This window comes from Pyrus communis, chromosome 17 (assembly GCF_963583255.1).
Source record: "Pyrus communis chromosome 17, drPyrComm1.1, whole genome shotgun sequence".
In the NCBI taxonomy this organism is placed as follows: domain Eukaryota; kingdom Viridiplantae; phylum Streptophyta; class Magnoliopsida; order Rosales; family Rosaceae; genus Pyrus; species Pyrus communis.
In genome coordinates this window covers 2315860-2374157 of record NC_084819.1, presented here as the reverse complement: position 1 = coordinate 2374157, position 58298 = coordinate 2315860, and the positions used below count along the sequence as shown (strand labels likewise).

The window sequence follows — 58298 nt, the reverse complement described above, 5'->3', positions numbered from 1 at the left end:
AGGTCATTCATACGGTGATAGACACAAAACACCCTCCCTACTCCACCGCCCTCCTGATGTGTCATGCTGATCATGGTCCACTTGTGATCTCACCTCCTCTCAAATTCTCTTGATCCGACTTCTCCAAAATAGCACCAAAGAATATGAGAGCAACAAGTTGCATGTATATAAAATAATAAGAAGTCCAATTGGTACAAGACAACATTATATATAAATTAAGCATTTCTAACGGTCAAAGAATGGCATGTGAGGATATGAAAATGAAGGGAGATCATCTAGGGTTGACATTCACGTCACGTGTTTCATTCATGTGGTTTTTGGTCGGTTTGCATATGTTTAGACTTCAATTCAAGAGTCCGCGTAACTGAATCTGCTATACGTTTTTTATCTCTTTTCAATTTTGCGACCTAAATTATTGGAGTGCATTTCTTTTCAGATGTCACAATCTTTCACTTTGGTGAACGAGGGACAGAGGAGAATATGGACTGCTACGCTTTCAAAAAATATGTGCTACATGGATACTTGTAAGTCTCTATCGGTTTCACTAGCTCCCCAGCCCCAGCCCCAGCCCCATCCCCAGCCCCACCCCACTTTAGTCCATCCATCCAAATGCTTTACCAATAAGAAGATTGAGAGAGTTTAAACTCGAAACACATTATGCTTCAAAAGGTTGTTTCTCCTTCTCAAGTTAAATGCCAGTTTTAATTGTTTGTGCGAATCTTGTCCATTTTAGTTTAGTTTTGCGGAGTTGTTTTACGAGTATATTGGGAGTCGTATCTTATATATGTTTATGATGTACTATTAAGTTTATGTTTAATGTATAAAGTTTTTTAATTGTTTGTGTTTTAGATGGAATTTTTGTTCGTTTTCTAACAAGACAGTTTATAAGGATTCAAGTCTAGCTTTCGTGGTATTTAAAGTGGCAAAAACACTTTTGAAAAACGCTCATGCGCACATATACATATGAGGTGGTAAAAGTCGAGAAAGGATCCTTACCTGATCCTCTTTGTGAGGATTTTGAGGATCTTCTAATCACATCCATTCATTGTACATTGTGCAACTAGTTTTTATTAGACACTATTTATATTCAAATTTAAATAAAAAAATTTAGAATGATTTTTGATCACATGATATATGATGAATAGATGTGATTAGAGAATCCGGTGAGGATCCTCCTTGATAAAAGTCGTACTGAAACATAAGGTTGGATTGTAAGTAAAAAAAAATTCTAGTTTAACTTTGTTATAACAGCGAGTTCAATATTTAATTATTACTTTCTCATTTTGACTCAGCCTAGTTACCATCCCTCACATAATAGAGTGTCATATCCTTATTAAAAAAAAAACACAATATCAAATCTGCTGTATAAAAAGTACACAATGGTTTTCTGGCACACATATCTTCCCCTTAATCATAATTGCTAGGTTTCTAACAATGATTACCTAGTTTTCATTTTTCTTTCCTTATTTTTAATCCTAAAAAATACGATGTCTGTGAAATCCAGTCCCCGGATTTCACTATTTAAAAGTACATATTTTGTATTTTTAGTTTCGACACGTTTATAATTATGGTGTATAAATTTTTTTTTTCCGATAAGTAAAAGGACGAAAACCCCCTTAATGAACTAATCGAACTTTTCGAGGACGTATTTAATTCCTATATGATATGTCATTTTTATTTACATATTTGGATAGAGCTCGACCTCATGAGTGCGTAGACAAAAACCGTTCGTGAAACGGAGTTTTAACGAAGGAGAAATTAACGGTTAAATGCATGGGTAAAATAGTAATTAATCATTAATCTGGAAGGCTCCGGATTTGCTGGAGTAGCAATTTGGGTGCCACGTGTACGGCTGAGATGGGAAAAAGAAAAGAGAAAGGAGGGAAAGGAGGGGATAAATTGGCCAATCAGAAAGGATAAGGAAAAGCAAGGAGGGGAAAGGAGGGAGGAGAGAATGAGCGAATTGGATCCCTCCCTTAACCCGACTCGGCGGCACCATGTTTTTCGATGCCTTTTCAGGCGGTTTTCCAGCGATTCATAGCCACCCATCACCTGGAAACAACTCAGCATCAACTCCTCTTCTATTACCCAAAACTTATTACCCAAAACTCGAGTTGATTTAATGTCTTTTCGTGAGAATCAAAGCCAAAGGCTTTGTGGGTGCAGGCGACAAGCCGCCATTTCTAAAAGGTTTTCCATCAACCACCACCATCCTCAGGCATCTCTTGAGTCCAAGAACATAACCCAAACAAGTTTGGGGGTGGTGGAGCTGCAAATTCAACGAATCGAGGAACACCCATTTCTAGGGTTCCGACGGATCAAGGGTGTTTTCAGGTGTTTCCTGGTTGAGTTGGACTTTGGCCCAAGTATGAAAGTTGTTCCCCTTGTTGTTCTCTACAATCTTGTAAAATTTGGTAATTTTTGGAGTTAGTTAGAAAATTGGGCTTTTGTTTGCCAGAAACCGCCGCATGCAGCAGCGCATGGCCAATAGGCCAACTTTGTCTTTCTAGACTAAATTCAATATTCTAATTTCATATTTGACATCTGATTGATGAAATTCCATCATTTGAACCTAGTTCCATTAAGGTCTGCCACTTGACTAATGTAGCAAATGACGATTTGACTGTTAGATCGTTACCAAACTTTAATATGTTATTATATGTAACATTTGAGGACCTCAGGAACTTATAGTTTGGGAATCTGACATACGGATATTCCCGAATTGATTTTCTAGGTTTGTAAAACCAACCGTTGACCGCCATTTAATTTTAGCGATTGGCAAAGATTTGACCGTTAGATCATCCCAAAATTTTAGAATATTGTTCTAGAAGATTAATGAGACTCTTAGAAAGTCACAAATCTAAAATATGTGGGCAGATGATCCAGATTGAATTACAGAGGGTTGTGGACCCTACCGTTGACTGAGAGTTGACTTTTGGTCAACATATTTTGAATTGTTCTTAAATACTAAAATTAGTACTACTAGAGACTAGTGGGCTTACATTGGTTAGTAAGTGACTTTAATATATGTGATATGGTTATTACCCTGATTTCTTTTAGTAGTATCCTTTGTGGATATGACTTGGTTTTATAAATATGTTTTCTATAAAATTGTTATTTTTATATTTGGTCATTGATCTATTTTTATTAAATATGATTTGACTTGTGCATTGGAAATATTTGTGAAATGTGATTTGAAGTGCTTGTTGAATTGTTTGTGAAATGCGAAGGCTAGTAGTGGACCGTTAACCCATTGTCATGGGGATTCGTTGCTTCGATATCGTTTCATTTCTTGCTTTGTTGATCCATTCTAAATTTAGTACTTGTGCTTGTTTCATTTCATTGAGCCTTCGTGAATTGAGTAACTTGATTCATGTCTTGTTTCTTCGAGTTGTTGTTATATTTCTTGGACTTCAGCTAGGTTTCGTTAAGTGGTCCGGAACTAGGTTCCGCTGGGGTTTCGTTGACTGGTCTGGTTCCCTGCTACGTCTGGATTCCGTTGAGTGGTCCGAACTCATATCTTGCTTGGATTTCATTAAGTGGGTCCGATATCCATTATACTTTGCGATTCTGTTGAGTAGTCCGAAATCATATCCACTCGGATTCCGTTGAGAGGTCCAGAATCCCTTCTACTATGCAATTCCGTTGAGTGGTCCAGAATCATATCTTGGTTTGGATTCCGTTGAGTGGTTTGGAATCCCGCTTGGTATTTTGGTTTCGTTGAGTGATCCGGAACCCGATGTTGTTGGATTTCATTGAGTGGTCTGAAATCACATTCTTGACGTCGTTGATTCGTTGGATTCAGTCTAAATTGAGAAAGCTTCAGAGATGTAGGCTTCGGCCGAATTGTGTTGCTCTAGCCCTACATTTTGGTGTATTGTATGATTTATAAATTGATGTGATTGTGGAATGTTGTTGGAAAGCATATGTTTGTGTAAATGGTAAGATGACAACTCTTGTTTGGCTTATGGTTGATGTGTAGTGCGGTACTCTATATTTTCTGCTAGGAAGTGTTTTACGAAAAGTTCAGAGTTTAACAAATGGTGAACTACGAATGACTTGATCTAACAAATGGTGAACTACGAATGGCTTGATCCCGTCTGAGGGTATGTAGGCAGTCTAATGAGGAGGTTAGATGCAGCCATAAAGTATACCAAAATTACTACGCAATTTGAATCTTGAGTTGCGCTTTGTCCATATCTTGGAGACAGGATATGTTAGATATACAGGTACTTGGTGACGTCACTTGTTGATCCAGGATGTATGTTGGGATCGAGGCGTGACAATGTCGGGGGAAGTGGAATTGTTGGCATATATGCCACCTGGACTACTCGGATAAAATTAACTATACTACTTGTTAAGAGTATTATTCTCACATTGGAGAAAGAAGAAACAGTGCATGTACTTAAACGTAATCGGACTACTTTCTATATTGCCAATTGGTTTTATGGTGAAATCTCAATTACTTTCTTCATAATATTACAACATGTTGTCATGTGTGTGAAGCCTAACGGCCACACATGTTCCATGCCACACGATTTGTTTTGTTCACATGCTAGGCTTGAAAATTCTCCATATGTAAATGAACGTGTTGAAAGTATCTTACCACCCGCATTTTTTCACTACCATCTATTGTAACTTCATAAACGAGCTTCATGTAAAACATGAAGAAATTAACAAGACTTCAGTCAAAACTGTCTTCTGCCAATCCAATTAAAGACATACAAAAGAGCCTTAGATTAATATATGCATGTACTAACACTACTCTTCCCGCGTATATATACTGTTCTACTTTTGGAATTTAAGAAGTGAAAAACGTTTAAGGAAGAAAAGTTGGACTTAAGTAGTAGTATGATGGTGTGATTAAGCCTAATTGCTTTTGGACCAAAGGTTTTCACGACAGTATATGCATGGATTTCAGATTCGCATCCTGTAATCTAATTTCTGCAAACAATTAGTTTAGCAATCATTTCTGCGTGTCTATGTTTATTTGTTGATAATTAATATTAGGGGTTAGAGTTAGGGCAAAGTTATTAATAAATTAGTTATAATTATGTATTGAACTCATTATCTGTTATAATCGAATTTGTGGTGTCACTATTTAAATTCATTGTTTAATCATATATGATAACACTCAGTGAGTCATTATTATGTTCCAAGAATATGTTCCACACCTTAAGCACTCACCGAGTCATTATTCAAACTATGTCCCAAGAATATGTTCCACACCTTAAACATGTACAACACAGGAACAGAAATCATCAGACTATTCTCATAGCTATCGAAGACGTTCACTCAAAACTGTTTCCCTTATACCCAGGACTGTATTTCACAATATACTGACAAGACATTCTTAATCCCTCATGAAAGCAATGTCTTTATCCCACAAGCGTTACATGTACTAATGTTCTTGTCTTTTACGTGAACACTGACCAACTAACGAGCAACATTTAAACTTGGTAAAATGACAAAATGTCTTTCCTAAGCACTCATGTTAATACTTGACATGACCGTTTTTTTCAGACACACCTCTTGAATGGTAATGATTGATGAGCACCCTCAGATAAGTATCCTAAAATTGCAATCGTCAAGTACCCTCTTTCTGATAGTCTCTTACTCTTAATATGTGTATGTGAAATTCACAAACTGCTGATTCAATGAACAGCCTACAATTCAAGAGGATATGCGAGTAGAGAGCATTTGGGGAGTTATCATTACTCAGTTGAATTCTTATTAGGCACTTAACGTAATTTATGTGATTTGAATATGAAGTCACTTCACCCGAAAAGTAAATGGGCATTATTCACCTGAAAGTAATGGGGAATTTATTCTGATTGATTGATAATAACCGAATACAGTACTTTGTGTACATAGAGAACTCTAAAGCATAGCCGAAGGGACAAAAAGTTGAAATTTCCCAATTGAAATAAAATCAAAATTGTTAAATAAAACAAACTAACAAATTTCAACATCTCCATCATACTCATCGTGACAAACATGAGTTTACTAACAATAAAATCAACAAGCAGACGCGTGCAAATTCCGTTAAGCGGACATGAAACATCAACAACAACGAAGCAAGCAATCTAAGCAAATGAGCAATTCAAGCTAGCAAACAAGCGAGCTAGCTAATAAACAAGCGAGAAAACGAGCAATCGATCAATCAATCAAATAATCAACCAAGGCCAGCAACCAAGAAAGCAATTTCTGAATCAAAATCTCCAGTCATCTATTTAGGATGTCGAACGAGTTGTGGTAGCCGACACAAGTGGATAAAATTCATCAAATGCAGCCTTACGTGATTCATTTAATAGCTATAGTTATCCATGGACACTAGTACTGAATGATTGGGTCTTTGAAAAGATTGGCGTTGATTCTAGAGAATGAATACTGACCGATCGGGCTCTAGAAAAAATTGGTGTTAGCTCCGATATAATGACTTGACTAGTTCACGAATGCGGGAATTGGTTTCCCTTTTGACCTCGTGTGGGATACTCATGAGGGATCATGTTGGAGAATAAGATCTTATGTTGGTCATATAACAAAATAATATATTTTTAGTGTATGAGAGTTTCCACAGCTAATATCGTCGATGTCTTTTGTGATAAAATCCAACAAATAGAAATAAATGATTGAGTAGGGACATATCAATGATATTGATGGTGGACCTAAGCCTACAAAGTTTATCAAACAATTCATGCAATACTGAAATTAAAACATCAAATATAGGACCCTGCAAATTATTTTTTTCTTACCTCTATGAGGTTTCTTTTTCCCTCATGTTACAAGCATGTTGAGGGTGGAGGGTTTCTTTTTCCCCTCTATTTTTACATGATTAATGAGAGAATAAATTAGCTTTGTATTTTTGTAACCCAAGATACCCTTCACCCATGTAATGAATTAAAAAAAATATATATATTAATCTTTTTTTTTTTGACAGAAAATACTGCATTAAACTATGGGATGTGGATTCGAACACGAAACATCAAATGCAAAGGTTAATGTTTTTAACTAACTGAGCTATCAACTGAGATACCTATAGTATCACATATAATGACTTGACCATGTGGGAATTGGCTAACATAACTATTAAGCTGACATACCTATAGTATCACATAAATTAAAAAATTCAACCCTGATCACCACCTAGTTAAACTGGTGAGCAAATTCACGCTCAAGAATTCTTACAATTTTTTTTTAAGGAAATTTAATAAAAAATACTTGAAAATTTTGAGTTTTAATTAAAAAGACAAAAATTTGTTGTAAGTGAATAGTACCAGAAGTGACTTTTTAGAGTAAAATGTTATTTTTCGTTAAAATGAACAATACGGAAAGTATTTCATTAAAACTTATTTATTTATTTATTTTTAATGTCACGTTTTAGTGGGGACTAAAATATTTGCTGTACTTTCTTCGTATAATAAACAATCCATTTTTGTGATATATATGCAAAAGGAATATTATTTCACTGTAACTATATTATGGTAAGATAACAGACTTTTCTCGGCTCAAGCTTTAGCACATGAAGTTATAGCGGCCTGTCAATAGCTGTCGCACAAACCAAATCGTACATAGAACGAGGTGAGAAATGACGAAAGTCCGACATCTTTGGATCATCAAACAATAACATTAAAAAAAAAAAAAAAGGATGAATATAATATTATTTCTTTTAAAAGGAACCAAATGTTCATTGCGATAATAGAATGATTAAATCTGAAAATCAATGTGACCGCTTTACCTTTTAAAGTCATCATTTTATTTTTTGGAATTCTATTTCGATCTCATTTTGTTCTCTGAAACTCAAATGTGACATCCTACATCGCCTAGGGGAGTGATCCTTATATGTATATTTCTATCCCTACCTAGCATGAGGCTTTTTGGGAGCTTACTGGCTTCGGGTTCCATAGGAACTCCGAAGTTAAGCGAGTAGCGCGCGAAAGCAATCCCATGATGGGTGACCTACTGGGAAGTTGCTAGTGAGTTCCCAAAAACAAAACCGTGAGGGAATGGTAAGCTCAAAGCGGACAATATTGTGCTATAGTGGTGGAACGGGTCTGGGAAATGATCTGTCCTGGGCCGGGCCGGGATGTGACAATTTGGTATCAGAGCCTAACCCTAGCCGTGGTGTGCCGACGAGGACGTCGGGCCCCTAAGGGGGATGGATTTTGACATCCCACATCGCCTAGGGGAGTGATCCTTATATGTATATTTCCATCCCAACCTAGCACGAGGCCTTTTAAGATTTCATTGGCTTTGGGTTTCATAGGAACTCCGAAGTTCAGCGAGAAGGGGGCTAGAGCAATCCCATGATGAGTGATCCACTGGGAAGTTGCTCGTGAGTTCCCAAAAATAAAACCGTAAGGGAATGGTAAGCCCAAATCGAACAATATCATGCTACAGTGGTGGAGCGGGCCCAGGAAGTGATCCGCCCTGGGCCAGGATGTGACAATTTGGTATCAGAGCCTAACCCTGGCCGTGGTGTGCCGACGAGGACTTCAGGCCCCTAAGGGGGGGGTGGATTGTGACATCCCACATTGCCCAGGGGAGTGATCCTTATATGTATATTCTCATCCCTACCTAGCACGAGGCATTTTGGGAGCTCACTGGCTTCGGGTTCCGTAAGAACTCCGAAGTTAAGCGATTAGCGCGCGAGAGCAATCCTATGATGGGTGACCCACTGGGAAGTTGCTCGTGAGATCCCAAAAATAAAACCGTAAGGGAATGGTAAGCCCAAAGAGGACAATATCGTGCTACAGTAGTGGAGCGGGTCCAGGAAGTGATCCGTCCCAGGCTGGCCCGAGAAATGGTCCCCCCCCCCGGGCCGGGATGTGACATCAAAAGTCACTACTTCACTCCTTGAAATTCTATTAAATAACCACTAGCATTTGCCTACACACTTTGTGTGTATGAACACATTTTTTTAGAAAATGAGAAGGAGAGAAGGAAAGAAAGAGAGAGAGAGAGAAAGAGAGAGAGAGAAAGAAAACGTGGGGGGAGTGGAAGGTTTTTGTTTATGGCTTTTTTTTTTTTTTTTAATATTGAAGGTATTTTAATATCACTTGTAGGTGAGGCTTCAATAAAAAAAAGTAAAATTTGAACCTGTGAAATTACATTATTGCCCAACAGTTTTTTTTGTGTGATAAAAGACTAATTTGTCTTTTCACCCTCTTTTTAGTAGAGATTAAGTTTACTTATGTGGCATAATTAAGGCCCATTTATAGCTGACGTGGCACAAACAAGTATAAAAAGATCCAACAAGATCTTCTCCGGATCCTTTTGGTGAGGATCCTGGGGATCCATGAATTGTATATGTTCATCGTACATTGTACCATTAATTGTTGACAGGTACTGTTTATATTTAATTTTAAATAAAAATATTTAAAATGATTTATGACAGCACGATGTACAATGAATGGACACGATTCACGGATCTCTGGGATTCTCACAAAGAGGATCCGAATTCTAAAAAGATCAAATATCCAATCAAATGGTGTCATATAGATTGAAACGAAAAAAAATTAAAGAAAATTTAATTTTCAAACATTGTATAACGTATTAAATTTTTTTTAATAAAAATGGCTTGAAAACTTTGAGTTTTAACGATAAGAACAAAATAAATGATAAAGCGAATAGTACCAGGATTAACTTTTAAGTGTAAAAATATGATTTTTCGTTAAAGTGAACAGTACTGTGAACTTTTAGTTAAAATTACTTAAAAAAATAAAAAAGTAAGAAAATAGCAAAAACAATTCCTCATGTTCATCTCTTTGACCCTTCTCTCTTTAATTATTATCTACATTTATCCATTCTCCCTCCATCTCCAGCCATTTTATCATTGGCTCCTTTGATTTCTTATATTCTTAATGCGTGATGTTATTCATACAATGTTTTTGTACCACATATTCATATCATCTTCGATGATATTTGATGTGGACAATCACATCATTTGAATTAATCAAAATTTTAAATTTAGTTCATTATTTAATAAACTAATAATTAAGACAAACTAGTTAACTAAATGATGATTGTAGTATACGAGGAGTCTTTCTCCTTCATTTCCTTGGGTTTTACAAATTTTTCAAGTGATGTGGCTGTTCACATCAAATACCACCTAAGGTGGTATAAAAATATGGTATAAAAACATGGTATGAATAACATTACTCATTCTTAATTGAGGTGGCTGGTGAAAAGAGAAGAATATGGTTCTTTTTGTTTTTTTACTATTCATTTATTTCAAGAGGATATTTAGCATATTACCATATAACTATGAACTTGTTCTAAAAAGTGGAAATAAGGCAATGTCAAACAAATTATGAGTTTCAGGAAGTAAAGTGGCAAGTTTTGAGTTTAGGGAGTAAAGTGGAATCAAAATTGAGTTTAAAAAATAAAGTGACGACTTTTGAATTTCAAGAAATAAAGTGGAATCGAAAGCGAGTTTTAGGAGAGCATAGCAAAATGCAAGTTTTTTTTTTTTTTTTTTTTTTTGGTGCTGACGAACTAAAATGGTTTGGATTATTGAATCTTATTCTAGGGAGTACCCCGAACAATAGAACCTTTTCAATCATTCTTCCAAAAAGTTCTTCTTAAGAAGGGATTGTACATAATGCATTTTGACATAAGTTTTTGTCGGCCAATTTCATAATGTTTTTAAAAATCCAATGGGTTAACTTTTATGTTTTATTTCAAAGATCATGTCTACAAAAAATACCCAAATCCAAAACCATATGATTGTTGGATTAGTTTAGTGTTTCTTTGTAAAACTATATTCCTCCATTTTCTTTACTCCAAATGAATGTCTTAATGGTTTTGGATTTGTCTAATTTTTTGCAAAGATGTTCTAAGAATAATGTACTATAATATAGATAGTTCAAATCATTGAAATACATTTTGAAGTGAATTGTACAAAATGAGTGTCAAAAAGCGTATGTTCATGGATGCTAACCCTATATATATTCATATAGTAGTTTCATTTGATAGCAAAACTTTTAACCTCTTGATCGATTTCTTTCCAGAGGTTATCAACTATTTCCTAATGTACAAGCTTATGCATTAGATCATGACTATTCTAATCACAAACCCCTTCCTAAACAAAATTACAAGGGTGGGGATGAAGTTGGTATGCATATAAATACCCTAAACTTTATGAACAATCATGTTCTTTGCGATTGAATCTGAAGGTTCACCATATTGCTGGTGGGACTGCTAGCAGAAGCACTTCTCCATGGGATCGGCAGCTGCATGTTGAGATTTCGAGCACTCATATTCATTTTCAAGAGCAGTTCTCTAGCTCTGTTCATCAAATCCGCTCCCTCCTTTTGAATCTGGACTCTCTTTGGGCATTTGAGCAAGCTAATATAAGTCCCCAAGTCATGAACACATGAAGGGTTCTGCATGTTGAAGAAATCAAGTACTAGTTCAACTCCCACATGTGCATAACACGAGCAACTCCATGGGAACTCAAATGACCCCTCACCTGCCAAAACCCTAAAATTTTCATGATTGAAAACAACCCCAGGCATCTTGGTAATGGGGTCATTCACATTAACTATTCTCAACACCTTCACACCCAATTCCTCACACCTTTGCTTGAACCCCGAGTTTCCAACCCTTGGGCCTCCGAACGAGAACACTGTAATCGGTGTTTTCGTTCCAGAATTATCTCGGTTTAACCCGAGCTCTGCGATGTCATAACCAAGAAGAAGAGCCAATGAACTCCCCATACTATGTCCTGCCATAGTTATGCTTAACTTCTCACCTTTGTACTTGTTTAGCAACCTCGACACCTCCGAAAGAAGCTGTTCCCGGCAACTTCCTAGTCCAAACTTGCTTTGGCTTTCATCTGACGTGTACAAGCTCAAAAATCCAGATTCCACTTTTACATCATTTCTTGGATTATGAGGATCGAGCCTTGCGGGAGTGAGTGAGCTCATTAGGTTTGCAACCCACTCAGGGTTTGTAACAGTGCCTCTGAAGGTAACAATAATATCTCTTCTTCCAAGCCTCTTAACCGCATCATCTGACGAGACGGCGACATATCCAATCCAACGGCCGCACGACTCTCCATTTTGGATTGGGATGTTGATGTCTGGAGTGGCGTAGATGTACTTGGTGACTTCATAACCGCAATTCTCCATTCCAACCTCTCTGAACATGTTTTTCTTTCCGTATTTGCAATTGAGGTAGCGTTTGGAGTTGGGGTCGAGATCAAAGCCCTTGTAACAGGCGGTGACAAAGTCTCCGTATCTAATGATCTCTTGCCGGAGAAGTGGGTGCAATGGTTCCACCAGGTTTTCCCAGTTGTTTGATCCTTGTATTTCTCTCCATTGATCAGCCAAACTAGTGCTAGAGCTGGGATTGTTAATATTGGCTCCAGTAGTATTTCTTGTTACCACTTCAGCGACTGCTGCTGCGGACATAGCAACTGCGTGTCTCGTGGCAGCTGCCACTTCAGTTTTTTTTGCCAGACAAATTTGCCCAAAAGTAACCGAGCGTATCCCAATGTTTTTGGGAAACGTCACATGTTGGTTCATGTTTGTGGTAGGCATTTGAATCATGGAAGCCATTTCTATAGCTCTACTTCAAAGAATTAGAGAGCTATAGAGAGAGAGAGAGAGAGAGAGAGAGAGAGAGAGAGAGAGAGAGAGAGCGAGAGATAGTGGCTGGCTGAATTATGTTGTGAGATGAGAGGCAGATGTATATATACAAATGGAGAGAGAGAGAGAGAGAGAGAGAGAGGTTATGGAGGAGGAGCTGAGAGGGGATGTGTGATAAACTTGTGTCATGTGGGTCATAAGAAATTAATAGTGAAAGAAAAGTAAAAGCATGTTTGGCGAGTATTTGACTGGGAACATCAAAATTCCCAAGGGCTTAATTTAAGTGGTCGGTTGGGTTTTAAGGCCACGTACACTCTGTTTCTCTGTTGCGGCTATGTTAGAAAAAGAGCCCTTTCTTTTATTTTTAGCTGGTTCCCTTGATGTTGACTTCAAAGTTTCATATATATGGAGTTTTTTTTTTTTTTCCTATTTCTTTTCATTTTTTGGCCGGAAAAAGCCATATACATATAAAGTGACACTAAGGTCAAATCGTGTCATATCGTGTTTAGGTTATGTCTCTAAATTCTAAGCCACTTAAAAATTAAACTTCGACAGTTATAATTAATTAAGTTATTATATATCGAAAATATAATCTCGTTTTTATAATGTCATTTTAATTTGAAGAAAAGATCGTTAATAATCATATTTTACAAATTGTCAATGTTCACTCTGAGACACAAACAATAGTTTCAAATTAGAAGTTGACAATTGTCTTGTGGAACTAGAGATTACATGGATATAAATGGCTAAATTAATCCATTTATTAATTATTTCCTAGTAATTATGGACGTCGTTTGAAGGAATGATATTTTCATTGCATAATGGATGTATGGATTATCAAGGAACATGCATGCTCTTGAAGGGAAAAAGGAGCAAAATTAAAAGGTTTTCAATGTAATACACTCGGTAGACTACGGACTTGGTGAACCAACTTATATAAAATTTAGCTATCAAGTTAGCATTAACATATAAAGTTGTCTTTTTAGCTAAAATTCTCTTAAAAATTGATATAACTCCTCACTTGGTTCTTGAAATTTAAAATCGATAGAACTAGTACCTAGGTTTGTCCACCATATCAATCATTTTGGTCATTCTGTGAAAAATTTTCGTTGAATAAAGATAAATGACAAAAATTGTTTAGCCCATTGTTTATTAAATTGAGGGTATTTTTGTTATTTTGGTCTTTATTTAACAGAGATTTTTCACAGAATGACCAAAATGATCAACAGTGGACAAACTGAGAAATCACTTTTATCGATTTCAAATCTCAAGCACAAAGTGAATGTCAACCTTGAGCAATTTTGGCCAAAAATGTTCGGCTTTGATATGTTTGGTTACAAGTATTCATTAAGAACATACAATAATTGAGCTATTAATGTTAGAATCAAAAGGGCACGAATGGTTAAATACTACTGAATTGATGATCGATGGTACATAGATGACAATAAAAGGACTAGTTGATTGGTATGTATGAATGCAGAGAGTTCACATGTGTACAGATTAATTAAGCAAACGAATGAGCAGTTGCTATCTTATGATATGAAGCAAATTTGTATTCAACCACAAAACAAGAGATTATAAAACAATCAAAACATACCAGCTAGTCTTTAGTCTAAAGCAATCAAACACACTTAGTTTTAGTCTAATCATACGTAGTTGTCTTATGTTTTAAAGAACATCTTCAGCTCGACTCACATTGATGCGAAAGCAATGCAAGAACAATATACATTTGTAGCTAGCATAAATATAGTGGTACAACTTTATAATGGTACAACTTTGTTGTGGGTGTGTCAGCCTTGCCATATAAAGCGTTGATAAACTACTCGTGTTATGATACCATTAACTTAGATCACTAAAATATCAAGGGCAACAATAAAAAAATGAATTTTAAGAAATCGTCTTGTACTTTTTCGTTACTAAACATGTGATCTACTAAAACGAAACATTTCAAAATATAGCCTCAATATTTTTCAAATACCAATCGTGCTATCTACATTATTACCGTACTTCAAAAAGATTAAATATGTTCGAGAAATTTCCCTTTTCACACTACAAAGAATCCTTTGTTGTGTCAGAGCTGGTTGAGAAACCGTTAACCGTCAGAAGCATCAACAAGGTTAATAAACCGCGCCGACTATTTTCTATTTGGTTGTCCATCTTTTGTAAAATTGCATGCAGGCCCCAAATAGATAAGGCACTACGCGCGCTTCATATTTGACGCACGCCTTGCGCGCTCGAGAATTGAGAATTGAGATGGTTTCTGTGCCGAGTGCCGGACATTCAACGCGGCGATTGACATTTGCACGTGGCCCCCCAAGAAATCTACTCTGCTCCCTCCTCATGTGCAGACGTTGACCGTCTTTTATCTATTTCACTCACCAGTAGCCTCTCAACTTTTAAGGGAATTGGAACAATATTTCTTTAACTAAAAATGTGTGATTATTGATGTTTTAATTTATTAAAATGTGCAATTATGGTTTTTTTTTTGTCAACTTCGTTAGAATTTCTGTCAAAATAAGTCACGTGCCACTCATATGATGCTGAATTAAGAGGCAAATATGAAAAACCAAATGAGAAAATTGTAGGAATGGTCTCACAACATTAACTCAATTGGAGAAATGATCATTCGATTGAAGTAATGATCTTTCAACTTTAACCAAATTGTTGCAATAGTTCTTCCAACACGACTCATTTTGGCGGAAGGTTTGACAACGTTGACAAAAAAAAATTATAGTTGCACGTTTTTATGAGTTAAGAGACCAATGATTATAGATTTTTAGTTGATGAACCACTGTTCCAATTAGAATAAAGTTAAGGGACTATTGTTACAATTTTTTCCTTAAGTTTTAGTTGAGAGATTTCTCAGATTAATGTACTTGAGTGATGACTTTGTAGGATTCACATTCACTTCATTTCATGTCTAGCTTTAGGTCTTTCTTTCATTTACATCGTAAATCTACTAAATCATATGACCGTTAAAATAAATGGTGATTCGTTTAATGTTTCTTTGAATCACTGTTTTCGTCTATTTTCTTTATTACAATAGGATCCCTTAATGACGTTGGATTTGTCTAATTTTTTCTAAAGATAATCTATGCATGATGAATTAGAATATACGATTTAGACCATTGAGACCTTTACAAGGTGTCTTTTGATGACGGAAAACAATTATATATATATATATATATATATGCACCCTTGTGTCAGTTTGATTCTCATCGATCTCTCCCCTTAACAACTAATAATTTAACTCACACTACCGTTTGCCAAAACAATATATTATTTATATATGTGTGCGTGCGTGTGTGTAATATCCACACATATGATATACTGCCACTTCGAGTTTTTCTTAAATGCACAGAGCTTTATCCACCTTAAGATACTATTATAATGCTAGTAGGCACGCCTTCTACGGTTGTCATTCTTTGAATGCACACCCTTCTGCTCTTTTGTGCCCTTACCAATTTTTTAGTACGGTATGTTCTTTTGAAGCAAGACCAAGAAAACAAAAGCAAATTTAGTATATTAGGGAAAAATCCTATTACTAAATTTGTATGATCTAAAGAAAATATAAAATATTTGTTCAAAAAAGAAAATATATAATAAAAAAAACTTTAGGAGAACGACGCTTATACCTTCATGTGATTTACCAATTCAAATATCAAAATATGAGTAGATGCTATGGTCACTTTTTTTTCACCACGGGTATGGATTAGCTTTGATTTTCTCTCCGTAGTAAATAAACTATTACTTATTTAAGTCTCCCTTCTGATTTCTAGGCGAGTATTAGTAATTTAGTATTTCCTAACCAATAATATCCAAACATTGTTTGTAGAAAAACAATGAAAGTTAGGTAGACTATGCTTTGTAGGTACATCATAAAATTGACCACAAACCTTATTTCTCATAAAAAAAAAAAATTAAACTTTTACTTGTGGAATTTTAATAATAATAATAACAATAATATGTATGCTATTTTTCAGGTAGAATAAGAAATGGGCTAACTGCCTAGCTAGCTAGTAACATGCATACTATTGGTTCATGCATGAGATATTTATTGTTTAGTTTTTTTGGTTGAAAAACGGGTCTAAAATCAAGAGCCCAAAAAACCTTACTCAATAATAAATTTAGATCGGGACATCTCAAATCGATTTTCATGAATAAAATTAACTGAACAAGAATGATGAGGATCAAAATAAAAATTATCTAAATCTAAATCAAGACTATGGGTTACTAAATTGTCTACCACAAAATTCTTTTCTCTATAGACATGCCGAAGTTCGCATTGTTAAGATCTTGAAAGCAATTCTCGGCAGGCCAAAACAAGTGGACCTAAAAAATGATTATTGCCAGCACCTTGCAACACCAAATGAACTGTGAATGCAAGGTCTGATTCTACTAGTAATTTATCAATCTGTAATCTCTATGCCAATTGTAAGCCCAAGTAAACACCGCATAGCTCAACAATAAGAATCTCACATGTGCCTAAATTGGCGCAAAATCCATAAATCCATGTATCATCAGAATCTCTTAAAACACCACAAGCTCCAATAGAATTATTATTTCCCTTTCTTACAACCATCAACATTAAGTTTAAACCAATCCGAAGGAGGAACTTCCCAATGGAGCAAAGATTCAATCCTATGGGGTTTTTCAATCTTGAAAATATTAGCCTTCAACTATTCGCGAACATATATACAATAACAATTGTAGGCTCATAATCATTGCAAAATCCTGCTAGAAAATGAATATAGTTCATAAATGCCAAATAAATTTAGTTCCATTGAAGGGAATTGAACCTAAACCTGCTCTACCAAGTTTAGGCTCAAGTAGACCTGGCATTCGTATCGTGTTTTTCGTGTTCGTATCGTTTTCGTGTCATACTCGATATCTTAACACGTCGTGTCGTGTAAGTTGTAACACCCATTAAAATAAATGGGTAAAATGACCTGACCCGAAATCAACCCTATAATATTAACAGGCAATATGACCCGACCCGTTACCCGTTAAGGAAAATATATTTTAAACCAATAAATAATCAAATGAAAAACATAATACTAAATAAGTATATACATACCATATTGTCACATCCAAAACATAAAAATGCAATTTTCTTTTAAGTATATTTTCGCTTACCTAAATTGATCAAATGGTAAAATTGGAAAATATTGGAATAGAGAAGGGTTTTTCCGTCCAAAAAAGTTCTAATAATATAAGTGAAATAGAATCCAACGGTACATATTTACTCTCATTTATCTTACGACTGTTATTTAAGTAAAGTCTTTAATGATTTTTTAATTAATGTAGAAGTGTAAAAAAATATAGAAAAAAAAATATATAAACGCTCGTAATGACAAGCTTTACAACTTTCATGAAAAGCTTAACTTCGAAATTCACCACTATAATCATATAAATCATAGATCAAAATTGAACCGTTGATTGTTGTTTATATTTACGCTTCATTGTTCTCATCAATTTTTTTTTTTTTTTTCAAATTTTCTTTTTTGAAAACATGATCTATTAGAGGATGCAAGAAGATGAACGGTCTAGATCGTTCATATTATATTCAGAGTTATATTCAGTTAACCGTAAATATCAAAATGTGATATCAAAGATCTAAACCGTTCATCTTCTTACATCTGCCAGATGATCATGTTTTCAAAAAAAGAAAATTTTAAAAATGAAATTCATTAAGAAGAATAAAGCTTAAATGACAATCGACGGTTAAATATAAATTTAAGGTTTATGGATTATAGTGTTGTATTTCGAAGCTGACCCCTTCATGAAAGTTGTAAAGCTTGTCACTGTGAGTGATTGTATTTTTTTTTTTTTTTTTTTTTTTTTTTTTTTTTTTACATTTTTTACACTTCTACAATGATTATTATTAATTTTATTAATTTTGCCCTCAAATTAAAAACATTATTCATGAGGGTTTGGAGGATTTTAAAAATCTAAACGATAATATAAGTGTAACCATTATCTACTCGTGGAGGAATAATAATGAATCACGAGTGTTTATATATTTTTTCACATTTTTCATACTTGTATGTATGTCTTCTTTGTTCTTACCTATACAAATATTATACTAGTTTATTTTAATTTTGGACAACAACATGTTAAGTAAAATTTATCTTAGTAATGATAATAAGGAACTCTCATAATAAAAATAAATAATGACTAAAACTTTTTTTTTTGTAACTTATATAGAATAATAATACAAAACTATATAATTAATATAGAATATATTGTATATATTAATATGGCTATTGTATTTTATAATAAATTTTTTAGTAATTAAACTTTAAAATTGTCAAAATATTTTTTTTCCTAACGGGTCGAAACAAGTTACCCACGTGTATACCTGTTAAGAACCCGTTATTAACGAGTTCTTAACGGGTCATCCCATAATGACCCAATTAGTTATCGTCGAAACCCGTTATTTTCATGTCGTATTTGTGTTGTGTCACCGTGTCTTATCAAAAACTACCAGGTCTACTCAAGGCTCCTCTTCACGTCCCCTAAGGTCAAATATGTTGGGGAGAGATTTTTTTTATGTATTTATAAACATGGACAGGCTGTTAAATGGAATTTCAACATCTAAAGCAGAAGTCCATTCTCCATTATATTGGATTATTGAATAGTCTTATACAAATTTCCGTGGAAAATATTTGGACATATATATTGAATATAGTCATATAAGTTTGGTGTGGATATTGTTAACACTACCCAGAATATATATATATATATATATATATATATATATATATATATATATATGTCTTCCAGCAAAAAATAAAAAAGCAAATATGTCACCTGTATCTGCAATAATTCTGTATATGCATGCCACACACACAAGTGGCATGAGTGGCATTATCTGCTGGCAGATTATCGAGTATAAACACAACTTGTGCATGAAAAAATGGAAATTTGGTGGCAGATCTGTTGATTTTGTTTTTATGTGGCCTTGGCTGAATGAAAATATATGCATTTTGACAATTATGATACGAATCAAGAGTGTTTCTTGTCAACAAAGCTGCAGAAAATTCACCTACGACTTGAAAATTAGGGTTTATGCGGAATATATAAACATTGACTAGGGTTTATTTTTCTTGTCAAACATGGAATATTAGGGTTTTGCATGGCCGAGGCACGACATTGAGGTCAAAATTTGTTTCTCTTTACATGATGTAAAAAGAAAAAAAGTGTCAAGCAGCTGGGGATGTCTCAACACTCGTGAATCGTGAGATTTTACCAAATGTGATAGTTAACTAATCTTGAATCCATGGACATAAACGACGACATGCATAATATTGATTAGTCACTAAGATATTCACATCATTATATATACTTGAAGATCTCTAATTGCACTTATTTATGAATTAAATTGCATATATATTATTGATATCAAATCCACTTCTTATTTTTTTAGAACCTTTTGGTCATTTTAATAAGAGTTACATTTATACAATTGTTTAGTACCATATCTGAAATTAAGATACAATTAATTTCTTTATTATCCGATGATGTGGGAACGAAAAATGATAGCCCAACAACTTGTTAATTATTTTGAATGATGCTGAGCTTTCCATGCAATCATGCACAAACCGCCAATTATATTCATTGACCTGGAGCTCGTAAGCTTGAAGGAAATAAATTAGCTTTATCTGTTGACGAATTTCTTTTGAAAAACATCTAAAATATCATCCTTGTAATCTGGCCTCGTTATACTTGTTATATGCAATCTTCTTCTGGTTGATATGTATCGGCTTCTCTAGTTGCATAATTATGCAATTTGCTATACATCGAATAGTCTAGTTTTAATTGTGCTGGTTTGCTTTGTTAAAGGTTTTTGTGCTGGCCGTCATCTGTTCTAGTTGTGATCTTGCTATTATATTGCTATTTGCTATTGAATAGTCTTTTTTTTTTTTTTTTTCTTGATTGCCGATTTTTAATTCAGGTGGAGGGGTGCTAGTTGGTTAGGCCAGAAATCAATCAATTATGATGTGTGTTGGATATGGCTTTGAGCTACATGATGACGCTTCTCAATTCGTACATATATATTAGTACAATTGACTAATATTTTTCCCTAATGTATATGCCGCAAAGTTTCCACAAATAAAGTAGCCATGCAAGCTGCAAATATGTTGACACATTTTGAAGTTCGAAAACAAATGCTGATTCGCTGCTGTATGTCAAGAGCTCTTTTTTGAATGCAAATCCTGGTCTTCCAATACCAAAGTCTTGGACTTCAATTTGGTATCTGTTTTGCTTTTGGATTAAGTAGCTCAAAACCTAAACAAAGAACTACGTACTTTGACCTAAATTTATGAAGATATTTATTGAATATTTAGCCTTGAATTGAACTCCGCAAAGACAATGGCTTTACTTCTCTGGATGTAGCCTCCTTAATATTGCTTTTTTTTTCCCAGTTGACGATGGAATTCGTAGGTTCCTTGCATTTCTTTCTACTTTTTCCTTGTTTTTTCAGTATGCATGCATGGTCCACCACGTATTAAGATGGAAGTTAGAATTTTAATGGCTTTATTACTTGCTTTTGCTCCTTCTTCCCTTTCCTTGTTCTTTCCTATATAAATTTTGTTAAGGTTATTAGTGCAAGAGCCGGCGGCTTGGTCACTGGTTTTACATTACCAGGCAACTTGACTTATATATACGTACTGGACCCAAACACTTGCTTAATTAACTAGTTTTGTTGCAATATGACCAAAGCAATATCGTAGGTAAATGCTGTAAAAGTGTAAGTCCTTAATATCTTATTTGAAGTCATCACCCACTTACAACGAACGTATTTCAGTTTAACTAAACGAACAGAAAGCATTGATCTAGAACTCATAGTGCTGTAATACAGGACACAATAATCTGCATGCATAATAACATGTTGAATGTGAACTAGAAACATGCTAGGGTTTAAATTTAGGAGATCGAATTTTCTTACGACCCTTACTAGCTAGTTGTGAACGTTACCATCACCTAAAAGAGTGTGGCATGATACTTTAGGCTCCTGGTAATTATTGAACTCGTATGATATTTTTTTGAGAATGATTTGTAGTGCTTTTTTGGGTAACGTATTAGCTACTAAATTATATATGAATGTGGTTAAATCTAATTTGCATGCATATTTACTTCCATACATAAATGAATGTTATAGAGACATATTTAAGAGTCACACAGTGCTAGTTTCACTGATCAGGGATAGAATATCATCCGCATTCGTTACAGTAAAATTATATATGGCACAGCCACCATAACTTGAAATAGTTAATTATGTTCGGAATGAATTTCACATTGACGAGAGTATAGACTTTGCATCTGTTTATAAAGAATTCGACAACTCCCATATTGCTAATTGGTTTTATTTTGAAACCTCAACTTTCTTTATGGTATCAGAGCTGTTGTTTGGCATGTGAAGCCAAACAACTACACACATTCTACGTCACCCCATTTGTGTTGTGCACGTGTTAGGTTTGAAAATTCGTCACACGTTATGAATTGTGTTGAGAATAAATCCCACATTAATAGGAGAATGGACCTTGCATATGCTTATAAGCATCGTTTCTTCAATTTTAAGTTTTTCCACCATTTTGGATATCCATGCAATTTAAAGCAAGAATCGCATCCATACTTTAGAGCTCCACAGTAAGTGCAACCTCCCTCAGAAGGAGGAGACTATATTTGTCTCAACTCTGAGTTTGGCTTTGCCAGCTGCAGACGAAAGGACAACAACATAGGATGGACCTGCCGGCCAAAAAGAAGTTTGCCGAGTTGGTCTTTTGTGCTGGAATATGATTATGGAGTATGTCTCAATGCAAAGAGATGAAGCCATCTTCTTCGCTGCTGCTGGTTAGTTTTTCTTCTGATTTTTGTTGTCAGTTCATCGATTTAGTTATTTGTGGTTTATCGATCTTGTCCAGGCTTCTGTATTCTGATATTTTGGGCATCGACCGGCCGGCCGGCTAACATCTTTAGAAGCAGCGGTTGAAGCATGAGGAACAATCATCGTCAGATTCCTGCTATATGTGAACTGAAATTAGAAGTAGAAGAAAAGGTAGGTGACGACATGACATGAGTTTCGTCCCCCATGGCCATGCAGGTGTAGGAGGTATTAGGGTTTGCTAGGTGACGACATGCATGTTGTTAACTTGCAATCAAAGCTCACGAAAGTAAATACAGATCAAGTTTTGAGAGAGAAGGTTGGTTTCTGATTCTGTAGATGAAACGACTTTGTCGAGTCGATAGAAGGGTGGTGCACGCTGAGAGAATCATAAAGTTCAGTTGATGTTTCAGACGTGCACGTAGCCACACTGACGAGCAAATCCCCGAATTTTTAAACTTGATTTAAAGTTAACGTTATTTGTAACACATCCAAATTTTTTGGGTCGCAATATTTACAAGTAGCAAACCTGTGTCGTTAAGCTGTAAAACAAGCAGCTTAATGACGAAAGAAACAGGAAAAAATGAGTCTCCGCGTCCAATGTCTAATACTACTGTCAATCAAGCTTCTTCAATTTTCAATAAAATGAGTTTCGGCTGCCTCTAGCTCCAATGCTGCAAAAGCTAAATAGTCAAAGCTACGAGATATCCAAGCCCCCCAAAGATTTTTGGATGCGAAGCAAAAATTATGGGTTCAGGCGCCGTTGAGTTGAGGTATGAACAGCCCAGTTCAAGTAGATGATCAGGGGACATGACGGTTTGTAACAACAGTGATCAAGATATAGCCATGCCAGTTCCAGTTAAGAAAATAAACTCCAACGACAAAAGGGAGCCTTATGTGAATCTCGGGGCACATAAACCAGTCTCAGAAGATTGATTAGGAAGAACCTGGGAACTTCAAACTGTTGAACTTTGGACCTGGGAACTTTGAGCTTGCAACAACTTTTTCATTGCATCGTGACATCTGAAAATACACAACGAAAACAAGGACATGAGACACAACTTCTTCTCCAATAAGAAATCAAAGAGGAAGATAACTTAAAGGTAACTGTATTTGGATACCTCCAAGGAAGATGGTCAAGAAACATTGATGGTGACACAATAATATCTTTGAAGCTTTCTCTGTTTGCAACATAAGCCTTATGACAGTGTGTCTTTTCGTGAACTCTCTGGCTTTTAGATGGAGACATATTGAATCTTCTTGGTTGTGGTACTATATGAATTACAAGGCCTGGCAGATACATCTCCGGGGGATCCCTAGCTGTCAAACTTCCAGATTTTGGGACACTTTCCATAAATTGGGACACAGGGTCATGGTCTGAAATAACGTCACTAGCAAAAGGGTTGGTGAATTGATCTTGATCACTTTCAAGAACTCTTTCCTCCATGTCAGCATCATTCCACAGGATGAAATCTTGATGCTGTTCCTGACAAGCTGCAATAGAAAAGTAATTTTTTTTCAAGATCCTTCATCCGCTTCATGACAGGAGTCATGCCCATGATTATATGATAACATAAGTCATGCGGGTCTTTGTCAGAAAAATTTTTAACCTCATGATACTAAAAAAGTCGATACCTGCCACATCATCCTCATACTGATTTTCATATATTTGGTGGTTTAGTTTTTCAACTGAAGATGAATCCTTTACGTCAGTCCCATCTTGCTGGCACTTGTTTACATGAAGGAAATGGCGCGCAAGCCTTAATATCATAGCCGTATCAGTTTCTGAATCTTGTGACATTGATGTAATTGCAGCTGCACGAAGCCGCATGATTGATCCAACTGATAAGCGTGCTGAGAATTCATTGTTGTATACAATGCTGCAGAGAAGTCAACGACTTATTAAGTAGAGAGGACAATATAAAAATATGAAAACTAGTCACTCTGTTTTATTTTTTTTTCTTTCAAAAATCAAACTACCAGTGGTGTGAGCGAGAAGCAAATTTACCTTGTAACAAATTCAGAACATGCATTTGCTACAACTGAGTCCACACATGGAAGGGCCCCATATGTATAGACATGCATATCTGGGTATCGGTGATATAGCTACACATATTTTGAGAATAAAATCAGAGAAGATTTTCATCAAAATCAAAATGGATAAAATTGAGAATGAAGCAAGTAGAAGAAAAATGACTCGCATAGATACTCTAATTGCATCAGCTTGTCTATTTGTCACAGTTGATGTGAGCATCCATCAATATTATCGAAGAGTGGTAGATTATCTACAGTACACTCATGACAGCCCATGGAGTTCATGAACACTACGACTCACCTATATGGATTTTCAAATCCTTCAGCCACTAACTAGAAATAGTATATCAAAGAAATGAATAAACAGTCACATTATACTTGTATACAGGAAAAGGAAAACAATCAGAGTACATTCCCAGTAAGAAATGACATACTCTGAGTCCAAGCAATGCAGCAATAGCGCCTCCTAGGGAATGGCCTACTATGCGTATGCTGTACCCCTCACACTCACATCCAACTCCAAGCAAAGAAGAAAGAAGGCCACTTGAACCAGATCCTGCAATTCCATCAATATTGACATTGTAAGCAAGTGTATAATTTGCCCTAATTCCAAAATTCATCTGCATAAACTCCTGACTATGAAAATCATTTACTTCAAACACTTGAAATATGGAGTATCGGATACTGATGTGCCCCCAGAACACCTGAATGCATGTCCAACACTCCTGATCACTTTTCGTTTTGACTTTCAGAACCGAAAGGACATGCCAACATGGGAACCGTTTGTAATTTTGAAAACATAAAGGTCAAGATAAAAATAAAACAAAAAGGACATAACAGAAAGGAAGAGTCAGAAAGTAAACACTCTCTTCTTTACTTGCTATGAAAAACAGAGGAGCTATGCTCTTCCTGGTTGTAACCTAAAAAAGAGAATGGCAGCGTAAAAGGAAATATTTTTGCTAACCACCCTAAAGTGATGGTGATGCTCACCACCTCATTGATTACTGTTGGATGAGTTTGATTTAATCTATCTACTACACAAATCTCAATTCTCTAGAATTAAAGTAACGCAACGGTAATTAATAGGGTGGTGAGCAAAAATGCACTCGTGAAAAAAAAAAAAAAAAAAAAAAAAAGGAATAGATACAAATAACATAAAGATCAATTGTGAATGTTCATCATCCGACCTGTGGTCTAAGTTTTATAGGATCATCTCCACAAAAGATCAGCCAGATTAAGAATCATTTAGCCATTTGATTACCAGCATCATCATTAACATTTTATCCAACAAACCACATTTCGCTTCATAATATAGATGATGAAACAGTTTTAAATGATTTTTTTTTTGCTTTTGCAAGGGCAATGCTTCAGGGACCTAAAAGACGGATCGTTCCAATCATTGAGCAGCAGGCAACCAAACAGTGAAAGTCCGCACTTTTCACGGTTTGGAAACACCCACTCTTTAACCTCTCTAAAATACATAACTTACAATTTTTTTCAATCCACTTTCTTGGAGAGTTCTTGTATCGTTGTATCCTACAATGTTTGCATCAAGTATCCTCCACCTGTATCAGTATCTATGAACACTACTCTTAACAATATGTAGGAGTAAAATTAACAAACAAAAAGGTTTCAAAGATTTTTATAGTGTAATGTCCACTTGTCAGAATTTTGTTGGTGGATACTTAGTTTCCAGACTGAATCTGGACCACGCATTCAAGCAAAGAATCACCTAACCAATGACCTACATTCACAGTCTAGCAAGGGAACATTTCCCAGGTTTTCTAATATATCTTTAAATTATAGTGTTCCTGCAGTACACAAGAGCTCCAATATCTACATAACGAGTGACATAAAAGAGATAAATAAACAAAAAATAATAAATAAAAAAGTTTCAGCATGTCACAAGTGGGCCTACATATCAAAAAACTGAATTGCCAAATTGTGTTCGCTCATTGATAATAGAAATTGATATGGAGACCAACTTATCTAAAGCTTATTGTGCTTAAGCCTATTGGGAAACATCTTATCCCTCAGCTCATTTGATTTAGACATAAAGGACGGTGCTGTAAAACAAAAGCATAAAGAACTCAAAGACAATATTCCAAAAACTAATAAATAGATATCAATAAAAGATAATAGAAGTTAGATGTGCGTATACCAAAACAGATTTCAAAATAGCCCAATAAGTTCGAAAGGGAGAAAAAACAACAAGAAGGTCATCTAATTACCATCATCTCTAGGGCTGACTTCAATTTGCATGAAAAGATCTCTAGCAGCCTCAACAATACCAGAGTGCCCATGGTGCGGGAAAGATGAAATCACAGCTTGCCTCACTTGAGGATGAATATTAGTGCTACTGCAAACAACACAATAGATAATAAAAATCTGACTGCCAAATGCAAATACAATGTTGATGGTGAGGGAAAGAAGCAGTAAACACAAGTTAGTGGTATAAACAGACAAAACAGAGTTCCAAGTACTAAGGAGATGTTATTACTTTATCTTCATTGACATGTTTTCTTTTCTCCTTTTTTTTTTTTTTGAAGAGGTGGGGGCGTGGCCCGGTGGAAGGGAAAGCAGGGTTTGCGTTATAGACTTTTCAACACTGTAGTTTATAGTGGAACTTCCATGATAAAGTTTTCAGACTCTAAGAAGCACCAAATTATCAGACCATAGCACACATAAAAATAACTGAGAGAGAGAGAGAGAGAGAGAGAGAGATACTTTATCAATCCACCCAAGTCTTCTACAGACAGAGCACATTCCCTACATAAACTATCGGTTATTAGATCTTCTGGGGTCTCAGTTCCCCGAACAGCAATCACCACAGATCTTAGATGATGCAGCACAAGAACAAAGTATGCAGCTTTACACTTTGCCTGAGACAGAAAGTATATACTATATATGAGAGATTTTTAGATTATTAGCATATGCTCTAGACCCCATATTCCTTTATTTAAAGTTTGTGGCGATGGAACATTCTTTTGTTGCATACAAAGAGAAGATGATATGTGCTATTTATGCAAGACCCATGGCTACAAAATGGGGTATAGCTTTGGAATGGTCATTTTTTTCTTGGGAAAATAGATGCAATAAACATATTTTGATATTTAGTTTACAGAAATGCAATAACGTATTGATCATATATCGATGACACGACGATGACATAACGACAACACAAGGATGATACAATGACAACATAATAAACAGTTATCATTGCTGCAAAACAATGCCAAAATATGTTTATTGTAGCTAATTGCTCTTTTTTCTTTTACTGTATAGGATCGGTTGGAGGTACCATAAAACTCACTGCACATGATGCATTTTAAGGTATTAAAGACACCTAGATACAATATAACCTTTTAGGTTTAAAATTACTAAAACTATGTATCTCTTGAAAGTTGAAATCCATTGGTCAAATATGTTCTTTAAGGGAAAGAACTCTTTCTTCCCTTCATCTCATATAGATCCTAATTTTCATGTGAGTTTATAATTCATAAGCTATTTTATTAAAATCAACCAAAACCTCTTGATCTAATCTCATGATGTAAGTTCACTAATCTAATATGTTCAAGCAATGCCATTAGGTTGATCTCACCTGGTTAACACGCCCTTTCCTAAGTACCTCTGGTGACAACTTAACATATTTTAGAAAAGCTGCTGCATGACCTCGCAACCAATTATCACCATCAAGTACGGGTCGCCTACAAAAGAGAAAAACATAATTACTAAGTAAGATTAAATGGCAGCAAAACTATGTTCTTTTTTTTTTTTTTTTTTTTTTTAACTTTTCATCAACTCAAAAATTCCAAATGTCTACAATTATATTTGCAGAAAAAATGGTGTATATCTATTATACATGTGCATGAGTAAGATACCCGATTAATTAACGACCTGTTACGAGTCCATGGGGTCAAAATCCCTTGCCTATAAAGCCACGCACATGGAAATAAAAAAGGATTTCTTCCAAAATCAAGTAATGGTCCCTGCAGCATGCAGTGCCTATAAATATAAAAGCCTTTGAATAATGAACCCAATCAAAAAAGAGGAAAAAGTAAAGCTACTTAAGAAAGTACTTTGTCATAATACCGTGTACGCAGCTTCTGCGAATTTATGAAGATCAGCAGCCTCCCTGATCTTCTCTTCAGGTATATCCATGCAATCTTCAAAGGATTTGGGTGATTGTGTCTGGTTCCTCAATAGTGCTAGACCTGGAAAAATTATAGCAGTGTCATGCATGCCAAACAAAAAACATGAAAATGAAATGGGAAAGAGTAAGGTAGGGTACAATCAAGTATAGATGAATTAACAAGTGAAACTATCAGAACAAACCTGCCATGAGTTCCAGATGTCCTGTGCCTGCTGCACGATAGGCAACAAGATCACCGAGTAATCGAGCTACTGAGAAAACCTCATCTTCTTCCAATACACTCCTGGATTTATGAGAGACAAGCAAAATTAAAAACAAGTAGATATTTATTTTTAGATATAAAAATAAGCATGTTACTGTCCGTGTTTGTTAAGTATCATGTATTCAACTAAATATGCAGGACGTACAAGTATTTGACGCGTCCCATACAGCACAAAGCCTCACGAAGGCCATGATCAAATACCTCCCTGTAATGAGCTTTCCATGCATCATCTTCAGTTGCATAAAAAGATCTCCATCTTAAAATATCAGTTCCTGTGAAACACTGTAGCAGTGCAGCAAAACACACCGTGAGCAAAAAAAAGCCCAGTATATGTTGCTTCCACGAAATATTGTTTGAAGTTGACCCTGCATTATAAGCATTACAAAACTTGTGAAATTCCACACAAAATCAGGAATATGAAGAATTCTTGAAAAACCGGTGTATGAGGAAAGTTTTATATTGCCCACGAAAAAGAAGAGGAAAACTTCACATTAGCTTTTTCTTTTCAAAATTTTATTTATAACCTTAAAATGGAAATCCTTGTCATTTAACAAAAAGAAGGAATATGTCTAGAACATGAATGAATTGTGAATACAAGGAGGAAGACACCTTACCAAAATTGCAATGACTTGATGTTCCATTGTCAGACATATGGCTAGCCATATTGTACAGAAGGTAAGATGCACCAATAAATTGCAGTACTGTAATAACTGTGGCAAACCGAGTCCACCAAAGCCATTTTTTGTACCTAACCTGTTCATTCAGAATGTTTTTTTTTTTTTTTTTTCACTGTTAATACAAGCATTGTGATACAAAGAGGTGTAAAACTAAGAAAATAAATCACATGCATATATTATATTATATAGGGCAATTGTAAATCCACTTGCATATCTTCTTGAAGCTTACATAACATTCACAAACTATTTCATTGAAAGACATAGAGCCCATGTATGCAAGGAGTGTAGCAGATTAGGAAAAATGAAAAAAGAAAGTAAATCAAGAAACTTATAAAAATTTCCAAAGAAGATGAGATGAAGCTGGATTCTTTCTCTAGCTCACTACTTGGGATTATAATTCGGAGCCCTAGTGCTAACTCATCTAGTTAACGTTAAGCATGACGTGAAATGGAATTTGACAAGGTAGTGGCACCAAGCATCAGGTGGCACACCTCAACCATATCCATAAAATTCTGATGGCGCACTCCAATTCACCCATTAGGAAGCAGAAGGTGGTGTTAATTTGTTTGGAGTGATTCCAAATTTCAATTGTTGGTGTGAGGCCAAGAACGGGTGTGAGGCCCCTAGAGCGATTCCAGTTTTCTGTGTTTACGCTTCCACTAATCTTTCTAAGTTCTGCTGCCCTACTCTGTCCTACATCAACATGTGAAGCAAAAGTATAATAATCTGGTATAAGTAGCCATCATATTCCTAACTCACATCCATCTAGTTTGTAAGAATTGTCGTCAAGAAATCATCTTTATCCAAGAGCCTTATTTCCACTACTTCTTGCCAAAACCTCTTCCTCTTCATAAGCCTATCGAGACACTCTCTATCCTCCACGTTAGATCAAGAACAAGGATTAGGCAATGTATAGAGCTTCCTGTAAAACCATAAAATTCCTTGACTAATTTCACCCTTCCCGAAATTTGAAAAAAAAACTGCTAATGATATTTTGAAGTATGTATCCTCCTCCTCCTTAGCTAAAGGAAGATTTGGCGCAAAACCGTGGTGTTTTAGGATTCATATAGCCGACTCCATTTAGTGGGATAAGGCTTGGTTGTTGTTGTATCCTTCTCCTTGAACACTGTAAGACTACGCAATGTTCGGAAATGTAGCTGGAGAATACGTTTTCATCAGACCTTATCCCCAAGCACGCATTCAATTCGTTTCACTTTCTCGGCAACCAAACAAGAACAAATAGATAAACAAAACCCAAACAGGGGAAAATGAAATGGTACAATTACCAATACATACCCGTGTCTCGTGGCGAAAAGCGGCGTCGACGGCAGCGGGGCTATTCGCGGGAGAATGCTCGAGAATGGTCATGGCGGTGGCTTCCTGGGCGAGGCCAGTGTTGACCATGGTGACAATTCTTACAGCGGCCAAAAAAGGAACGGCCATGAGAGGAATGATGACGTGGTGGTCACAGGAAGGCAAAGCCATGAAGAGAAAGAAGCAACCGAGAAGGAAAACCACGGCGTTGGCGACGCCCAGGACGACGGCGGCCCATCGCAGGTTCTTGAACTTTGAGACCCACATCGCCCTCCGATTGAAGCGAATTTGAGAAATTAAAGCAAAGTTGCAAACTTGCAATCGAATAGCACCACCACTGGAAACGTTGGATTTTGGATTGTCATTTGATTTACGAAAATGTGCCAATGGTTTGGTTTTTAGCCCCAAAAACACACAACCCAACGCAGGTGTTTGGGCGGGCTGAAATTCCCAAGTTGGATACGCTAGTTTAGTCCATGGAGAAATGCTGACTCAAGGTGAGACAATGCCTACATTGTCGCCCTATATTTTTTCACAATCTTTATAATAACAGAAATTGACGTTAAAATTATGAGATGACAGATGAAGAATCCCTTGAAAGTAAGTCCACACCAAGAAATTAGTCCAGCCCTACCCAATCCACTGGGGTTCCAGGAGAGCACCACCCAGGCTCCAATTACTTGACCCACTGACTAGGTGACTGATGTCAGCCACGTTCAACTTTTGTTTTTCTTATTTTGCGCCAAGTGCGTGAAATACATGCATGATCTAAGGCGCGTCGGCCGATAGAAATTAGGGCTGGGGCCGAACAGGCGCACTCATCCATTTAGTTTTTTTCAGCCACGTGTCAACTTTTGAATCGTTGGTTTTCTGATCAACGGTCTAGATTATTTGGCCTAAAAAATCAGAAAAATTTCAAGTGTTAGCATTGGCATATGTGTCAAAATCTGAGCTGTTAGTTTACAATATCTTTTTATAATTCAACGTCCATATTAATTAAGTTAATAAAAATTACTGAAAGATTATTAAAAATATATATATAAATTAGTCAATGCCACTATTAAACAATTTACAAAAATTGTACTTTTGGATAATGACACGTGATATAATAAGATTGGCTAAAATCCTATCCGAAAATAAAATAAAATAATTATTTTATAAAAATAATAATAACATTTTAATACGGATTGTTTGGGCTATTAAAGGTGGACATACACTTGAACAATTACTGTTCACTAAAAATAATAACTGCCTTGCTCAATAACGTGGACAGTAATAGCCCGATATATTTTAGGAGTGAAGTTGCTCTAAAGAGTCTCTTTAGCATTTATCTGGTTCATATACACCGACACTCTATCCAATGCTAAGGTCATCTCTCTAATGCATTTCTCCCAAACAAAGATCACTCATAACCAAAACTAAAACTTAAAATTACACAATAACGGTTTCACACTTAGATATCGTATTTACTTATCTAAATTACAGCACTAATGAAAACCAAACATGGCATAAGGCTTTTGCTTGGCCGAATTTGTAGACGTTCAGTTTTTTAGGATATTAAAGACAAAACATAAAAGAGTGACTCCAAGCAAACAAAACTCCCCGTCGCTTTGTGAGGATTAGGGGAAGAATATCTATCGTAAGCAGTCTAATCCTTACTTTCCAATAGTTGGTTGGAATTAAGTTTAAAGTGAGTGGAGATATTTGCAGTTGGGGCAACAAGGAGAAGACCTGGAAAGAACAAGAAGGAGATGGCATTTCCTGCAAGCCAAAGCTACCGTGTTATTGTTATTACTACTGTCTCTGCTGCCATCATACTTGGCAGTTGTTGTTCTTGGCCTCTTCGATTGTCTCGGAGCTTCGGTTGAATCGCGAACCAGAACTTGAACCCGAGAGCGTTGAGATGTTGAGCTCAAGGTTCACAGATACCTGGTTCATAGGCCATTTCCAACTCTTTCTCGAGGTCTTTCTGTTCAGGTAGTACATTTTCCCGGACTGCACCAAACAAGTACGTACCAGACAATAATATCAATTACGACAAATAATTAAGACAAAACAATATCTTAACCTTGGTTAATTAAGAACATGTGTTATTGGTGGAAAATAAATAGATCATAATCAGACATACTCTCTTGCATGTACATTACTGTTTAAAATGACTAAAGGTCACCCCAGCCAAAAAAGCTCATCGTTTTGCAAGTGTCAGGAGGCGTCTACTATATACAACCTTACCCTTACTTTGCAAATAGGTCTTTCCATGACTCGAATTCGTGACCTTTCAATCACAAACGATCAACATTTCCGTTGCGCCAAGACTCGCCCTCTATCACACTATTCAAATATGAGAAAAAACTTTCTGCTAGGTATTAATCTTTGCATTACTGCACCAAACAATAATATTAAATTTCTTAATCTGAGATTCAATATTTCTCTTTAAATCAAAATACTCAAACTAATAAGATTTCAGTCTAAGATTATTGCTCAATCAAAGAGGTCAGAACCAAAGTTTCCCTAATAAAAAATATATGAGAGAGAGAGACCTCAAGATCAAGGCACTGTTCCCAATCCAATGGAAGGGGGTCTTTAAGTTGAAGATCAACGCTTGTTTGAAGTGATGGAGATGGAGCACTACTCAGGTCGTGATCTTTGAAAAACTTCCTCTTCCCACAAGTACCATTGCTTTCTGCAGATTCCACTGGACTACTGCTACTACTACTACTTTTATTAAAACCCAACTGTGTTGGACCTAAATAGAGCTCCGGAATTTCCATTTTCCAGAAACCTTCACAAAACGGGAAGCCTTGTTAAGTTGAGGTCGCCCTCTTTTAGGATTTGATATCACAAGAAAGGACAAAGTATTGGTATATAAAGGGTGGAGTGTGTAGGGCAAAGTATTGCTCTCTCTCGACCTATCTGGATTGCAGGAGGAGTCATGCAAAAGGTGCTTCTCTACTTAAAGAGTGCTCTTAAATTGCCCTCATCAAACGTACATTCATTAAAAGGAGGAAGACAGGCAAGCATGTAAAAGGTGGCAAGTAGACATCACTTTTAATGCATCAAAATCCAACTCTCTACCAGCATTTAAGGGTCAATCTACACATACCATCTCTCTATCGAGAGTAGTGAACTCGGAATTTGGAACACCGCCGCGTAGCGTTACTAGAAGAGGGACACATACAAACCATGTCATCCACTCGTATTAGGACATGTAAAATAGTAACAACACGTGATGGTAATCTAAATACACTTAAAAATTGCTCGTCTATATCCATCTCTGCGCTAACATTTTCGTTTTTTGTTTTTGGTAAAGACATCAAATAATCCATCGCACTTCCTTATCTCTCATTTACAACTATTACCAACAGAATCTGAATTCATATGCATTTAAAAACTCATTTTGTTACACAACATTTTAAGTGTGATGGATGATATGCAACCTAGTACTACTAGTCTCTTTCTTCTTTTTCACTCATCTGATGATGGAATCTCAAACCCACGAGAAGCCAATTGCTTAGACCTTGTTCGGCTTCTGAAGAATCAGGAAACCCTATGAGACACGAGCCGTTATACAAGTAGACGTCAAGCATCACTGCCCTGAAGTTGATCAAGAATCTGCAACACATTAGAAGATGATATTAAGTTCATGGCAATTCCCATCCACAAACTTTTCGGATTGGATTCTCTGCCTGATCATACAAGGCTTTCAATCTTCAACCATACATATATATATCGATATATAATATATGGGATATGATCAAGGGACAGACATTTTGACAAATACTTATACACGTTTTTTACGCACTTAGATTACATAACATCCAAAGGTTCTTATTTATTCATTAAAAGATATGGATGCTTATGTGGATTTTATCTAATGTTAAAGATAAAAATAAAACTGAAAAAAAAAAATCTAAAAGAAAATTGAAAATAAAATTAGACGAAAGAAACCCTATAAGCCTGCAAACAAGAAAGGAGTAGAACTCCATTGATTCGTAACCTCCATCGCCTTCTTTGTCGATGAGGTATACAATTAAATATCAATAATCGAAAAGGAAAAAGAAAAGAAAATAGAAGCAGAAATCAGTGACCCCAATCACAAATCAGTGACCCCATCTTGAAGGATGATGATGAAGTCCTATGAAGATCTTTTATTCATTTATTTTTCTTTGACATTAATTTCTTGAAAGCCCTAGGCAGATAGACAGGCTGCAACAAGAACCCATATAAATTGAAGCACCAAAACCCCATATTAGCAATAGCAAGCCCTCTCCCCGCTGGCAGAGAGGAGGACGAAAACGGTGACAGCATTGAGCTACCGGAAGTTGCAGACCTCACGGCAAAGAGGGAGATCTAGATTACAGATCAATGGAGTTCTACTCCTTTCTTACACTTATACTGTTCTTCCGGCCCTTTAATTTTGTTTTTAATTTCTTTCTAGATTTTAAGCTATTTCAGTTTTATTTTTATCTTTAGTATTAGTTAAAATCCACATAAGCATCTATGTCATTTAATGAATCAATAAGGACTCTTGGATGTTATGTAATCTAAGGGTTTTAAAAAAAGTGTAAAAATATTAGTCAAAATGTTTGTCCCTTGATCCTATCCCTATACATATGTATGTATATTATATTAGACAAGTCCTAAACTTTTAGGACATAGATCCTCTACCCATCTGCAACTATACCAGACTATTCCTTATCTTGAATCGTCCATCCAAAACTTTTGCAGCGAGATTTCATTTTAACAATCATGTCTGCCATATTTCTTTCATCAGAAAGAGTACATGTGACTCACTGAGAATAGACTGAATGGTCAGTGTATAGTTTGGTATAGTTTCGAGCGGGTAGAGGTTCCTGGTCCAAACTTTTAACTTTACAAGCACCTCACCCCTAAAATCCTTAGTCTTACAATGTATTCACTATTAGGAATCGTGAGTACGTGACCAACATAAATTTACGTACCTGCTGGTCCATAACAATTCTGAAACAACTTTTGTCACAAAATATTTTCCGCAAGAACAAGTAGACACACAAAGATTTTCATTTTTCATGTGTAGTGAGTGGGAGAGAGAGAAGGAAGTATTTGTGAGTCTCAGCTGTCACCAAGTGAAGCTACAAACAATTCTTTTACAGGGTAACAATTGAACTATGGTGCGATGTCAGAACAACCATTTCAAATAAAACGGTTTGGAGCATTAAACATCTTGAACAATAAAACAAGACGAGTTCAACTCACCAGAATAGAAACCTTATGATCCATCCCAACATGGGAACTTCATAGAGGAACGCCTTCACAGATGGCCAAAAACGACTGCAAGAAAACAAGAAAAAGTCAATACAACAAAATTAAATATCAAATATAAGAGGATGCAGTTGATTCAATTTTCTGTATAGTGTATATACTTGCAGAGTTCATTAATTAAGTAGGTTGACTCTGGCAAACTTCACGACAGTTTAACGACTTGCAGATTCCATGAAGTTGAGTGAGACACGTCTACAGAGTTATATATTGAGTATGACAAAGTTCAACAAACTTCTTGCATGGATTATAGGGACTCTTGAGGAAGATTTAGGGTTTATACAATTAATAAAACATAAAATAAATTCATAAGGGTCAATTCCATATAAGAAAAACTAGTAATCACGGGATAATTAGTATCCATGAATACATAACACTCAAAAAACACATGATACAAACATGCATATATAACAATTGTTATTAAAATAAAAATAATATACCAATTGAGAAAACTAACAAGAACATAGCTTTCAAAAGAAATATACCATCCATCAACTAAAATGTCTTCAAATTCTATATTCCAATTGGCTGTACCCTTTTTCCCAAACGGCATAACACACAATGATGATTTGATTTCCATTGCAAAATCTTCCTTATATAGTCCACAATGAACAAGATATAGGGGGATAACAATCACTTAAAACCCAGTTCCATTAGACAAATACATTATAAATTTGTTGACTGTGCCATCGGTTGAAAGCTTCTAAACATAAGAGCTACAAACTGAACATCTGTGCAGGACCATCAACTATCAGTGCAAACCAAGAAGCTTAGGAAAAACTATAACATAATCTTAACACCTCTGTCAAGAACTTACTATTCGGTTTGTATAAATAAGTTATTGTGATTCCAAAGTTGTTCAATAAAGATCTCCTAGCTACTTGTATGAATAAAACAAAGACAACTTATCTCCAAACAACAACTCCGCCATGGCATGTTCATATTTAAGCAAGTTAGTTTGAGCCAGAAACAAGATTCTCACTGAATATGAATGAAATACAATCAGTTCTTCTGTCAAACAGTATTTATATATGTACACTGTAATAGCTAAACAATAAGTTGTAATAATAATTTTTCAATTCTTCATTCCAAAAAATCCTTGCAGACTGCAGGTGATTATTCTACAGCCCATGAAAAACTTGAACAGAATCCCAAGAACAATAACTGTGAAATCAAGATGCTGGCTTGTATATCAAGCATTTTAAGTTTGTATTTTGTACCTCCACCGGTAAACTAAAACTATATCTCTTAATACAAATCCTAACAGGCCCGTGATGATTTCACTAACTCTAGGTAACTAGAGAGTTTTGTTAATTCCATCAAAACCCACGACAGTCTAGATATACTACAGACTGAGATATTATTCAGAGCAGAGCACAATGTTAAGAGCAGAAACTAACCTGAACAAATTAAGGCAGCCATATATTTCCAAGATTATACCAACTATTGGCCACCGAACGAAAAGGAAAAAGAGACCAAGAAAAAAAGATACAGAGCCCTGCAGGAAAAAATCAACATTAGATCTAACTCATAATAGATAAGTTATATTTGTTCAACACAAATCCAGTTCTTCCTCATTAAAAAATGCATAATCAGTTAGTATTCAAAGCTCATCAATGCTTAATTTTGTAAATAAATTAAGGGACAACAAATCAGATTGTCACTAGACTCACTACTCTATTCCCCCAAACAACTAATGGCTATGTTAAGGACAATCACATATGGAACAGAGATCTGACCAACAACGAGTGAAGATTATATTTCCAACACTACAGTTTAAAATGCATGCTCGAGTAAGTCAAAGGTATATAGTTCTAAATCCTCATTTAAAAACTGAACTTAGAAACCTCATATTAATGCATTTTAGGTCGTTGGTTGTTGCTTGTATATTTCAGAATATATTTTTTAGGTTGTTTGATTTAAAGCATCAGAAAACATGTTATTGAATCAAAATAACAAAAAAGTGTGTTTCTGTAGAATGTTAACTGGTCACGACACCTAGTTGACCAGTCGAGGTACTCAATGATGTTATGTTTTACACTACTTGAAAGTTTTGATTTCTGACAGAACTAGAATGGCAAACTGATCCACTATTAGGGGAGCTGCCAATTAGCCCTACTATTGTTTAATAAAATCCTTGTTTTGTTTCAATTACCAGAGAGTTATCCCGTTAGTTTCACGTTTCAGCTGATGAAAATTGCATCAGGATTTTATACTTAATATTTTACACAATTTCTACTTGGTTACAAACTTCCAACACTTTAGTTGATGTTCTGAATGTTTTAGGGATGTCTATGGCTTGTATACTAGGGTTTCATAGTAAATGCTATTACAAGTTGCCTTTAATTAGATACCTTTCCGTGAGTGCACATTCGTGCTCTAAAATACCCCCTTTGGTTCCTGGTGTCTCAGAGTAGGGTTTAGTGGGGTTTAGGGCTTAGGGTTTGGGACACTAGGGATAGGAAGCCCTAATCCCATAATGGATTCCAAAAACAAAATAAAAAGGAAACTAATTTGTAAAAATCATGGAATTCTTAATCAGTTATATTTCGGGTTTATTTTACTAGCGTTTAGGGTATATGGGTTTAGAGTTTAAGTTATTCACACTAACAAATAATTTTGTTGGTCTAATCTTCACTGAATTGTAGAATGCCAGTTAAATGCGAAAAACAAATGCTGATAGAGTTCTGTTTATGAGTACCTACTGCAAAATAGCCCAAAAATTTACTCAGTACTAAAACTTCACTCATTAAAGAACAACAATGGATCCGTCACTGATACCGCTACTCTAACATAACCACGCTACCAAAACCAAATCATTTATGAAAAGAAACGAAAATAAAAAATGAGCATCCTAATAAATGATTCAGTGAAAGCTGCTAATTTCTCATACCTTTAAGTTTGCTTTACTAGTGAAGAGATTCCATGTAGAACGCCAACCAAGTAAAAGGGCCACCCCAGTCAACCAAAATATCTGAAAAGGGAGATACAATCATACAACAAAATACAAGAAAATAAAACACTAGCCTAATTCCACACACATATATGAAGATACACATATACATATATATATGCCTAAAAGAAGGATTGGAAATTATGGAAACCCCTTACATTCCCTAGAGCAAGCAAGCCTCTGTCGAAGAAAAGCATCACACCCAGAAATGTGAAAAGGATGCCAAAGCCAAGGAGACCCAACCCAACCTCTGCAAAGTTCAAGCAAAACTCTTAAGGTTATGAGCCACCCAGATCATTTTCTTTGATCCAAAATTCGAAAATCCAAAACAAAAACAATTCTTACTTTTCTGTTCACTCAATTCATAAGCCATCTCTGGGCAACTTCTAATTGATGGGTTCAATCGAAAACCACAAACTGCAATGTGTATGTTAAGAATACAAGAACCCAATGAAATTACGACATCAACAGAAACCCAAATGAAGGAACTTTGAAGAGAGAGAGAGAGAAGACCTATGTTGGGTATGAACAACGGTGATTTGGAGAGGAGGATAGCTCCAAGTTTTATCCTTTTCTTCTGTTTCCTGACCGGAGGAAAGCTTGTGAAGCTTATGGCTTCACAGACGCAGTGGAGGACTAGTTGGGATAATAATCAGTAGGTTATAATTGCCGGAGTCTACAGGTATTGTGCAGATTCCGAGGTAGACCTAGCATTTTTCATCGAACCCATTAACCCGACCTGTTAAAATTAGTATTCGGATAGGTGATAAACAGGTCAGGTAGTTAACGGTCAATCCGTTAATCATCTATTAAATAACGGGTCATTTTGGGTGATCCCGCAAAACTCGTTAACCACCCGTTAAGGCCGTTATTGAGGACTTTTGTGTAATTTCAACCGTCCTAATAGAAAACCCTCAGGGCACAGGTTCCTCACATCTCTCTCGCACTGTCGCACAGTTTTGCTCTCTGAGACTGAGAGATCGCTCATTGGCCATCGTTGTGCTCCTTCTCTTCCGACTCCACCACTATATCTCTCTGGTAAGCTCCAATTCCCTTCCACAGTTCCACCTCTTCTTTCATACGTAACAATATACATACTGAAATTTGTACATGGGTTGTGCTCCTTCCCTTCCACCTTTGGTTTTCTTTTTTTCTTTTGTTTTTTTTTAATTTTTTGGTTGTGTTTTGGATAATGGGTTTTGCTTTTTGTTCATGAGTTTTGTGTAAAATTTGTTCATTTGTATATTTTCTGATTAAAATTTCCATTTTTGGGTAATTTGGAGCTGTTAATTTACCTATTTCTTCATATCGATTAAAAGTAATGGATGACAAAAGAAGAAATGTTTTGCGATTCGTTAAGGCTCATGAAGTTAAAAGTATTGAGTTTGCGATTCGTTAATGCCGAGGTGTGTAATTTGGATGACGAAAGAAGAAATGTTTTGCGATTCATTAATGCCGAGGTGTGTAATTCGTTAAGGCTCATGTTTTGCGATTCCGAGGCTCATGAAGTTAAAAGTATTGAGTTTGCTTTGTTTTGGTTGGTTTTTGGATTGGAATTGGGTTGTTGTTGTTTGGTTTTACTGAAATTGATACGAACAACATAAGTTACTGCTCAGTGCTCAGTAAGTTTCTATATCCTCCCTATGTAGGCATCCTGCTCTGCTACTCATACTTACATATTTCCTTCTATTTTTCTCCTGGCCTTTGAAATGTTTCCCTTTTAGGTGCTTCTTATATTCATAGGTGCTTACTGCTTAGTAATTAATTTGATTGAGACTTGAGACACTGTAGTGAATTACCTAGACTTGAGACTCTGGGGTTTGGGTTGGATGTTTATTGTTTTCCTCTATCACATTGAACTTTTTTATCACTTGGAAGATTTTGTTGTTTTTACTCAGCAATACAATATACGCTTACACACTTATGCAGCACATGCACTCGCACACATTGTTGTTTTTCCTTATTTGATTATTGGGATGCCAAGCTTTAAGAATTTGTGTTTAATTTGATTCTTTGGTATACTCAGTTAATTAAGGCTTTTCTTAACTTTCTGTTTCCTAATTGAATTTGTTTTGATTCAATTGGGTTTGTGAGCTGGGGGGGGGGAGGGTTTGGTTTCCGAATGGCTTTTATGGGTTGTGTATGAGGCTAGAGGATTTGAACTAAACCACGCAACGGACATTCATAATAATGTGCAAGTAGGTATTGCATATATAAGCTGTTTTTGCATAATGGTTTCATTATGTGCTTAGGTTGGTTTAAAACCCGAGTTTAGCGGTTTAATTGGGGGAACGAAAAATTAAAGTTGGCCTTTCATTGAAGATGGTTAAACAATTGGAGCTTGTTTTATTAGAAAGATGGTTACACATTTTTGGTTGCTCTTGTGCTGTTCTTTTCATTGTGGCTCTGTTTCAGGTGTATAGTTTGGGGTTCTCCTTTTTTCCCCTTATTTTTTTTCACATTTTCTGTTCTTGGATGAACCTTTTTATTAAATTTGGTTTTTCTATTTGTCGTCAACTGGCAGTGAAACCCCATCATTGTAACTAGATAGAATAATTTAAAACCCATAGTGGGTTAGAGCATTGCTCGATATGATTCGTTAGTTAGTTTTGATTACAAAATTTTGATTTCTTTGCTTTGTTTGGAAATTCGTTAGTTAGTGTTTTCTTTTCTGCTCTCAAATTGCATCTCAGCTTGTTAGTAGTCATATGCTAATTTGAGAGAAGTAATTTTGAACATTGTGTTGTTGGTATTCACACAGTTTATTCGTTTATGGTTAGTGCAGATGGATATTGATGAAGAGAACACTGAGGCTACAATCAATCTAAGTGATACGCAAGGTTCAACAAGTGCACCAAGTCCTTCAAAGAGAAAGGCTAAAGGTATACGAGTAGGTAAAATACGTCAAAAGAGATCCCGTGTTTGGACTTTGTTTGAAAAATCTAAGTTATTCCTCTTTTTATACTTTTTATATGCATGTACATTGATGCCTTTGTTTCTATTTTATTTTTATATGTAGGAATTTGATAATATTTACCAAGATGGGTAAAGTTCAGTTGAAAAAACTGAATTACATCTATATCTTGAAGAAAAGAGACTTGATAGAAAACAAGAGTTGGATATTCTTTCATGGTGGAAACTGGAGCAATTTCGTTATCCCGTACTTTCTCGTATGGCTTCTGATGTCTTAACAATTCCTATCTCAACTGTTGCCTCGGAATCAGCATTTAGTATTAGTGGTAGGGTGCTTGATCAATATCGAAGTTCTTTGTTGCCTGAAACCGTTCAAGCCTTGCTATGTACTAGAGATTGGTTTTTTGGCAAAGAAGGTAAATTTTATATTACTTTGTACTTTTTTCCTCATATAATAGGTTATAATTGTTTTCATTTTTTTCCTTTTATGTTTAGCTTTAGAGAAAGAGGGTGCTGACTTGGAAGAACTCACTGAAGAAATTTTTGACATGAGCCTTAACGAAAACTTGGGACAATGCTCCAATAGTATTAGTCTTGATTAAGCATGGTATGTATTTTAACTTGTTCTTTTAAAGATATTTTTCTGTGATGTTTAATGATTAGGATGGATTGTGCAAGATTAATGCTTACTTTTATTGTGACAAGCTTCTTACTAATGGAAATTTCACTTGTCAAGGAAATTTCACTTAAGGTGAATGTTAAGGGCAAAAAAGAAGCAGAGGATGCAATGCAAGAAGAAGGTTGGCAAAAAAGTAGCAGAGAATGCAATCATGCAATGCAAGAAAAATAGAGCCACTGTAGACTCTGTAGTGAGACATTGATTGAGAGTTGGGAAAGAGAATTACTGTGTTTTACTTAAACAATTTCCTGATCTATGTTAAGATTCGGAGACACATGTAATTGATCTGTGTTTTAATTTAATCAGTTGTTATCCATTTTAATTGGCCTATTAATCAACTTGATGTTCAAAATGTGTTTCTACATGGTTCTTTGAGTGATGAAGTTTATATGCGGCAACCCCTTGGTTTATTGATCAGCAATGCTTGTTGCAACCATGGGTCGTGGTTGTAGTTGTTTCATTTAGTTCTTGAGGTAAAGTAGACATGACAGGCATAAACATGTTTTGTGACATTCCCAATCTTGTATTCTTGTGCATCGTAATAAAGCTTCAGGTGTTCATCAAATCACTCCATGACTTGCATATGCACAGAAACCAGATGAAGGAAGGAGGTGGCTAGCACAAGCACTAGGATGCTAAGAACGGGTGTAATTGATTTGGATGAAATATGTGTGGAAAAAAAGAAAAAAGAAAAAAAAAAGAGAGGTTAACGGGTGAAATGGGTTGTTAATATAAAGTTAGTATAATCAGGTGCAAATTGATGATGGGATCGATTTATTTACTATTTGATTGTACATAGCTTGTTAATATAAAGTTAGTATAATCAGGTGAATAATTTTTATTGTACATAGGTTGTTAATATAAAGTTAGTATAATCATGTGCAAATTGATGATGGGATCGATTTATTTACTATTTGATTTGTACTTAGACAACTGTCATTTTAGTTGTACATGGTCTCTTAATGTAAATTCAATAAAACATACAAACAAAGTGAAGACTTATTTCTACCATTTAAGTTCAACTGCTTTGATCGGTTTCTAAATTATTTGGAGATGGGTGTTTTAAATTATGTGTACAGTTTCAAAACCTGCAGCAAAGCGTGAGCATCTTTACTTGTATTTACTTAAATAAGCACAATAATTTTTTGATACTTTTTTTCCTCCCACTAGAAGTGGGTTCAGTTTCAATCGATTCGGTTTTTTAACAAAACTAAAAGCAAACTGAAATTACAGTTCGGTTTTGTTTGGTTTTTTCAATTCGGTTTTACTTCAGTTCGATTTTTTCGATCCATTTGACTTCGGTTCTGTTGTTGGAGACGCCAAAGGTGGACATGCGGACGAGGAGGCCCAATTACTGGGGGATGGGGCCGATGAGGGAGTTGTCGTGGAGGTCAATGATGTTGAGGTAGGCGCACAATATGAGGTGCGACGAAATTGGGCGGATAGGAGAGGTTGAGGACGGTGAGGTTGACGAGGTAGTGGAGGTCAGAGGTAATGGGGCCGGTAAGGAAGTTTGAGGAGATGAAGGGGGAGATGGAGCCGCGAAAGGAGAGGTTGGTGAGGGAGATGGCGAGGAGGCTCTGAAATCGAGGCAATTGGGCTTGATGCACTATGAAAAAAAAAAGGAGATATTGTAGGTTTTACGTCAGGCTAAATTGGATTAATGGTTCCTGTGATGAGAGGGTATCGTGGTGAAAAAATTGGGATTTAAACCTTCGTGGTAAACTCCATTATGATTTAAGCCTAAAATTAACATATTCCTTAACTTATTCAACCTTCATAACCAAAAGAGAGAAAAACTCATTCATCTAAGGCTATGAAAAGTTATTCCCATAACAAATTTTTTTTTTTTAATATGTCGATATTTTTACACTAAGGGATGGAAAATTCGGTTAAGTCACACAATGAACAACTTAATTTGGTATCGAATTTGTCATCCACAATATTCGAACTTAAAACCTCTCATTTTCAAATGAAAAAGAATACTACTAGACCGTAATACTGAATGGCTGATAAATATTTCGTTTACTTACCCAAAAGGAATGAAAAGTGTTGCGGGTACCCCCTGAAATCAGGAATCACATTTCTGATATTCAAGGAATTGGATTACGATGGGAGAGGTCAGGTCGGGCAAGGTGGAATGGGAATGAAAATTTTCGTACTCAAACTGCCCTCACATATTTTTTGAATCACGAGAATACCCTTTCTGCTTGGAGAAAAGGACAAGACAGTTGCTCCCTCTTTTTCTTCTTTACTTTTTTTTTCTTCAACCAGCTTGGTTGAATTCAATCGTGTCGTGCAAAACACGTAGAAGAGATAAACAGAAGCAAAAATTTGAAAAACATTATTTTGGCTATTTATCAAATGACAATTGTGTAAATAGTTATAATTTATTGACAAAAAAAATAAAAGATTATAGAATTGTTTGGCACAAGGGCATTTAGGTAATCATCTAAATTTTCATTCACATATTTTTGTACCACAATTGTATACCATTTTAGATGACATCTGATGTGGACAGCCACATCATCTAAATTAATTAACATTTAATTTCAAAATGTTAATCAATAATGAATAAAAAGATTGTTAATTAAATGATAATTGTTGTATACGAGAAGTCTTCTTCTTCCACCTAAGATTGTTTAAGTGTTTTAATTAACAAAAAGATTGAAAATAAATGATGTAGCTTGTCCAACTCATCTGCCACCTAAGATAGTAAAAAAATATGGTATAAAATTATGGTAAGAATAACATTACTCAATTGGTTTTGATTCCTATTCTGGACAATTGTAAAAAGTTATAAAGGAATCAGTTTTATTTCATTTTGATTCCTAACAGTTAGTAAATAGTTTAATAAAAAGGGTGTGCTACCCCACATCCCATTTTATTTCTCACACACCCTTGATAATTTTTGTCTGTTGATCTTCTTCAATTCATCTGATCAGACGGCCAAAAATTAAAAAAGAATGTGAGAAGTAAAATGGGATGTGTGGATATCACACCTCTAATAAAAATGTTTGATTTCGATTCTTGCTTACCTCGATTCAAAAATATTCCCAACCGAATGCTGCCTCATTTTTCTTTTGGTAAAAAGCATTTCGTGGCCTAATCATCAGTGGCTCACGTAGTGGTGCATCCATGCATGATAAAAGTATGATCCATTTTTAAGTTGTGATTTTTTCAATGATGTGTTTTATGGTGTTTGAGTTTGGAGACTTTGGACCCGGGTGCTTCAAGACATCTTGAAAAAGCACAAGGAAAATATTTCAATCAAGGTAAGCGTCTTCAAGTCTTTAGTTAAACCAAGGACTGTCCACCCGCTAATTGCTGATCAACTCTTTTCTGTGTTTGATGACTGTAAATTGCCATATATGCTTGAGATATGGTGTTGAAGAAGAGGCTAGATTTTGGATTTAATGGCTTCCAATTCAATCAGTTATTTCATTACGTAATTATCTCAACTTTATTCTAAAGTATTTCTCTTTATTTCTACCACAATGGTTTAAGGGCTTTAGTCGATACTCATTTAGTTATTTGTTAGTATGTTTTCTAAATAATAAAAAAAAATCATGATTTGTTCACTGTTTGATCTTTCCATAAACTCTTTGGGGGCGTTTGTTTCACCTTCTTAAATGGGATTGGACTGGCTAGGATTATTGTCCCATGTTTGATAAGCTTGGGGACTAACTTAAATGAGACTAGCCCGGACTCGTGTGGACTATCTCCCTCGCTAGGTCGTCTTAGCGAAACCCCCCGAAAACCACGGGACTGCTAAGACCTGCTTCGTCTCCTTTGTGTCGCTTGGCGTCCTCCCTTTGCGAAGACTTTGCTTCGTCTGCGTTGCGTCCTCTCTCCAACGAGATCACAGCACCACACCAAGACGGGTACGCCGCGCAGGTGGAGACGTTTCTGACGGACTCGCCGGTCAAAAGCAAGCTCTGCAAGGTCATTCTGGTGGTGCAGAGGGCGCAGGGCGATCCATTTTCGAGAGACTAGTTGCAGGCGGAGGCACCCAGCAGGACTCGGAGGCGTTGGGTGGGGGGAGGAAGTTGCCGGTGCGGCGGAGGTACTCGAGGTCGACGAGGCGAAGGCCCTGGATGAAGTACTGGCATCTGGTGTTGAGATCGTAACGGCGGCGGTTATGGGAGACCATTCCCTCATCTCAAATCCGAGAGAACTACGACGGCGGCGGTTATGGGAGACCATTCCCTCGGAGGCGTTGGTTTTGATTTGATCTCAAAGTATGGAACTGGGTTTTGATTTGATCTCAAAGTATGGAACTGGGTTTCGAAGAAGAGGAAGAGCTTTCAGAAAAAAGAAGGAAAAAATGAGAGAAGTAAGAATAAAATATTAAAAGAGATATAGATAAATTAATATAATATTAGAACTTATTAATTATCCTGCTTCTTAGTCCGCCACTGCATCAAACGCTTCATTAAGTTAGTCTAGCTTAGTCTATTCTAAGGCAATCCAGCTTAGTCCTTAAAGCTAGTCCGAGATAGTCCGGTGTAACAAACGTCCCCTTTACGTCTCAATATTGTTTCTACTTCTCAATGTTTCAATATATTTGTATTTAATTGATCAAATTTGTGTCTTTACGGTTTTAAAAGGAAGTTTCAAAGTGTTTTCGAATGCAGGACAAGAGAAGAATGTGATGAGCCCCGAGAACAGTGAAGTAAGAGATTAAGTCTTGAGAAGTAAAGCATGTAAATCATTTTTGTTGTACATAGGTTGTTAATATAAAGTTAGTATAATCAGGTGCAAATTGATGATGGAACAATTTACTATGTGATTTGTATTTAGAAAACTGTCATTTTAGTTGTACATAATCTCTTAATGTAAATTCAATAGAACATACTGTTGACCCTAAAAATTACAAAGCCTACGTGGCGCGCAGGCCAAGTAACTAATGAGCTAACTACGTCATTCGGTTGATGCGGGGCGTGCCAACTCGTCGGCCGAGGAGTAAAATTTGTTGATGTTGCGTTGAGCGCGTTGTTGATTTCTTGATCTTGCAACTGCGGCCGAGGAAGGAACACGTCTCGGCCTTCGGGTTCTAGAGCCTGAAGACAAGGCAACTAGTTCTGCGAAGTTCAATATCAAATTTGGCTCTCAGGGTGCCGAATATAATAACCTGGTCACACCTCACTTCGCCGAGAAGGCTCATAAGATGACCTCTGCCAATAAGGATTCGAAAATCCTTCTCGATCGAGATTTGGATAGACAACCAGTCGGCCTCGACGCAGTGCTGTTTATCCAAATTGAAGGTGCTCAGTGCTGTTTATCAAAACTGAAGGTGTGTTGTCGGAAAAAGAAAATAAAAAATCTCAAGATGTTTGAGAGGTTTGCCCATGGCAGTTGTGTGTTGAATTGGATGGGCCCTTCTTGGCGTTCAAAGCCTTGTATTTATAGAATTTGTAGCGCTTTGTTGTCGAAATAGATTTTCCCAGTTCCACTCGAACTCTTCTACATCCGGATATTGTGATAAAAGCTCTTTGATAATATCACTTCGCCTTAGTCAAAGTGTCAATGTCGTGCTTCAATTTGTATTATTATCTTAACATATTAATTTGAAAGATAATTAATTGGAAAGACAGTTCACTTCACAAAACAATCACCTTACTTTTCTCAAGAATCCGTATCCCCCACATGTTGCAGATGCCTATCCAATTTGCAATTCAAATTTATCCCATCTGCAAGTTACCCATGCATACATGAAAACCACGTATCCCAATAATTCTAATCAAATTGTATTGCCACCTTATCACCATCACGCGTAAAATCTTTTCCCATTGTTCCACGTGGCTTTGTACGTGAGTCCATTCAACCATAGACCCCATGCAGCTGACTAGATACCAAGCTAACACCCACCACCTAACCTTATTAGGTTTCCTATTCACCATTATCTTCGACTTGCTGATCAATGTTAGGCCACGTGAAGTGTCCAAGAATATGTATAATTTATTTTGTATAAAAAAATTAAGATAATTTATTAAAAGATAATTATTATGATTAAGAACCATAATATTATCTCTTAACAATAGCAAATTATCCTAACTTTCTTATCCAACGATTAAGAACCATGCTTACTCAACGGCCTCAATCGCTTGGACCGATGGTGTAAAATCAGGTCCAAACACATACATACAAAGTGAAGACTTATTTCTACCATTTGGGTTCAACTGCTTTGATCGGTTTCTAAATTATTTGGAGATGGGTGCTTTAAATTGTAGGTACGGTTTCAAAACCTGCGGTAAAGCGTGGGCATCTTTGCTTGTATTTACTTAAATAAGCACGGTAATATTTTGATTATTTTGGTACTTTTTTTCCTCCCACTAGAAGTGGGTTCGGTTTTAATCGATTTGGTTTTTTGCCAAAACTAAAAGCAAACTGAAATTACAGTTCGGTTCTGTTTGGTTTTTTCAATTCGGTTTTACTTCGGTTCAATTTTTTCGATCCAGTTTGACTTCGGTTCTGTTGTTGGAGACGCCAAAGGAGGACATGCGGACGAGGAGCCCAATTGCTGGGGGATGGGGCCGAGGAGGGAGTTGTCGTGGAGGTCGATGATGTTGAGGTAGGCGCACAATATGAGGTGCGACGAAATTGGGCGGATTACTGGTTGGAGGAGAGGTTGACAAGGTAGTGGAGGTCAGAGGTGATGGGGCCGGTAAGGAAGTTTGAGGAGAGGTCAACGAAGGGGGAGATGGAGCCGCGGAAGGAGAGGTTGGTGAGGGAGATGGCGACGAGGCTCTGAAAGCGAGGCAATTGGGCTTGATGCACTATCGGAAAAAAAAAAAAAAAAAAAAAAGAGGGACAGAAGAAAAGTGCACCAAGGAGGTATTGGGCTTGAAATTTAGCTTTCAACGTATTTGAGCCTTTAATTAGATTAATTTTTTTTTATAGGTTTTACGTTGAGTCACTTTAATTTCTTATATTCTTATTTTGAGATTTGTTGTTTCTTCGTTTTCGCTACAATGTTGATATTTGATACTTTGTTAGAATTCACTTATGTTTGTGTATAAAAGTACAACAGACTCTTAATACCAATGTTAAAGTTTTGATTTCAACTTTGATGAAGTTTTTTAATATTACTTGATCTGGAACTTTTGAGGAGGAAGAAGAAGAAAGGAGGGGCAGCATAGAGACAATTTTTCTATAATTTTGCCGGATGTCCTCTGCTAGCTAATCATTGCATCATCACGGAATATTTCATTCACTTGATCCCATACACATAAGGAGAATGAGAATGTGGACAATGAAAGTTATTCCCATATCTGATAAATCCTTCCATTTTTTTTTTTTAATACATCGATATTTTTTAGTACATCGATATTTTTACACTAAAGAAGGGAAAGTTCGGTTAAGCCACACAATGAACAACTTAATTTGGTATCAAACTTATCATTCACAATATTCGAATCTAAGACCTCTCAGTTTCAAGTGAGGAAGAATACCATCAAACCGTAGTACTGAGTAGTTGATAAATCTTTCGTTTACTTACCCAAAAGGAATGAAAAGTGTTGCGGGTACCACCCGAAATCAGGAATCACATTTCTGATATTCAAGGAATTGAATTACGATGGGAGAGGTCAGGTCGGGCAAGGTGGAATGGGAATGAAAATTTTCGTACTCAAACTACCCTCACATATTATTTTTTTAAATCACGAAAATACCCTTTTTGCTTGGAGAAAAGGACAAGACGGTTGCTCCCTCTTTTTCTTCTTTACTTTTTTTTTTCTTCTACCTGCTTGGTTGAATTCAATTGTGTCGTGCAAAACACGAAGAGGAGATAAACAGAAGCAAAAATTTGAAAAACATTATTTTGGTTATTTATCAAATGAAAATTGTGTAAATAGTTAAAATTTATTGACAAAAAAATAAACGATCATAGAATTGTTTGGTACAAAGGCATTTAGGTAATCATCTAAATTTTCATTCACATATTTTTGTACCACAATTGTATATCACCTTAGGTGGCATCTGATGTGGACATTCAAATCATCTAAATTAATTAGAATTTTAATTTCAAAATGTTAATCAATAATGAATAAAAAGATTGTTAATTAAATGATGATTGCAGTATACGAGGAGTCTCCTTCTTCCACCTAAGATTGTTTAAGAGTTTTAATTAACAAAAAGATTGAAATTAAATGATATAACATGTCCAACTCATCTGCCACCTAAGATGGTATAAAATTGTAGTAAAAATATCATTACTCAATTGGTTTTGATTCCTATTCTGGACAATTATAAAAAGTTATAAAGGAATTAGTTTTATTTCATTATGACTTCTCACACACTCATTGATAATTTCTGTCAATTAATCTTTTTCAATTCATCCGATCAGATGACTAAAAATTTAAAAAAAAATATATGAGAAATAAAATAAAATGTGTGGATATTAATTCTTAATAAAAATGTTTGATTTCGATTCTTGCTTACCACGGTTCAAAAATATTCCCAACCGAATACTACCAAGCATTTCGTGGCCTAATCATCAGTGGATCACGTAGTAGTACGTTCATGCATGATAAAAGTATAATCCATTCGCCGCCATTATTGACCAAGTACCATCTTTTGTGACATTCCGAATATAATGTTTTTCTCTATTATTATTAGCCTATTTTATTGTGTTAAAATTAACTGATCTATTATAAGGTGAGGAAATAACAATAGTTGTCATTGATGGAGACGTCCAGCGAAAAGATCCAAAGTTTCTAGAGTCTTTGAACAAAGACTGTGTCTTTGTACAAAGATCCAAAGTATCCAGACAACATTTGTCATTGATGGAGACTTTGGAGTCATTGAGTGGGTGTCTCCATCGGTGGTGTCTTTGTACTGTTCTTTTGGACTTTGTTATAAAATTCTCATCGACCAAAACGAAAAAGAGAAGAATAATTGTAATTTTGGAGTAAAATGCAAAGGAATAGAAGGCCCGTGAGTTGCCACCTACAACATACCATTAACGTGCGTAACACAAAGCTAGGGTTTGTAGTATTTGTTAATATGTATAGTCCACTGTAACCAGTGGTGGAGCCAATACGGGGTCATTGGCATTCCTTGATCCCAATGACCTTGTAAACTTATCCTTACTTCAAAAATTTTGACCCCTATAGCAGCACTGCATTAGCTTGTAAATATGTCCCCAATAACAGCACCGCAACACTGCAGTAGCAACAGCACGCACACTGGTTCTGCAAGCTTTATCCCCAATAACCTGGCAAACTTATACCTTTATGAACTTATCCTTAAGAAATAAAATGATTTGTAAGTAATATTTTTTTTCATTTAACCAAGCTATGTCGTTTTTCCTTTTCACTTTAAAAAGGAAACATGAACTTACACGCTGCTTCTCTACCACAGCACAAGCACGCTTTTTGGGTTTCATCTGTGCATGACTCCTCCACCATAACACAGGCACTATATCCAAAAGATGGTTCATCTTGCTCAATTTTATCCAACTGATTTTTTTAATATGGAGCTCACACTTCTTGAAGATGAACTTAAGAATTATATTTTTGACATGCGTTTGCATAATGAATTTTCTAGGTTGAAAGGAATTAATAGCCTTGCATAAAAGTTGGTGGAGACAAAGAGGGATAGACAATATTCGTTGGTGTACTTGCTAGTGACATTAACATTGATTTTACCTGTTACGATTGCTTCACTTGAAAGAGTTTTTCCAATGATGAAAATTGTGAAGAATCCACATCTTAATAAAATGGTGACCAATATCTCAATGATAGTTTGATCGTAGACATTAAGAAATATGTATTTGATTCCATTGATAATGATGTTGTGATAAAATGTTTCCAAAATATAAGAACACGTCATGGACAATTATAATTGAAAGTATGATCGATTTTTTAAAGTTATTTTTTGACCCCATCGTTTTAAATTCCTGACTCCGCCACTGACTGTAACCGTTACTTGTGTTTAAAATAACACAGATGTGCTGCTGCAGTTGGTGAGAGATGATTTAACAAATGTTTAAGTTATTAATATTCGTGTTATTTTAAATGTAAAGTGTTGATTTACAAGTCATGTTCAAGAACATAGCTTGTAGAGTTGTAGGATTAGGAGGTGGATAAGAGCAGCCATCGAGCATATGTCATATCTGTACTTTATTATTAATGTTTTCTGATTAGTTCGTTCACGTCAGTTTAATTAGTGGCAAAAGAAAATGTCGCAGAAGATGCAAATTACACAGGTCATGAGAAAGGAAATAGACAGCTTAACCGCTTTAGTAAAAAACAATTATGCCTATGCAATTTGGTGCGCGTTTGATACTCATCATTCTCCGTTCTCCTAATAGTTAATAATTTAACTCCACTAACGTTGTAGTTTGTCGAAAAAAAAAAAAGAAAAAAAAAAAGAGTCATGAGAAAGGCAATAGACACAAGTGACTTGTCAACACAAGACAGCCCATCCTAATATGCTATTGTCATAGAGAAAGTTCATCTCATGGTCATCTGGTGTGGGTAGAGAATGGCCCTGAGTGATGGAATGTTTGTTGCTTTCTCTACCCACTGCTAGCCTGTGTGGATCCTCTGTTAGGCATTACAGAACATCAAACAAATTAACAATAAGCAATGAAATATTTTTTGTACAAGGTCAGTGCGTAAGATTTAGCATCAGATAGTACCTCAACATAGGTATATGTCGCTGGAGAAAATTCAGCGGCAACGTAGACCTAGCTATAATATTTTGGAGGTTTCTGAAATGGGACAAATGCATGTTTTACATTATACATTGTTACAAGTTTTAATAATATACTTATAGAAGCCCCCGAGCGCTAACATCATTAATTCTTGAGCCCTTATTCCACCTTGATTAGTACAACAAAGTGGTTTTTGTTGTAATTATTTTTACAACAAAGTATCTACATTCAGGGACAAGAGGTTTGGACAACCCTACACAACAGGTTAATCATGATAATTTGGTATCGAACTACCAATAATATGGGTGCTAAAGTTAATTAAACCTCTCACTTATAAATGAATAAGACTAAATCGTCGTATTTATAGCGGTTAAGGTATTTAGCTACCCATGGCCTACATACTTAGGAAAGAAAACATATGATGATCATTGTTCTTAATATTCTTGTAGAGTTTAGTGATCGTACGTGTTTAGTCCAAAAATTTGAGGAGGATAAATATTATCTATATAATAGAAAGCGAGAGCCTTAATTTGGGGTCATGCAAACAAAAACTTTGGGGTCACGCATTTGACAAAAATATTAGGACAAAATTACCCCTCAACCAAAAATATCCAAAAGTAGCCCAATATAATATATCAAATACTGCAGGGGTAATTTGGTCATCATAAAATAAAATATAAATATAAGTGGAAAGAGAGAAGTGAAAGTTGATAGGGTGCCCAAGTGAAGGGGAAAAATAATAATAAAAAAAAAAAGGAAAATGTTGAATATTTTGTTCAAAACATCTTAAAAGGCGCACAGTGCCGGTGATAAATTAGTAAAGTTTTTTTTTTTTTTTTTTTTTAAATCAGTACCTTACAATACGTTAGTAATAATATTATTCAATCAGTTGTTTATTAAATATTATTTTCTTTATAAAAAGGTCTTTAACATGCGAATAATAATGTAATTAAATTAATTGTTAAATGATTATTATTTTTTTTAACAAATGATATTATCTACATTAAGGGGGAGAAAGTGGGCTTAGCCTCACAATGAGCTAGAAATAATGTGATTCAATCAATTGTTTATTAAATATTATTTTCTCTATTCTTAATGTAAATTCTATAGAAACCGATATTATTATGTGAATTTAGCTACTTTAATTGGTTTATAAGGGGTTTCTTCGAGTATGATCTAAAATTATTCATTTACTTCAAATATTTAACTTTCCTTTTGTCAATTTACGCATATAAATACATTTAAAACGTGTAAGTCGTGCGTAGCACGCCATGATTCAAAAAATGCTTTATGCACGTGCGTGAAGGCTAGTTAAATTAAAAACAACTTAGCTTTAGCGCTTTATACTAGGTTCTAGTATATTTATTTTCACTTATAAGTGAGGTCTTAAGTTTGAATTTTGTGAATGTTTGAATGACAAATTCAATACTAATATATTCTCACCCAAGGCTACCTTGTATGACTTCACTCTAGTAACTAGCCATGCCTTCGACTTCCCCATTCCCACCTTGATGCTAAGGTAACGACTTCGGTCATGGCCATCTCCAATAATGTGTCTTAACAAGTCAATGGGAAGGAGATGGGTTGCAAGTAGCTTCCCTTGCCGGTTTAGGATACCGGTTTAGGATACCGGTTAAGTACATTAACAAGCAAGTAAACTACCTTCAATCACTACAATAGTTTGGGTCTTTTACGACTTGAAATATACAGTGTACAATACTCGCATGCCTTAAATGATATTATTCACGACATTCATAAAGTTCATGTCCTAATACTTGCACATAATCTAGCATTCACAGCATCACTTTTGTGCAAGTCATTAAATAAAAATATTTACGGCTTAAGCGTTGTGTGTTGTATTTGACAATTTACATGACGCACTTTCCTTCTCTTTTAAGGTATCGCGTTATGTCGTAAAGTGAATTTTCTATATATTTGGGTCCCTATCTTTTATGGCATGAATGACATGTAAATAATAACTTCTAGCTTCACGCCTAAACTTTCCCACTCCACACCTAACATTTTTCTCAAACTTCTCCCTCTTCCATATATTTTTTTTCTTTTTAAATCTTTCATATTTACAAAGAGATGTGTGCAGGCATCAACAATTGCAACGTTCTTCTACAAGCCCCCCAAAAAAGCTAAAAAACATCAGCGCTAAACGAAAATTCAAAACAATTGACGCTTTCTGTAAAATTAAAAAAGAAAAAAAAAAGCGCTTAATTGGCTACTAACCCAATCCCATTCTCTTCACTTTAATCTTTTCTAAATTTATATATATATATATATATATATATAAAATAATAATAATAAAAAAAAACCCCTAAAAATTCCCTCTCTTCTCTTCCCTTTGCGCCAGACTCAATATTCACTTCTTTCACTCTCTTCTTTTACCTTTGCACTAGACTAGATATTCACTCCCTTCCCCTTCTCATTCGTTTTTTTGGTCGCAACGTGGGGCAGTCCTATGCGGAATCGTGTACTTGTTCAGGAGCATATCGCCGGTGTCATGAGCTCGCTCAACTACAATCAGCGGAAGATTGAGCAACTGGGCGTGGCTACAGTTGTCACTAGAACAAAACAACTCATTTACCACAACAATATTACCACGGACTTTATGAGCTCGTTATCAAAAGTACCATTTTACCACGGGCATAATAAGCACGTAGTAAATAACAATTTTTATCAAGAGCAAATTGTAGCTCGTTGTAAAATAGCTGCAAATAATCACATGCAAATTTGCGCTTTGTAAATATACCATGCCACCACATACAAATGCTCGTGGTCAACAATATTGTTAACATCCACAGTGCCTTTTTATTGTATACCACAGACATAATTTGTGGTAGAATCATACATGCTTAACTAAAAATTTTTGAGGAGGTGGGACACAAAAATTTTGCCAAATTTCAACATTTGTAAAATTTGAAAATTTCACAACACTCTCCAAAACTTCTCAAAATATAAAGAAGTTAAAATTCATTTATTGGTTTATCCCATCCCATCAACTAATTATTGCAAGACTCCCCTCCCCAAAATTTCAACGTTTGCAAAACTCCCCACCCCTTGCTCGATCTCTCTTATTCTTCAACTCCGACCCCAAACCCATTTTCTCTCTGTGCAATCTGGCTCCCCTGCACCTTCTTCGCCTTGTTTGCATACACTTTTAGAAGCCTGTTTTCAATTCTTCATTTTTCAATTTAATCAATTACAAATTATGGGACATGATAAATGGTTGATTTGTGGTGGTTAATGCTTAAAAAAATGAAAGTAATTTTGCTATGATTTTTGGTAGATAAAATCATATGGTTGTGTTTTTACCCGGCTTTGTGATGATTATCTTTCCAGTTATGAGTTCGATCAATTGCATTGTGGGAACGAATGATTTCCCATCTTAAATCACCATTTCTCGGTTTGGAAATGGTTGATTACAACGACAGAGACATGTCATATATTTGTGGTGTTAATGGAGTAAATATGTATCATGTTTGGTTTTTGTGCATTAGATAACCTGAATGTGTAAGCAATTGATCGGGAGATCAGATGTATATTTCTATCTACGAGAGTACAAAACTTCTTTTCTTCTTTTGATCCATATGCTTATGTCTATGCACATAGAGAGAGGCAAGAACTGTTGAGGCTCAAGCATTAGGGTCAATATTTAACTCTCAAAGTCCTTTCGTTTAAGGTGTTCAAAGAAACGTGAAGTCTTCAAGTGACAATGTCCTTGTTATTGAAGGCTTGTTTGGTGCTTCATGGATAGTTTGGTATTTCTTAGCATAACTCATTGGTTTCGTTGTTAGCTTTAGTGTCCTAAACCACTTGTAATATTTGAATCCATGATTTTTTTATGTAGTTATTATATTGTGGTCCTACATATTTGAGAATTAGCCCAGCACTTCTTGAGGAATTGCTTTGTTTTTTGTTCGTATGGTGCTCTTTTGTGACCAAATTGGATGCTCTATGGGCAATGGACTGGGTTTTCAATTTTTTTGTTACGTGGCATAAATTTGGCAGTCACGTCAGCTTTTAACGGATCAATAGATAGAAAATGTAACAGATGTATTATATTGAAATAAAATAGTACTTGAGGTATGAAAGTGAAATGTTTTAAAGATGTTGTAAGGAATTGAAATCAACCTCAAACCTGAGGTGGTAAAGTGTAATTTACCCAACATTTTTTGTTGGTGTCAAAACTTCCCGTTGCACTGTAATTGACAATTTCTACGAATTAATTTAAGTATTTGGAGTTTAATGTGTTTGTGGTGATTGTTGTTATCTTTCTATTGTGTTCCTTACAATATTAATTTAGATGTTACGAAGTTAGGTTTGTCTAAAATGAATTGTTAAAAATAAAAATAAATGTAAATTAAAGCTACAAAATTAGTAGTAATTGTTGATGGTAGTCTTTTTTTGTACGATGTACAACGTGTGCCGTAATTGCTTTCATAGTATTACGACACTCAACAAGCGATGCATCAAATATAAATTACGGCACACATGTATGCCGTAATTGCTTATGCAGTATTACGACACTCCATTAACGATGTATCTAATACTAATTAAGGTGCGTAAGGCATGCCTTAAAGAGCATTTACGACATGTTTTGCTTAAATTATTCACGATTATTAAGGTGTGTCATATTTGACAAAACATCTTTTACTGCTTGGGGGCTCATGCCGTGAATAACCGTTTACGGCACCCTTTGTGCGCCACAAAAGACCAATTTTGTTGTAGTGAATCCAGCAGTATAAGAAAGATGGTGACGAAAGTTGTCGCAAATAAAACCTACTTCCATACAAAGGTGATATATCCGCCATACTCTTCCCCAATTGTAGAAATACACCAACCGACCCTCAAGTAATTTGAGTTG

At 35.6% G+C, this 58298-nt stretch overlaps 3 protein-coding genes and 1 long non-coding RNA gene across 7 annotated transcripts; 1 reads left to right on the top strand and 3 right to left on the bottom strand.

Annotated features, from left to right (window-relative positions):
* Positions 1-11150: 11150 nt before the first annotated feature.
* LOC137722260 (galactolipase DONGLE, chloroplastic) lies at positions 11151-12563 on the bottom strand. The gene has a single exon (XM_068461228.1). The coding sequence runs from the start codon at positions 12561-12563 to the stop codon at positions 11151-11153; it is 1413 nt and encodes a 470-aa protein (XP_068317329.1).
* Positions 12564-22924: 10361 nt separating this feature from the next.
* On the bottom strand, positions 22925-31389 carry LOC137723446 (uncharacterized). 2 transcript variants are annotated; one of them, XM_068462644.1, is made up of 14 exons: positions 30905-31389; positions 29546-29684; positions 29077-29296; positions 28852-28952; positions 28609-28730; positions 28414-28505; positions 28118-28223; positions 27244-27398; positions 26748-26875; positions 24951-25072; positions 24491-24588; positions 24118-24362; positions 23604-23976; positions 22925-23505 (listed from the first exon to the last, which is right to left on the bottom strand). In XM_068462644.1, the coding sequence occupies exons 1-14, from the start codon at positions 31187-31189 to the stop codon at positions 23439-23441; spliced, it is 2253 nt and encodes a 750-aa protein (XP_068318745.1). In that variant the 5' UTR covers positions 31190-31389; the 3' UTR covers positions 22925-23438. The 2 variants fall into 2 exon arrangements, with proteins under 2 accessions (XP_068318745.1, XP_068318746.1); XM_068462645.1 differs by having other exon boundaries at positions 26748-26872.
* Positions 31390-34154: 2765 nt separating this feature from the next.
* Positions 34155-39892, bottom strand: LOC137722655 (vesicle transport protein GOT1). Its single transcript, XM_068461706.1, has 7 exons — positions 39687-39892; positions 39519-39590; positions 39332-39423; positions 39114-39194; positions 37621-37718; positions 36158-36232; positions 34155-34534 (listed from the first exon to the last, which is right to left on the bottom strand). Coding segments are annotated over exons 2-7 (375 nt in total). The 5' UTR covers positions 39547-39590; positions 39687-39892; the 3' UTR covers positions 34155-34533.
* A 200-nt stretch (positions 39893-40092) lies between these two features.
* Positions 40093-43081, top strand: LOC137723569 (uncharacterized). Of its 3 annotated transcripts, none has more exons than XR_011066938.1 (5): positions 40093-40211; positions 41959-42055; positions 42193-42502; positions 42582-42693; positions 42823-43081. It is a non-coding gene; the product is annotated as an uncharacterized lncRNA (long non-coding RNA). The 3 variants fall into 3 exon arrangements; XR_011066939.1 differs by having other exon boundaries at positions 41959-42063; XR_011066937.1 differs by having other exon boundaries at positions 41959-42067.
* Positions 43082-58298: the final 15217 nt, after the last annotated feature.

Coding starts and splice junctions, on each gene's coding strand:
- LOC137722260 (XM_068461228.1), bottom strand. CDS start 12,563: ATGGCTTCCATGATTCAAATGCCTACCACAAACATGAACCAACATGTG.
- LOC137723446 (XM_068462644.1), bottom strand. CDS start 31,189: ATGTGGGTCTCAAAGTTCAAGAACCTGCGATGGGCCGCCGTCGTCCTG. Junction 28,506..28,608: donor TCGCAGAAGCTGCGTACACG/GTATTATGACAA, acceptor TGCATGCTGCAG/GGACCATTACTTGATTTTGG. Junction 24,589..24,950: donor CTGCATTGCTTGGACTCAGA/GTATGTCATTTC, acceptor AAATATGTGTAG/CTATATCACCGATACCCAGA.
- LOC137722655 (XM_068461706.1), bottom strand. CDS start 39,546: ATGGCTTATGAATTGAGTGAACAGAAAA. Junction 39,195..39,331: donor GCTTGCTTGCTCTAGGGAAT/GTAAGGGGTTTC, acceptor CTCCCTTTTCAG/ATATTTTGGTTGACTGGGGT. Junction 37,719..39,113: donor CTAGTAAAGCAAACTTAAAG/GTATGAGAAATT, acceptor TTTTTCCTGCAG/GGCTCTGTATCTTTTTTTCT.